We start from the raw sequence: 72,089 nt of genomic DNA, 5'->3' as shown, positions 1-72,089 counted from the left end.
TAACTTCCCTCCCCCCACCCTCCGCCCTCACTCCCCACCCACTGTCCTCATCCATAGGTGCACGATTTTTGTCCAGTCTCTTCCCGCATCTCCCACACCCCTTTCTCCCCCAAGAATAGTCAGTCTATGCCCTTTCTATGTCCGTGATTCTATTATAATCACCAGTTCATTCTGTTCATCAGATTATTTATTCACTTGATTCTTAGATTCACTTGTTGATAGATGTGTATTTGTTGTTCATAATTTGTATCTTTACCTTTTTCTTCTTCTTCCTCTTCTTAAAGGATACCTTTCAGCATTTCATATAATACTGGTTTGGTGGTGATGAACTCCTTTAGCTTTTCCTTATTTGTGAAGCTCTTTATCTGACCTTCAATTCTGAATGAGAGTTTTGCTGGATAAAGTAATCTTGGTTGTAGGTTCTTGGTATTCATCACTTTGAATATTTCTTGCCACTCCCTTCTGGCCTGCAAAGTTTCTGTTGAGAAATCAGCTGACAGTCATATGTGTATTCCCTTGTAGGTAACTGAGTTTCTTTCTCTTGCTGCTTTTAAGATTCTCTTTCTTTTGCTCTTGGCATTTTAATTATGATGTGTCTTGGTGTGGTCCTCTTTGGATTCCTTTTTGGGGGGGTTCTCTGCGCTTCCTGGACTTGTAAGTCTATTTCTTTCACCAGGTAGGGGAAGTTTTCTGTCATTATTTCTTCAAATAGGTTTTCAATAACTTGCTCTCTCTCATCTTCTGGCACCCCTATAATTCGGATGTTGGTACGCTTGAAGCTGTCCCAGAGGCTCCTTACACTATCTTCGTATTTTTGGATTCTTTTTTCATTTTGCTTTTCCAGTTGGGTGTTTTTTGCTTCTTTGCATTTCAAATCTTTGCCTTGATTCTTGCATTCCTCTGATCTGCTGTTGGGAGTCTGTATAATATTCTTTATTTCAGTCAGTGTATGCTTAATTTCTAGTTGGTTCTTTATCACATCGAGGGTCTCATTAGATTTCTTGAGGTTCTCACTATATTTATTGGCGGTCTCACCAGTCTTTTTGAGGGCCTTACTAAATTTATTGGTGGTCTCACCAGTCTTTTCAAGGGCCTTACTAAATTTATCAGTGGTCTCACCAGTCTTTTCGAGGGCCTTACTACATTTATCGGCGGCTTCTAGACAGTTCTTGAGAGACCTTAAAAGTGTGGTTTTGAACGCTATATCCTCCATTTCTGTCATTTGTGTCCTGTTTCTTTGTCTCCACATTTTTTATGCTTTCTTAGTGCACCCCCTTGTGGTCTTTGTGCGCAGTCTTGTTGTAGCTAAGCCTTGATTGTTGTAGGTAATACTGGGGGGGATTTGACCTCCAGGCCAACTGGCTGTCTTGCCCATTTTTTAATTGGATTGTGTGTCATCCTTTTGTTAAGTTGTATGAGTTTCTTATATATTTTGGTTATTAACCGTTTATTAAATGTATCATTGCCAAATATGTTCTCCCACACAATGGGCTTCTTTTTCATTTTATTGATGATCTCTTTTGCTGTTAAGAAGTTTTTTATTTTTATGTAGTCTTATTTGTTTATTTTCTCTTTAGTTTCCCTTGCCCTAGAAGATAAATCCACAAACATACTCCTATGAGAGATGTCTGAGATTATGCTACCTATGGTTTCTTCTAGGAGTTTTATGGTTTCATGACTGACATTGAAGTGATTTTTTCTCCGTTTTGAGTTTATTCTTGTATATGGTGTAAGTTGGTGGTCTATTTTCATGTTTTTGCTGTATCTGTCCAATTTTCCCAACACCATTTATTCAACACCATTTATTTATTTTTTTAATATATTTTATTGATTTTTTACAGAGAGGAAGGGAGAGAGATAGAGAGTTAGAAACATCGATGAGAGAGAAACATCGATCAGCTGCCTCCTGCACATCTCCTACTGGGGATATGCCCACAACCAAGGTACATGCCCTTGACCAGAATCGAACCTGGGACCTTTCAGTCCACAAGCCGACGCTCTATCCACTGAGCCAAACCAGTTTCGGCAACACCATTTATTGAAGAGACTGTCTTGACTTCATTTATGCTCTTGCCTCATTGGTCAAATTTTTTTAAAAATATATTTTATTGAATTTTTACAGAGAGGAAGGGAAAGAGATAGAGAGTTAGAAACATCGATGAGAGAGAAACATCAATCAGCTGCCTCCTGCACATCTCCCACTGGGGATGTTCCCGCAACCCAGGTACATGCCCTTGACCGGAATCGAACCTGGGACCTTTCAGTCCTCAGGCCGACGCTCTATCCACTGAGCCAAACAGGTTTTGGCGGTCAAATATTAAGTGAACATAATGGCTTGGGTCAATTTCTGGGATCTCTGTTGTGTTCCATTGATCTATATGTATCTTCTAGTGCCAGTACCAGGCTATTTTGATTACAGTGACTTTGTAGTATAACTTCTTATCTGGTATCATGATCCCTCCAACTTTGTTCTTCTTTCTCAATAATTCTTTGGCTATTTGGAGGTTTTTGTTTGTTTGTTTGTTTTTGGGTTCCATATAAATTTTTAGAGTATTTGTTCTACATCTGTGAAATATGCTGTTGGCAATTTCATAGGGATTGCATTGACTCTATAGATTGTTTTGTGTAGTATAAGCATTTTAATGATGTTGATTCTACCAATAGATGAACACAGTGTATTCTTCCACTTGTTTATATCTTCCTCTATTTCTTTTCTTTTTTCAATGTCCTGTAGTTTTCCAAGTATAAATCTTTTACCCCCTTGGTTATATTTATTCCTAAGAAACCTGAAACACCAATCAGAAAGTGTATATGCACCCTTATGTTTATTTATAGCAGCAAAATTTACAATAGCTAAGATCTGGAAACAGCTCAAGTGCCCATTAGCAGATGAGTGATAAAGAGCTTTGGTACATTTACACCATGGGATACTATGCAGAAGTAGAAAAGAAGGATCTCTTACCCTTTTAGACAGCATGGAGGCACCTGCAGAGTATTATGCTAAGTGAAATAAATCAGTCAGAGAAAGGAAAGTATCACATGATCTCACCCATATATGGAATCTAGTGAACAAAATAAACTGATAAACGAAATAAACCTAGAGACACAGAAGCATGGAACAGACTGAGGAATCTCACAGGGAAGGTGAGCAAGGGTGGGTGGCTGGGTGGGAAGAGATCAACCAAAGAACGTGGATGCATACATGCATAAAACATGGACACAGACAGTAGTGTAGTGAAGGTCTAGGGTGGGAGGCATGGACGGGCTAGAAGGAGTCAATAGGGGAGAAAAAGGGATATATGTAATACTTTCAACAATAAAGATTTAAAAATGTAATCATCATTATGAATTTAAGAACTATACAAAAGGAGGGCTATATTTAGCCCATAGATCATAGTTTATCTACCTCTGATGCACAGATTCTTTTTTTTAATTATATTTTTTATTGATTAAGATATTACATATGTGTCCTTGTCCCCATGTTACCCTCTAACCGCCCCCACTCATGCCCTCACCTCCCCCCACCGTTGTCCGTGTCCATTGGTTAGGCCTATATGCTTGCATATAAGTCCTTTGGTTGATCTTTCCCCCTTACCCCCACCCCCCCCACCTTCCCTCCAATGCTTGACAGTCCAATCAATGCCTCTCCGTCTCTGGATCAGTCCTTGTTCATCAGTTTATGTTGTTCATTATATTCCACAAATGAGTGAGATCATGTGGTATTTATCCGCTCTCCAGTTCCATCCATGCTGTGAAAAATGGTAAGAGTTCCTTTTTCTTCTTCCTCTTCTTAAAGAATACCTTTCAGCATTTCATATAATGCTGGTTTGGTGGTGATGAACTCCTTTAGCTTTGTCTTATCCATGAAGCTCTTTATCTGACCTTCTATTCTGAATGATAGCTTTGCTGGATAAAGTAATCTTGGTTGTAGCATCTTGCTATTCATCACTTTGAATATTTCTTGCCACTCTCTTCTGGCCTGCATGGTTTCTGTTGAGAAATCAGCTGACAATCGTATGGGTACTCCCATGTAGGTAACTGACTGTCTTTCTCTTGCTGCTTTTAAGATTCTCTCTTTGTCTTTTGCTCTTGGCATTTTAATTATGATGTGTCTTGGTGTGGTCCTCTTTGGATTCCTTTTGTTTGGGGTTCTCTGCACTTCCTGGACTTCTAAGTCTATTTCTTTCACCAGGTAGGGGAAGTTTTCTGCCATTATTTCTTCAAATAGGTTTTCAATATCTTGCCCTCTCTCTTCTTCTGGTACCCTTATAATTCTGATGTTGGTACGCTTGAAGTTGTCCCAGAGGCTCCTTACACTATCTTCATATTTTTGGAATCTTTTTTCTTTTTTCTTTTTTGTTGGGAATTTTTTGTTTCTTTGTATTTCGAATCTTTGACTTGATTCTTGGGATCCTCTTGTCTGCTGTTGGATCTCTGTATATTATTCTTTATTTCAGTCAGTGTATGCTTAATTTCTAGTTGGTCCTTTTTCATGTCCTTGAGGGTCTCACTAGACTTATTGAGGGTCTCACTAAATTTATTGGTGGTTTCCATAAAATTCTTTAAAAACCTTATAAACGTGGCCTTAAACTGTATATACAGTCATTTGCTTTCCTCCATTTCTGTCATTTGTGACCTGTTTCTTTGTCTCCTCATTTTGGCTGCTTCCCTGTGTTGATAGGGTGGCTTTGTGTGCTAGGTGTCTTGTAGGGCCCAGTGGCTCAGCCTCCCCAGTTACCTGAGGTGGACACTCTTAGTGCACCCCCTTATGGGCTTTGTGCACAGTCTTGTTGTAGTTATGCCTTGATTGTTGTAGGATCACTGGGAGGAATTGACCTCCAGGCCAATTGGCAGTGAGAATCAGCTGTGTCTGCAGTGGGAGAACTTCTGTGCTGAAGACACCCTTCTGGGGCAAGACTTGCTTCACTGGGGCTTTGGTGCTCACTGAGACTGCACCCTGAGTGTGTCCCTTATGGATCTGAGGAGTTGTAATCTGGATGTCCCCCTCTGACCACTGGGTACAGTGGCTCTTGGATCTAAGGAGGTGCTAATTTAGCCTCTGCCTGAGGTTACACAGCAGGAGCTACGAAGAGAACTGCAGATTCCCCTTCCTTTTTTGGAGTTTGGAGGTTCCCTGATGAGGCCCAGCTGTGAAGCAATGCAAGCCGCTGTGGGGCCTTGGGCCTTCTCTTGGAAGTTCTGGGTCTGTCTGGCCCAGCTGCAGTTAGGTAATTTTCAGGTTGCAAAGGGCCGGGGCATTCATATGCAAAAGCCTCTGCTGCAGCCTTTGTGGGGCGGGGTCTCATGGAATCAAAGGGCGGAGCAAGCAGCTATGGCAGATCCTCAGCCCTGCCTTAAGAGGCCGCGCGTCTCATTGTCCCAGTAATTGCTGCAAGCACCTCTGAGGGAAAGCCGCCCTCAAGTTCACCCGCTTCCAGACAGTCCAGTTTCTCCCCGTATGAGTCCTGGGTCCCCAGAGACTTCCTGGAACTGGAGTTCAGAGCAGTCGGGAGCTTGTGACTCTCTCCTGATTCAAAAAGACAGCCGCGTCCTCAGGTGCCAGCCCCTTTCTGCGTGCGCGAACCTCCATACCTCTGCACTTTACTTCCGCAGCTCCTCTGGCTCTCAGTGTGCTTTTCTTTCCTTCTAGTTGTAGAATTTCCACTCAGCCAGCCTTCCTGTAGTTCTGGCTGATGTCCGTTTTGTGTTTTTGATGTATTTTTCAGTTCTTGTGGGAGGCAGCAATTTCCCGGTGTTTATCTATGCTGCCATCTTAGTTTCTCCTGCACAAATTCTTATATGTAAGTGCCTATCTCCCCACTAACTGTGGAACCAGTAAAAATTAACTTTAAAGTTTACTTTGAAATTACATTTTTTTCTATTTGTATATTTGATTATTAATAAAGTGAAAGATCTTATTATAAAAAAAATAAAACAATGAAAAAAGTGAAAATGGTATTCAAAATCTACAAATGAAAAAGAATGCATGGAGCTCTGGACTGCTTGCCTGACCTGCCGGTGTGCCTCCAGGCATATTTACTACACTCAGCCTGGATTCCTGCAGGTGAGGATAAAAAAAATGGGAGGAGATGACAAAGTGGTGGCAGAATAGACCGAAGTGCCCTGAGCCTTGTCCCAGAGCATATATAATGAGCAGATGAAACAAATAACATCCACCCTGAATTGCCGATGGAGACTCAACTGCTTGGGGCACTGCGACCATGTGAGCAGCAAACACATGAGCAGCCTGCTCCTGTCTGAGGAGCAACAGCCCCACGAGTAGCCTGCCCCAGGCCAAAGAGCAGCAGCCTCATGCGGCCTGCCCCTGTCCAAGGAGCAGTAGCTGTGTGAGCAGCCTGGCCCCCTGTCTGAGTAGCAGCAACCATGAGAGTGGTCCGCCCCCATCCAAGGAATAGCAGCTGCACAAGCAACTCACCCACGACTGAGGAGAAGCAGACCTACACAGCTCACCCCTGTCCGAGGAGCAGCAGCTCCATGAGCAGCCCACACCCATTCGAAGAGTGGCAGCCACCCAAGCAGCCCACTTCAATCTGAGGAGCAGCAACTGCACAAGCAGAATGACCATGTCTGAGGAGCAGCAGGCCTGCAGAGCCAGCCCCTGTCCAAGGAGCAGCTGCCACACACAGTCCACTCCCATCTAAAGAGCAGCAGCTGGGTGAATGGGCCACTCCTTTTTGAGGAGCAACAGCTGCACGTGCAGCTCACATCCAAGGAGCAGAAGCCCTGCGACCAACCTGTCCCTATCCAAGGAGCAACAGCCTCACTAGTAGCCAGCCCTGTCCAAGGAGCAACAGCCATGCACAGTCCACCCCTGTTTGAGGAACAGCAGCCTCGTGAGCAGCCCATCCCCATCTGAGGATCAGCAGCTGTGTGAGCAGCCTCCACCCACCAGCCAGAGGAGCAACCACTGCTGCAAACAGCACGCACCAGAGGAGCCACTGCAAACTGAGGAGAAGAAAATGCTGCAACCACCCAAGGAGCAACTGCAGCCCAAGGAGCCACTTCCACCCAAGGAGCAGCCCCTGCACGACTCAAAGTCTAGATCCATAGGTGAGAAGAAAGATGGGTAGACAAAGAAACCCCCAAAGAAAAGAAAATGAGGATCATCAGAAAAGAAGCTAAGTGAAATAGGGGTATGCAATATGTCAGAAAAAGAATTCAGAATATAGACATACCGTTCATAAACCAGATGGATGAAAAAATCAACAACTGCCCTAACTGGTTTGGCTCAATGGATAGAGTGTCGGCCTGGGAACTGAAGAGTCCCAGGTTCGATTCTGGTCAAGGGCATGTACCTTGGTTGTGGGCACATATCCAGTAGGGGGTGTGCAGGAGGCAGCTGATCAATGTTTCTCTCTCTTTGATGTTTCTAACTCTCTATCCCTCTCCCCTCTTCTCTGTAAAAAATAAATAAAATATATTTAAAAAAAGAAAAGATCAACAACTTATGTAAGAATCAAGAAGAAACGAAGAGTGATATAGCTGTAATAAAAAAAAATCTGTTGAAAGTTTCAATAGTAGACTAGGAGAAGCAGTGGACTGAAATAGCGAATTAGAAGACAGGGAAGGAAAACACACACAAACTGAACTGCAACTGGAGAAAAAATTAAGACAGAAGGAGAGCTTAAGGGAAATATGGGACAATATGAAATGAAGCAACATATGAATAATAGGGGTGCCAGAAAAACAGGAAAAGGAACAAGGGTTGGAAAAACTATTTGAAATAATGTCAGATAACTTCCCTGATGTAGGAAAGAAAAAAAGTCAAACAAGTACAGAGAGTCCCAAACAAGATGAACCTGAAAAGACCCACACCAAGACACATCATAATTACGATGGCAAATGTTCAGGCCAAAGAGAGAATCTTAAAGGCTGAACGAGAGAGACAGAAAGTTACATACAAGGAATCTCCCATTATATTATCAAATGATTTCTCAACAGAAACACATCAGGCCATAAAAGAATGGAAAGAAAATTACAAAGTGATGCAAAGCAAGGGACTGAATCCAAGAATACTCTATCCAGCAAGGTTATCATTCAAAATTCAAGGGAAAATAAGTAGCTTCACAGACAAAAAAGGCTAAGGGAGTTTACCACTACCAAGCCAGCTTTGCAAGAAATGCTCAAGGAACTGGTGTAAAAAGAAGAAATGAAAAGGTAAGAAGGAACACAGGCACACAAAAAAAATTGGCTGCAAACAAGTACCTATCGATAATAACTTTAAACTGCTCCAATTAAAAGACATCGAGTGGCTGAATGGATTTCAAAACGACCAATATATATGCTGTCAACAAGAGACCCACCTCAGAACAAGGGACTCACACAGACTGAAAGTGAAGGGATAGAAAAATATCTTTTAGGCAAAAGGAAATGAAAACAAAGCCAGGGTAGCAATACTTATATCTAACAAAAAAGACCTCAAAGTAAAGCCCATAACAATAGATAAAGAAGGCCACTTCATAATACTAATGGGATAGATACAATAAGAAGACATAACCCTGATAAACATATATGGACCCAATGCAGGAGCACCCAAATACATTAAAAAAAATACTCATGGAAGATATCAAGGGAGAGACTGACAACAATACAATCATAGTAAAGGACTTTAATACACCACTGACATCACTGGATAAATCCTATAGAGGAAAAACCATCAAAGAAACAGCAATCATAAATGATTCACTAGATCACATGGACTTAATCTTCAGAATATATCACCCCAAAGCCATGGAATATATGTTCTTCTCAAGTGCACATGGGACATTTGCAAAAATAGACCACATATTGGGTCATAAGCAAAGTCTCCCCAAATTCAAGAACATTGAAATCATATCAAGCATCTTCTCAGACAACAATGACATAATATTATAAATAAACTACAACCAAAACAATCCAAAAATTCACACACTTGGAAGCTGAATAGCATGCTATTAATCAATGATTGGGTTACCAAAGACATCAAAGAAAAAATTAAAAACATCTTGGAAACAAATGACAACAAAACCACAGCAATCCGAAATCCATGGGACACAATAAAAGCAGTCCTAAGAGGGACGTTTATAGCTCTACAGATGAATCTCAAAATGAGAAAAAAAATGGTAGTAAATCATCTAAATCTGTGATGGTGAACCTTTTGAGCTCCGCGTGTCAAAATTTGGAAAAACTCTAACTTAACTCTGGTGATGTGTCACATATAGATATATTCATAATTTTTTTATATTTGCAACCATATTAAAAAAAGTTTTATATTTTTGACATTTATTTTATATATTTAAATGCCATTTAACAAAAAAAATCAACCAAGAAATATGTATAAAATGAAGAAAAACAGAAAAACCATATACATTTAGGAAAAAATAATAAAAACAATGATAATCAAATGGTACGAAAACTAGAAATTAGTGACTTTTTTGGTGCTGAAGTTTGTCTGCTAATTCTTTGATTGCAGGTTCATACTTGGTGCACTGCAAGGCCAAGCAAGCGCCACTAACTTCATCTGTTAGCCGGATTCCTTTGTTCGTTTTACTATTATTTAATGCTGAGAACAAAGTCTTACAAAAATATGTTGATGGAAAAATTGTTAGCAAAGCCATCGCTAGATTTTTTATGTTTCTAAAAGTGTCAGGTACTCTGTTCCAAGCACTCAAAATTTCTTGTTCGTAGTTTCACTCTTCTTCATTATTCAAACGATTTCATTCCAGATTTTCAAGTTTTGACCTTAAGTCAACAAACACATGAGTCCAAATGCTACCTTGAAAATCTGCAAGTTGCATCTCTAAACTGTCAATTTGCATCCATTGGAAATCCTTTAATTCCAAAGTACTGTAAACAACTACATCCGGATACTTAATTATTTTAATGGTCTGTTCTAGGCTTCTAAACTGGTCGAATCTTTTGCTGAACCGTTCAAATAATGAGTTTACTATATTCTGGTACATAAGTATGGACTCCATTACACTCCTTGTAGTGGCCTTCTTGAAATACTTTTTTATCCGAGGAAAATACTTATAAGTTTTAGTTTCAATATCTCGCTTGAAAATTTTAAGTTTACTTTCAAAGGATTTGATGCATCCAAACATAACGCCAATAGTTTTGCCAAAACCTTGTAATTTTAAGTTAAGTTCATTCATATGAACAGAGAGATCTGTAAAAAACATCAAATTGCTGACCCACTTATGATCATTGATCTGAGGAAAGTTTGCCAGATCCTTATTCTCAATAAATACTGTAATTTTTGCAAAGCACTCCACAAATTGCTCAAGTATTTTTCCTTGACTCAGCCATCTCACATTATTGAACATCAGTAGTCCACTGTAGGTTGAATCAACTTCCTGTAAAAGTGCAGAAAATTCTTGCTTGTGAAGGGGTCGAGAAGCTATAAAATTCACAAATTTTTGTTACAACTGACATTAAATCATTCAATTCTGAGAATCTCGATTTGGCACACAACACCTCCTGATGGATAACGCAATGGGAAGGTACAAGTGGATGTCTAATAGCTTCCATAAACAATTTCAGGAATCCCACATTTTTTCCCACCATATTTGGTGCCCTATCTGTTGTGATTGACACAATTTTAGAGATATCAATGTCTAGGTCACTGAATATTTTTTAACAACTTACATATTTCGTTTCCTTATGTACTTATTGACAATTATTCTAACTTTATCAATTCTTCTCTCATTGTGGGACCATCAGAATATCTAGCAATAAGGACCAACCAAGCATTTGATGTGACATCAGTAGTTTCATCAAGAGAAATTGAAAAATATTTACAACTATTTAAGTCTTTTTTAATTGATGTTGTACATTTTTGTTAAGATCTATTATTCTGTCTTTGGTAGTACTTCTACTGAGTGATAACTCAGAAATTCTTTTAATAATATCATATTTAGTTTTCATATAGTGAAATAGAGCTGGTGCATATCTTAGAAATGATTCCTTAATAAATTCTTCGTCACCAAGGGCTTTTCCATGCTGAGCTATGGAGTGAGCAATACAGTAACTTGCTGATGTTAAATTTGTAGAGCATCTTACAAATTTAATGATGGAATTTGATTGACTTTTATAGAGGTGTAGCTGCCTAGAAATGTATTCCTTCCTTTCATCGATACTTCTTTTCAAGAGCTGACAATGATTAGTTTCAAAATGTCTCTTTACATTCCACGTTCTGCTTACTGCCGTTTCATTACACAGTTTGCACAACGATCTGTTGTTTCTGTTGACAATCCCGTACATCTCGGTCCATGTGTCTTGAAAGGGTCACCTACTGCTACTTCCACTTCCTTTATCATTCAATCTTGCTTTGTTATTTTTTTGATTCTCCATCACAAGGCTGCAAAAATAAATAAATATAAATCACGGTGTTTTTTATAAAAGGTTGATAGGTTTCTTACCTATTAACTTTTTGCAGTGTTGTTGCACTGACTCCTGGTGCAAAATAATTCAAAGATAGTATGTATAACCAACAAATATATGGTGCTGTAATCAATTATCCGACATGCAGAATGTCTCATAGAGCACTGTTGCACTGTATATCTTTTTCTTCAAACCCTCCCACTACTGTCTCCTAACGAACATGGCAGTCAAGTGCGTCCATTTAGCAAATGCACCCGAACGCACAGGAAGCTTACATGAGGTACATGTTGACAATAACGAGGCTGTTTCCAAAATTGGGCATTTTGTCACTTGAGTAAAAATAAAATGTCATGAGTAAAGATTAATCTCTTTATAGTGCAATTCTTAACATTTTTATATTAATGTCAATTTTGGAACAATGTCTCTTGGTTGTTTTCACTATGTATCTTTACTATGCAACACCGATGTACATGTTTACATCTGGTTTAAAATTGCATTATTAATAATGAGTAACGTGAGTAATAGTATTACTTGAGTGATGCCCAACTCTGGCCATTGCGAGAGACAAACATTTGAATTATGCAATTTTTTTCTCTGTTGATGTGTGTCACCCAAAATGAGTTCACGTGTCACCTCTGACACGCGTTTCACAGGTTTGCCATCACTGATCTAAATCTACAACTCAAAGAATTAGAAACAGAGCAACAAGAAATGCCCAGAGTGAGCAGAAGGAAGGAGATAATAAAGAGCAGCTCAGAAATAAATGACATAGATACCAGAAGAAACAATACAAAAGATCAATGAAACCAACATCTGGTTCTTTAAAAGGATAAACAAGATTGATGAAACTCTAGCCAGGCTTACCAAGAAGCAAAAATAGAGGACCCAAGTAAACAAAATCAGAAATGAATGAGGAGAAATAACAACAGATCTCACAGAAATACAAAGGATTGTTAAGAAATACCATGAACAATTCTATTCCAACAAACTAGACAACCTGGAGGAAATGGACATATTCCTAGAAAAATACAACCTTTCAAAACTCAATCAGGAAGATTCTAAAAATCTCAATAGGCTGATAACTATGGAAGAAATTGAAGCAGCAATCAAAAATCTTCCAGAAAACAAAATCCTGGGGCCAGATGTCTTCATGGGGGAGTTTTATCAAACATTTAAAGAAGAAATGAAACCTATCATCCTAAGGCTATTGAAAAAAATTCAAGAGGAAGGAACACTTCAAAGCTCATTCTATGAAACCAACATTACCCTAATACCAAAACCAAATAAGGACAACACAATGAAAGAGAATTATAGGCAAATATCCCTGAAGAACATAGATGCTAAAATCCTCAACAAAATTCTAGCAAATTGAATCCAGCATTACATCAGAAAGATCATGACCAAGTAGGATTTATTCTGGGGATGCAAGGATGGCACAATATCCACAAATCTATAAACGTGATACATAAACAAATTGAGATAAAAATCATATTGTCATATAAACTGATGCAGAAAAAACATTTGACAAAATTCAGTACCCTTTTTTGACAGAAACTCTCAGCAAGGTGGGCATAGAAGGATCATACCTCAACATAATAAAAGCCATATATGACAAACCCACAGCCAACATCATACTCAATTGGAAAAAACTAAAACCATTTCCCCTAAGAACAGGAACAAGACAGGATGCCCATTTTTACCACTCTTGTTTGACATAGTACTGGAAGTACTAGCCATTGCAATCAGGCAAGAAGAAGAAATAAAAGGCATCCTAATTGGAAAAGTGGAAGTGAAGCTGTCCTTATTCCCAGATGACATGATACTGTACATAGACAACCCTAAAGACTCCATAAAAAATTATTAGACTTAATAAATGAATTCAGCAATGCAGCAAGATACAAAATTAACACTAAAAAATCTATGGCATTTCTATACACCAATAGTGAACTTACAGAAAGAGAGACTAGAAAAACAATCCTATTTACCATTGCACCAAAAAAATTAAGATACCTAGGAATAAACTTAACTAAGGAGGTAAAAGTCCTGTATGCAGAAAACTACAGGACACTGAACAAGGAGATACAGGAAGACATAAACACAAGGAAGAACATACCGTATTCATGGCTTGGTAGACTCAACATCATTAAAATGTCCATGCTACCCAAATCAATCTGTAGATTCAATGCATTCTCCATTAAAATACCAATGGCATATTTCACAGAACTAGAACAAACTCTCCAAAAATTAATCTGGAATAAAAAAGACCCCGTATATCTGCTGCAACCCTGAGAAAGAAGAACAAAGTAGGAGGGATGTCAATACCAGATCTTAAGCTGTATTACAAACCCACTGTTCTCAAAACAGCCTGGTACTGGCACAAGAAGAGACGTATAGATCAATGGAATTGAATAGAGAACCCAGAAATCAACCCAAAACACTATGGTTAATTAATATTTGACAAAGTAGGCAAGAACATACAATGGTGTCAAGACTTTTTTCAATAAATGTTGTTGGGAAAATTGGACAGATACATGCAAAAAATGAAACTAGACCACCAACTTACACCATACACAAAAATAATATCAAAATAAATAAAGGACTTAAACATAAGATGGGAAACCGTAAAAATACTAGAGGAATCCAAAGGTAGCAAAATCTCAGACATATGCCGAAGCACTTTCTTCACCGATACCACTCCTAGGGCAATGGAAACTAAAGAGAAAAACAAATGGGACTACATCAAAATAAAAAGCTTTTGCACAGAAAAAGAAACCATCAACAAAATAACAAGAAAGCCCACTGCATGGGAGAACATATTTGGTAATGCTATCACCAATAAGGGTTTAATCTACAACATTTCCCCTAAGAACAGGAACAACTTAACAAAAGGAAGATAAACAACCCAATCAAAAAATGGGCAAGGGACCTAAATAGATAATTTTCCAAAGAGGACATAAGGAACGCAAAGAGACATATAAAAACATGCTCAAAGTCTCTAATCATCTGAGAGATGCAAATCAAAACGACAATGCGGTACCATCTCACACCTGTCAGAATGGCTATCATCAACAAATCAACAAAGTACAAGTGCTGGCGAGGATGCGGAGAAAAAGGAACCCCTGTGCACTGCTGGTGGAATTGCAGACTGGTCCAGTCCGTGTGGAGAACAGTATGGAGTGTCCTCAAAAAACTAAAGATGGAACTCCTATTTGACCTAGTGATCCCAGTTCTAGGAATATATCCCAAGAAACTAGAAACACCAATCAGAAAGGATATATTCACCCTTATGTTCATAGCAGCACAATTCACCATAGCTAAGATTTGGAAACAGCCTAAGTGTCAATCAGCAGATGAGTGGATTTAAAAACAGTAGTACACCTACACAATGGAATACTAAGATGCAGAAAACAAACAAACAAGGAATTCTTACACTTTGTAACAGCATGGATGGAACTGGAGAGCATTATGTTAAGTAAAATAAGCCAGTCAGAGAAAGATAAATATTACATGATCTCATTCATTTATGGAATAAAATGAACAACATAAACTGATGAACAAAAACAGATTCAGAGACAGAGAAACATCGATCAGACCATCAAACCTCATAGGGAACGTAGGGGAGGGTGGCAGTAAGGGGGAGAGATTAAAGGACTTGTGTGCATGGATATATGCCTAACCAATGGACACAGAAAACAGCTGGGTGAGGACATGATTGGGGGATGGGAGGAGCAATGGGGAGATAAGAATGCATATGTAATACCTTAATCAATAAAGAAAGAAAAGAATGCATGGACAATGTTTTTGGATATATATTTATTTTTCTTTCCTTGTCAGGTAATGCTTTACCTATCCATTTTTTGTTGCTGTTGTTAATTCTCACCTGAGGATATTTTTCCCATTGATTATTATTAAATACTAGTGGCCTGGTGCACGAAATTTGTGCACATTGAAAGGGAATTAATTAGAGGAAATATTTTAATATTGCTTGTCGAGTAAGACTCCCTCCACGTTCTGCGTGGAGTAGGGTTCGGTATCTGAAAGAGGAGCCGCACAACAAATGAGAGAAAAAGACACGAGATAATTTTGCAGTATTGGGGGACCAGGCGGCAAGTCCCAAAGGACTTCCTCTGTGCTCAGGCCTCACCAAGCTTTTATTGATCTGGGATGCACCCATAGCATAGCCCTTAGGCAGGTGACCCCCTAGTAAAAAGCAGACTAGCCCATCAGCAAGGATTTACATAATAATAAATGGGGGAGTAGTTTCAGCTATCACTGTCTGGACAAACAGAGGTGGCGCCTATGTCTGACCTTTGCTAGGGCTTCAAAGGCACCCAGCCTTGGGGGGGGGGGGGTTTCGGGGAGTTCTCTGTCTATGCTTATCAGATAGTGAAGGCAATAAACAGTTTCCCACAATTGCTATTTGCCCTTTCTCTAGTGGAGAAGAACCACAAGGTTCTTTGTTTAATAAATAAACAATAATAAAATGATATAACAACAAGAAACTCATGATATAAAAACAACACTGATGAAAATAATGACTGATAATGTGATTAAACTTATTCTAATATCTCCCTATATACCACATTAAGAGTAAAAACATTTTCAGAGTGCTTGACTAATTTCCCTTGGGATAAAGTATTTACAACTTTAACTTTAACATCACACGCTCTTCGAACTCGAGAGAAAGCAACATATAACTGACCATGTGTGAAAACGGGTTCAGGTAGGAATATTCCTACTCTGTCTAGAGTTTGTCCTTGTCATCGCAAATGCTGGCATCACAGGAAACTGTCATCGAATCAATTTAAATGGGATTCCAGTGTCAGATGGGGACAAATCAATTTTTGGAATCAGAACAACCTCTCCTTCTGCAGATCCGGTTAATACTTCAGCTTCGATAATGTTAGATAGTAATCTTTTGATAATAAATCTGGTACCATTACAAAGACCCCATTTACTATTGAGATTTCTCAATAGCATGATGATTGTACTCACTTTAAATTTTAATTTATGACATGGCATTCCCGAAGGAGTAATACTATTGAGAAATTTGATGGGAAAAGTTTCCTTTTCAGCATCATCTTTTGATTCAATGGAATCATCACTCAAATATGTGTGAAACTCTCCATCAAGTATATCCAAAATTTCTTCATTTAAGTTTTGAACATGCTCATTTTTTGGACAAAGAATTGCACATTTAGATATTTTTTTAATATTATCTATAGATATACTATTTCCAAAGGTGGCTTCAATAATAGATCCGTTACAAATCATTTCATGGGGGAATTTCAATAATATCCATTCCTGCCGAAACCGGTTTGGCTCAGTGGATAGAGCGTCGGCCTGCGGACTGGAAGGTCCCGGGTTCGATTCCGGTCAAGGGCATGTACCTGGGCATGTACCTGGGTTGCGGGGCATATCCCCAGTGGGAGATGTGCAGGAGGCGGCTGATCGATGTTTCTCTCTCATCGATGTTTCTGACTCTCTATCTCTCTCCCTTCCTCTCTGTAAAAAATCAATAAAATATATTTTTAAAAAAAAGAAAAAAAAAATATCCATTCCTAAATGAAAACTGCTATCAAGTTTGTCATCCCCAAGTTTTACTAACCATTCACTATAAGCAGAATCCTCTGATCTCATATTTATTGTAAGAGACAACTTTCTGAAACATCCCCAAACATTGCAGTACTTTAAACTCGTTTGTACTATGGCTGATCACATAGCATGTGGTACAATACTGAGACATTGTCGAAAATCCCCTCCAAGAAGAAGAACTTTCCCACCAAATGCAACATTCAAATTCATAATTTCTCTTAGTAATTTATCTATTGCGTTTATAGCATGACTGGATGCCATGGTGCATTCATCAATAATGAGAAGTTGGGCCTTTTTAATAGTTTTAGCAACTTTGCTCTTTATATCGAGTCTAGAAATTGAAGTTTCATTTAATGGAATTGGTAATTTATATTGGGAATGAAAGGTTCTTCCACCAAGAAGTAAATTTGCAGCAATTCCTGTAGATGCTGTGGGTAAAACAGTACCACCAGGACCTCTAATATAATGTGTTAAAACTTTATACAGATGTGTTTTTCCACTACCACCTGGACCATCCAAGGAAAAACATTTGGGGTGTACAGTTTGATCTCGATGGCTGCAGTTATAGTCTGAAAGGCTGCCAACTGTTCATCATTCAGAGAATTTATCAAAACCTCTGCCCTTTGTTGCTCATACAATTTATCACATGCATTTGAATTCGTTAATAAAGGATAGTCTGGAAGTTTGAAATGTGAACATTTCATTCCATGCAATGTGAATACCTCCTGAATTTCGTTAAGGGCATGCGTTTCACAGTTTGCACAGGCACCTTCTCTTCGGTGTAATTTCCAACAGAAATATTCAATAAAAGTAGATTTATTCTCATCCCATAATTTGTCTGCAGCAGAAGGATATCCAAACACACAAATATATGCAAAAAGTTGTTCTAGTTGTTTGGGCATATTAAGGATGATTGCATCGTCAATCGTATCTTTCCAGATAGTAACATCAAGTAATAATCCCCAGTGGTTAGCAGCTTCACAAAATGTATCATAAGTGACACCTCCTACAGTTCGCAGATCCTCAAAACTTACCACACCTTTTACATGCAGAAGCAAAAGTCTAAGGTAATATCGTTCTGGTTCTCTAAAGCTCACAGTGAACAGTCTACCTAATACTTTATTCCCACCCTTTTGGCATTTTTCCACAAAGAATTAGTAAACACATAATGCTGTGGAATCTCCCAATAATAATAATTACGTGCATTAGAGTCTTCTCTATTCAATAAGAACAAAGCCATCAAAGTTGAGTTATGCCTTTTAGCCCTATCTGAAACTTCAGCAAAATCATCTGCATGAATATATAAATTCTGATCATTTGGCAAATGAATAGCTAATCTTGTGATTACATGAGATTGGTCATGCATTCGCATTCCAAAAAGTCTCCAAACAGCCTCAGGAGGGCTCACATACCTGGAGTCACTGAAGTCCTGTACTTCATCATGATTGATAATATTTTTTTCAGAAATTTGAATATTTGCACAGTCATGCCCTTTATAGATGTATTTAAATAGATATTTGACACTTCTGATTGATGCACAGACTTCAACATTTATATGACAGTTATATTTGAGGCACGAATACGGGTTATAAGGGACAATCCAAGTATTATCAACAATTTTATTTCCAATAGAAATGGTGCTACCAGATCTTCATTTGTCTTTGGGATATCCATCTATATTTCCAATGGTCACATTTTGAAATTCTTTCGGATATCCCTTTGAACATTTTCCATTTTCCATACATGGACTACTGGGATTTTGCATTCCACATGGTCCATGTACCATATTTGATTTTATAATTTGAAAAAGTCTAGGACACTGGTTCTCATCTGGAATTTCTGCCTTAACTATACGGTCAATGTCATCTTCTGAACGTAATTTGGACTCATTATCTAATATCAATAATATGTGAGTGTGAGGCAGTCTGCATTTCTGAAATTCAATGAAATGAATCTTAGCTATTATTTTGCCAAATAAGTGGAATTTACATATATCATTTAAAAGAGCGTTCAGCTTAATATTAAAACTCTGCCTACCAAGTCAGGTCTGTTTTCAACTTTTTGCCAACATTGTAAATTGTTTGTAAAATCTGCCCATTTGGGTTTACATGTCATGGTTATGAATTAATCGGGCTTGCCATACTTCGTTACAATTGCCATAGCATCCTGATATTGCTGCTGCATATTTCTGGGACTACCCTCAAAAGATGATGGAAGTATTATCATTTTACCAATCGGCACATTGTCATTTTCAGATCTAGATTTGAGATAATCCATCAAACCACTATATTTTTCAACTCTCAACTTAGATCTGTTTGCTTTATTGAAATTTATCTGATTGGCCTCCATTTTTGTATAAGAATCCACAATAAACTGCTGAGTTAATTTTCCTGCATTTAAAATAGGATTGAACATGTCCTGCACAGAGAGATGAAATCCATAATACTGCATTTGTGTGACTCGTGTCCTTATATTTTGTCTAGTATTATTTTTGATTACATTGTTGTCTCTGAGTCTCAATGCAATATCTGTTCCCCAGCCTTTTTCACCATGTGGAAAAAGAATAGGATACATCATTGCATCTAATGTAGAAAACAGGATATTGATTTGTTTCATTTTTGTGGCATTTGGATTATTGGGATCTGGTTTACAATGAATGAGCAAGTCCCTTTCAAAAGGAGGTTCTCCATCTTTGTTTCTGAATATGACAGCAACTTTGGTTACACGGGGAGAATTATATCTACCTGGGTCACTGTTGCGATCATATTTAATTGCCACTGTTACCTCTGTGGGAGCAGTACCTTTTGCTGCTGCTTCAGATTGGGCTTCCTTTTCTACCTCATGTAGCATCTTGTACGATTTTGTTAATTCATTGATTTCATGCATGAGGTTGTTGATGTTGATCATGAGTCTTTCTGAGCAGCCCTGGTTTTCTGGCATTGCTAATCTTTTACTTGTAGCTTCAGCTGTATCCAAAATATAGAGCTCAGCACACTTCTGAGAAAAACCATCCAAAGGATGTAAAGTTCCAGTACAGTGATAAACTTGCCCGTGTATTCTAAAACAGTATGGCCCATATCCTGATGGCGATGAAATATTTGCACCCATGGAAGCAAAAACAAAAGAACTATTGACAGAACAAATATTTTCCATGAAATTTTTACTGTCAGAATCTTCGTTTGTCATTAATCTTTTTAAATATGACAGGTAATCTGGAAAATGTATATCATTTGGACAGACTTTCCCTTTGCTACAACATCGAGTAAATTTCCCATCGGATGGTTTTTCATCTGAGAAATTTAGGGATAGGCAAAATTCACATCGAACAGTCATTCCACCACAGCTATGTTCAAGAATTGCATCGTCATGTACTCCATTTTCACTGAAAAGGGAGTTCCTACCGGTATTGGTAGTACTTGCTGTTGACTGTTCTCTAGACATATTCTGTCGTCGCCACCGCCTTCTTTCAACTTCAAAGGCACGTTTGTCTTTAGACATTTTCTGTTGAAGATGCCTCTGTTTTTCAGCTTTAGAGCGACGTTTTTCCAGTAGCTGCTCTTCTGATACATTCTGTTGCAGACGCCGCCTTCTTTCAAGATCAGACGTCAATGAAAGAAAAATACCACGTGATCTCACTCATTCATGGATAATAGAGACCATTATAAACTTTTTTTTTTTAAATATATTTTATTGATTTTTTACAGAGAGGAAGGGAGAGAGATAGAGAGTTAGAAACATCGATGAGAGAGAAACATCGATCAGCTGCCTCCTGCACATCTCCCACTGGGGATGTGCCCGCAACCCAGGTACATGCCCTTGACCGGAATCGAACCTGGGACCCCTCAGTCCGCAGGCCGACGCTCTATCCACTGAGCCAAACCGGTTTCGGCCCATTATAAACTTTTGAACAATAATAGATACAGAGGCAGAGCTGCTTCAGACCAATTGTCAAACTGCAGCGGGAAGGCCGGGGAGGGTTGGGGGGCAGGAGGGAGGGGGTAAGAGATCAACCAAAGGACTTGTATGCATGCATATAAGCATAACCAATGGACATAAGACACTGGGGGATAGGGGAGGCTAGAGGACTGTCAAGGGCAGGGGGAAAAAATGGACACATATGTAATACCCTTTGTAATACTTTAAGCAATAAAAAAAAATACTATTACACTACAAAAAAAAAAATCAGACACATGTTGCTCCGCAGACATTTTCTGTCGATAACCCCGACACCTTCCGGCTGCAGAGCTACCTTGTATCAACTGTTTTTCTTTGGACATAGTCCTACCTGTCTACTAACACGGTCTGAGATACAGGTGAATGAGAGTCTTGCCTGTCAGGCCACTGAGAACTGTGTGACTAACGGCTGATTCTGGATGATTCTGTCGGGGTGGGACTTCCTCCTCCCTGCTGTCAGTTTCCAAAACTGTCATGCGGAAGCTGGCATGACAGAAGAGCCACGCTGTCCCTGCCGCCTGGGTCTAAAGTCTGAGGGCCGTTGTGGGCGGAGCCGGTGGCAGATTGGTGCATTAGCACCCACCAACCCGGGATCCCCATGGGAAGGCTGTTTGTGGGCACAGCCAGTGGCTGATCAGTGCATTAGGCCATTTGTGGGAGCTGCTGGTGGCTGATCGGTGCATTACTGCCTGCAAGCCACGGATCCCTGTGGGAGGGCTGTTTGTGGGCGTGGCCATTGGTGGATCAGTGCATTAGCACCTGCCAACCCAGGATCCCCACAGGAAGGCTGTTTGTGGGTGCAGCTGGTGGCTGATCCATGCATTAGCACCTGCCAACCAGGGATCCCCGCGGGAGGGCCGTTTGTGGGCATATCTGGTGGCGGATCGCTGTGGTCCGGCCGGCCAGCCCTGGGTCAGGTTTCATACAGGTTGCCTGCCGTCCTGGTCACAGATAGCAGGCTCAGATGGCAGGGGGGCAGGCGGGATGGTACTGTCCTGCCCTGCCTGTAGTATGCAAATTAGCCGCCATCTTTCTTGGTGGTTAACCGCCAACTTGGTTGGTAGTTAATTTGCATATTGCTCTGATTAGCCAATGGGGAGCATGTCGGAGGTATAGTTAATTACCATGTTTGTCTATTATTAGATAGGATAGTGGGAGGGAAGAAAGAAAGACAAAGGGAGAGAAAGAAACATTGATGTGAGAAAGACATATTGACTGATTGCTTACTGCGCAAGCTCCAAGTGGGTCCAGGGATTGACCTGCAATCCAGGTGCCTGCCCTTGACCAGGAATCAAACCCATGACCCTTTGGTTCAAGCATGGGTCAACTCTCTACCACTCAGTCACACCAGCCAGGGCCACTTTTTAACATTGTGAGTAACAAATTAAAGCTGATTATTGCCATGTAACTATGATACCTGCTATAAACATAGTGACTTCATTGACTATCCTACTAATCAATAACCTACATAAAAAGTAAGTGAGTCTCGATAAAGTATGGTTCATTTCAGGGGCACAAGGATGGTTCAATACATGATATTACATTGATATGTAATATCAATCTATGTAATACACAATATTAACAAAATAAAAGATCAAATCATACAAGCATATCAATAAATGCAGACAACACATTAGATAAGGTACAACATCTATTTATGATTAAAACATTTAATATAATGGGTATAGAAGGACAGTACCTCAACATAATAAAGGTCATATATGATAAACCCTCAGCTAATATCATATTCAGTGATAAAAAAAAAAAGCTAATTTTTTTTCTTTAACATCAAGAACAAGACAAGGATACCAACTCTTACCACCTTTACTCAACATAGCACTGGAAGTCTTTGCCAGAGCAAACAGGCAAGAGACATAAATAAAAGGCATCCAAACTGGGAATGAAGAAGTATAATTGTCATGCTTTGCAGATAACATGATTATTTACATAAAAAACCCTAAACTCCATCAAAAACTATTAGAAACAACAAACAAATACAGTAAAGTTGCAGGACATAAAATAACTGTACAAAAATACATTGCATTCCTATATACTAATGATGAAATTTCAAGAAAAGAAATAGAAAAAATTGCTTTTGCAATTGCAACAAAAAGAATAGAATACCTTGGAATAAACTTAACAAAGGATGTGAAGGCCCATACATCAGAAACTACAAAGCATTATTAAAAGAGGTTGAAAAAGACACAATGAGATGGAAAGATATTCTGTGTTCATGGATTCGAAGAACCAACATCGTTAAAATGGTCATATTACCCAAAGAAATATATAGATTTAATGAATTCCCCATAAAAATCCCAATGACATTAAAAAAAATAGAGCAAAACCTCATCTTATCTGTATGGAACCCCAAAAGATCCTGAATAGCCAAAGCAATCATAAAAAAAGAAAAAGCTGAGGTATCACACTATCAGACTTCACATTATACTATAAAGTGATAGTAATCAAAACCACACAGTATTGACAGAAAAACAGACACACATACCAATAGAACAGAATTGAAAGCACCAACAGAAATCTGTATGCATATGGGCAAATAATTTTCAACAAAAGGAGCCAAACACATACCATAGAGAAAAGAAAGCCTCTTCAAAAAATGGTGATTGGAAAATAGGAAAGCCATGTGCAAAGGAATGAAAGTACATACTGTGAGCATATATACAAAAACTAGAGGCCCGGTGTACAAAATTCATGCATGGGGCGGCGGGGGCAGGGGGAGGGTGTCCCCTCAGCTCAGCCTGCACCCTCTCCAATCCAGGACCCCTCAGGGGATGTCTGACTTTCAGTTTAGTCCCAATCCCAGGGATCGGGCCTAAACCAGCAGTGGACATCCTCTCGCAATCCTGGACTGCTAGCTCCTAATCGCTCACCTGCCTGCCTGCCTGGTCACCCCTAACTGCCCCCCCCCCGGCCTAATCACCCCTCACTGCCTCTGCGTGCCGGCCTGATTGACCCTAACTGTCCCTCTTGCTGGCCTGGCCGCCCCTAACTGCTCCCCTGCCAGCCTAGACACCTCCAACTGCCACCTCTGCTGGTCTGGTCACCCCCAACTGTGCCCCCCACTGGCCTGGTCACCCCACTCAGCCTGCTGTTCAGTCGTTTGGTCATCCCTCACTAACCCCCCTGCCACCTGGTCATAGGCAGCCATCTTTGTGAGGGTGTAAGGGTTAATTTGCATATTACTTCTTTATTATATAGGATTAACTCAAAATGAATTAAAGACCTAAATATAAAACCTGAAACAATATAATACATAGGATAAAATATAGGTACTAAATTATGGAACTTAGTCTTAGAGAGGATTTTATGAATTTGATCCTAAAGGCAAAGGAAGTAAAGGCAAAAATAAATGAATGGAACTATGTCAAACTAAAAAGCTTCTGCACAGTAAAAGAAATTGACAACAAAATAAAAAGGCAACCAACTGAATACGATAAAAATTTTTCAAACATCTTTGACCAGGGGCTAATATCTGAAGTATACAAAGAACTCATACAACTCAACACCAAAAACAATCAAACTATCCAATTTAAAAATGGGCAGAGGACTTGAACACTTTTTATAAGAAGACATATAAATGGCCAAAATATAAATGAAAAGATGCTCAACTTAATTAGTAGGGAAATGCAAATCAAAGCTACAATGCCACCTCACATCTGTTAGAATGGCTAATATCAACAAGACAAACTGCTAGTGTTGGAGAGGTTGTGTAGCAAAAGGAACCTCATTCACTACTGGTGGGAATGTAAACTGGTACAGCCACAATGGAAAACAATATGGAGGCTTCTTAAATTAGGAATAGAGTTACTATATGACCCAGCAACTCCTCTTCTGGTATCTACCTGAATAACTTGGAAACATTTATTTGCAAATATATATGCACCCCTATGTTCATTGCAACATCATTCATGGTGGCCAAAACATGGAAACAACTAAAATGTCCCTCAATAGATGATTGGATAAAGAAGATGTGGTACATATATACAATGGAATACTATTCACCCATAAGAAAAGATAAAACACTGTTATTTGTGACAACATAAATGGATCTTGAGAATATCATGCTAAGCAAAAAAGATAGAAAAAGTCAAGAAATATATGATTCATATCTATATATATAAAACCCTAAGCGACTCGTCGACCAGACAACCAGACAACCAGATGACTGGCCAGTCGCTATAATGTTCACTGACCACCAGGGGACAGATGATCAATGCAGGAGCTGCCCCCTGGTGGTCATTGCGCTCCCACAGTGGGAGCGCTGCTCAGCTGACCAACAGGCACCAAAAGCCGGGCTCATGAACAGAAGCGCAGCTGTGGTGGTGCAGCTTCTCCTGCCTTCGCAGCAATGCTACCAAGTGAGCTGCAGTGGTGGGCACAGCGGGGTTGGGATGAGCCCGAGTGACACAGTGCCAGCCCAGGTTTGGGATCCTCCCCGGCCACCTGCTGCCATCCCTCAGGGGATGTCAGACTGCCAATTTTGGTCTGATCCCTACAGGCCTGGCCTGCAGGGATCTGGCTGAAACCGACAGTCTGACCTCTCCCAAGGGGTCCCAGATTGTGAGAGGGCACAGACCAGGCTGAGGGGACCCACTGGTGCAGTAATCCAAGCATGAGGCCTCCAGTATGGAATACAAAACTGTAAGCAACATAGGAACAAAAACCCATAGACACAGATAACAGTATAATGCTTCCAGAGAGAAAGGGATGGGGGGAGGGTAGTAAAGAGTAAACGGGGGTTAAATATATGATTATGAAAGAAGATTTGACTTTGGGTGGAGGACACCCAATGCAGTGTAAAGATGATGTATCATAGAATTGTATACTTAAAACCTATATAATTTTATTAACCAACATCACCCCAGTCAATTTATTTTAATAACTAGATAAAAATAACATGAGTCTAGTTAAATAATTAATTTGTACATTTACTAGTAGACATAGCCTGCAGATCTTGACTGCAGTTTTAGGACCAATCAAGTCTAAATATCTCCTAAACCTTAATAGTATGTTACTATTATCTTCTTATTAAAATTGGATTGAAACAATACAATCCTAGGCCCATGAGAGAAGACAGACAACTAAAACTACACATTTTGCCCCAGATTTCTGTTTTCTACTATATTCATGACTCATAAAAACTATATTTTTACTAGTACACGTTTTATAGACAAAGTAGAATGATGGGTCTTAAAGAGTTACTCATCTAAGTGACAGTTTTTTCTCCTCTGTTTTCAGTCAATGAAATATTCGCTGATCCTGTTCTGGACCTCCTACTCCACAAGAAGTAACAGACACCCTCTTCTCACGACTTTCCTAGGTTTGCATCTAGTGATGAAACATAGTACTAAACACATATTATATTTACAAAAGGTGGTGTAAAACTTAGCTTTAAAGTCACCAATTAAAATTTACAGCAGAGTATGCCCTTTACCTTCCTTCCTTATTTAATGCCTACCTTAAATGTTTTATATGTTCCAGAGTGCCACCTGGATGCATGTAACACTCAGAGTGGGGAAAGAAGAAGGGAAGTAAAGGAAAACCTTGGATAAACTGACAAGTCAGAAGATCAGTGAGTTGTATGTAATTTTAAGTTCCCCATCCCCACTAGGTCTTTAATGAGGTAAGCTGTATTTCTTCTTTATTAATACTTTTATCACTAAATATTTGCCAAATGACTTCTTCTCTAGAGAGGACAGGACTCACTGTAAAAAAAATCAGTGCTTGCCTGGAAATGAGTGAAGAGCTCCATTTAACCATTTACAACTACATATCCATATTGTTCCATAATGTTAATTATTATGGCGTAAATTTCTGATATAAGTAACTTAAAGAAATTTAAAGTACATATGGGTTTTAATGTGATTTTTAGATAGGCTGTGATGTAATTAGAAATGTAGAATTTTAAGAATAAAAGTGGGATTTTACATGTAATTTGTTTGAAAAAGCTATTTGATTTGAAAATAAATAGAAAAGCAGTGTTTAAGGTGATATGCTATATGAGTAGAATAAAAATACCAGGTATGTTCTTTGAACTTTTGACTTAAAACATAATGGGTCTTTTATTTATTTCATCTTATTTAAAACTATTTTTTAAAGTATATTTTATTGATTTTTTACAGAGAGGAAGGGAGAGGGACAGAGAGTTTGGAACATTGATGAGAGAGAAACATTGATCAGGTGCCTCCTGCATACCCCCTACTGGGGACGTGCCAGCAACCAAGGTACATGCCCTTGACCAGAATTGAACCTGAAACCCTTCAGTCCGCAGGCCAATGCTCTAATCCACTGAACCAAACTGGTTAGGGCCTTATTTAAAACTATTAATTGAGTACTGTGCTATTGCTGAAGTAAAAAATGAATTAGATATACTCTGCTTACAAAGACACTAATACAGATACATACATTACAATTTGGTATGAGTGAAATTGCTGGGGTCCAGCGCCAGAAGGTCCAGGGGTCCCCAAAGGTGTGGACAGAGTCGGCGAAGAAGGAATGACACGGAGACAGCGTTCAGTTGATCAGCAGCCTAGCCAGGATCTCTAGCCAGGATCTCCAGCCAAGTTCTGTTCAGGATCTCCAGCGAAGTTCTGGTTAGGATCTCCAGCCAGGTTCTGTGTCCATGTTCTCTTGCTAGGTTCTGTCTCTAGGTTCTGTTGCTAGTTTCTGTCCAGGATCTTTTGCCATGTTCTCTCCAGCGAAGTTCTTCTGTCTCTAGGTTCTGTGTAGGTTCTGTGTCTAGGTTCTGTGTAGGTTCCTGTGTCTAGGTTCTGTGTGTAGGTGCTGTGTGTAGCTTCTGTCTCTAGGTTCTGTGTGTCCTGTTGTCTTGTTGCATCTGTATTTATACCAGTTGATTCCAATCCTATCAATCTCTATTCCAAAGGTTAGGGTGTTTCTTATCTCCATTCCAGGGAGTAAAGATTATGCAGCTTAAGCATGATTGTTCGTAGTTAAAGTGATTAATTACCCGCCTGGCACTTAGTTAAGGGGTTTTATTCCCTCCCTAACTTCAGGGGAAAATCCCTACCTGGGGAAACAACCTTTCTCAGAGAGGTGACCTTGGTTAAAACACATAGTGCCAAGAAAGTGAGCAAACATATTAAGAACAGTATGCCATATATGCCAGGTCCCTTGAAACAGCAAGGATGGACTGGCTCCTGGCATGAAATTAACAAGTTACTTAGGAAAGGGCAAAGCTAATTTGATAGGTAACCCAAGGGAGATTTCTCCAATGATGTGATATTGAAGAAATATGGGGGCTAATGTCTGTACATAGAATATTTCTAAGGGAAGAAGTGAAGGGAAAAACATTGCAGTCCTAGAGGAAGTGGATCTTAGAGTGATCGTTAACAAACTGTGACAGTTTATGCCTAGATGATGATGATATGATGCTGATAACTATGAGAGTTAATGTTTATTGATAAATTCCTATATGGCAGACACAGCTCAAAGCATTTTATATGTATTATCTGTTTTTAATCCTCACAATACCTGTGCAATGTAGATTCTTGTATCAGTTTCCTATTGTGTTCTAGCCCAAAACTTGGTGGATTAAACCAACAACCATTTGTTTATCTCTTGATTCTTTGTAGGAGGGCAATTCAAAATAGAATCCACTCAGTTATTCTTCTGATGTCACTTATGAATCTGTGGTCAGATGTTGAGTCATTTGAGGGCTGGCTGGTTTAGAATGGTCTTAGCTGTATTATTTTTTTGGCTCTAGTTGGTATCTCACTTCAGCCCAAGCTCCTTCACATAGCAGCTGGGAAAGTTTCTAAGCGGTATCTGGTCCACACACAATATTCTTAAAGTATAGGTTCTGAACAAGCACATGACCCTTTCTGCTGCTTTTCTAATGCCCAAAGCATTTCATAAGTTACAAGGATAGCCCTGATTCAAAGGGAGGGAGGTAGATCCACTTCTGATGGGAAGAGTTGTAAAGTCACATTATACAGGTGCATAGTTCCAGGAGGAGAATAGGGACCATTTTTATAAATAACCTTCCATAGTACTGTTAGCATGTCCCCTTAAAGATGAGGATATGGAGGCTGAAAATTGTTGTAATGTACCCCGCGAATCACAGAAGGACGCCTCAAGAAGTCAAATTAAAGAGTCACATTTATTGCAATCCGGGACTATGAGGGGTCATCCCCAAATCTCATAGCAATAAGATCGTGGCAAAACCAGACTTATATAGGCAAAAATCACAAAGGTATTGATTACATCCCAGGGTTTGGAATGTGGCACCTGGCTCACAAAAAAGCAAATTACAGAAGCAGAATTAAGCATGTTAATTACAGTTTCAGGTCTCGGGGTCACTGAATTGACAGAAATACATTATCTAGAGTCCTTAGGTAACCTGGGTTAAACTTAGGCATGTTATCTAAATTACAGTTTTGGGTCTCTGGATCACTGAGTTGATAGAAACACATTATCTAGAGCCCTCAGGTCTCCCGACAACTGAGTTGTCAGGACAATTTAGAGTAATTGTGCTGTCCTGGTCTCGGGACCACTGAGGCAGCTGGAACGCACCACCTGTGGCCACTAAAACAATTTAGGGTAATTGTGCTGTCCTGTTTCCCAGGTACAGTAGAATGTGCTCTCTAAGACCAGTATGATAACAATCAATGGGATAGTCATTCAATCGATAAGGCATTCAATAGAATGGGATGACTTATACAATTTAGAAAATCAAAGTAACTTTTATATTGTTAAGCCAAACAACAGGGTTAGAGTTAAACTACAGTTTCCACCTGAAATGGTTGCTACCATACTTCAAAATGAGAGACAAAATAAGTGAGCCATGATTTATGAGTTGCCTAATGCCATAACTGAGCTCTATTTTGTTAATATACATATTAACAAAAGCCTAGGTAGTCCTTGCACCCTCATGTGGCACCCTCACATTATCACAAGATGGCCACCACTGCTGGGGGTCTTTCTGCGGCTGCAAAGGTTCAGGAATCTGGAGAAGGACTGCGCATAAATTAATAAACTAGACATGAAATATAAACTTGGGAGGCCTGGGGGAGCCAGGAGAGACTCCACTTTCTAGTGAAGTGGGCTCTCTGAATCTCCAGACCCACAGCTTTTCATTTGCTGGAAAACACACAGGCCCTTTAGGAATGCAAACAGGTAAAGTTTGATAAACAGGAAAAGATTATCAGGTTAGGGGAAATGCCTGCAGCTGTTCCAGCAGCAGGTAATAATATATGCAGATTTTCAGCCCTGCTGAAGCCCCAGTATCCATCAGCCTTCTGATGAACTGTTTGCATAATTATAATCTGCTGGAATTTGCTTCCAGCACATCCCCCTTTTTTATTTAATAAATTTAACAAGAATGTATGCCATTTGCAGAGCTCGGATCCTTTTAAGATTTTTAAATTCAATGGAAAGGATTGAGTTCTTTCATGTCCCTTTAAATTGCTGCCAGGCATCAAAGGAATCAGTCTGCAGTAAGCTCCTTTCTAGGCCAACAGTTCTTTGAGTCCCCTTTCTAATCACTGTCCAACAGTTTTTTATGGGTTCCCTTCCCAATCTTCTTTGGCTTTGTCCAGGGCAACCTGCAGTGACGCACAGCTGCTGACTGCTAGCATAGCAAGGCACTTACTATCCCCCATCTCTTGACTGTTTCTCCACTCTCTCCTCAGTGTGTTGCTTGGGGCCACTGCCATCTGTGGCTGGAGTAGTCTGGTCAGTTCCTCTCTTGGATCCATTGTTGCAGAAATTCACATGGGCTTGGAAGAGTTTTCTGTAAATATATAAGCATATTCTCAACCAAATGTTAATAAAGAAATCCTTTCTATAAACTAGACTCGGGATTTTTTTCATTTTGCCCAAACCATTTTCCTTTGGCTTATTCTGACACCATGTGTGTCTTGCCATCAGCATTACAAGTGAAAAAAAAATTTAAAGTAAAAACTTAAGTAATTAAGGCTTGATGTAATTTACTTACAGGAGATTACTCCACTATCTCCCCTTTTTTGTTTTAAATAATATTAAGAGACTTTTGAAAACCCTGCAAAGCAGTTTTGATAGCTTTTTAATTCAATTCTTTGCACAGAAATATGGCTGCTTTGGATTCATTGATTGTTAAGCAGCTTTACTATGAGATGAACCATCAGTAAAAAATTAGTTAATGCTCCAAGAATAGGTTCCTGCCTAGTATAACTAAGTTCTCCCAAATATTCACTTATTTCAACTTGCCAATTTAAATCAGTCAGAAATAAGGCTTATTTTCTAATTTTACTTGTCCTTGGGTGTGGACAGTAAGTGACATTAATTAAATTTCTGCTATCAGTCTTAGAGTATATCTACATAAGCTTTGTTTAAGGAAACAAAATGCAAATAATTTTTTTTTTCTTTTTGAGCCCTAATACATTGACTTTTAATTACAGTTTTCCAGACATTTGAAGGAAACCTCCCTTTATTTCCTTCTAGAGTAATTTCTAGGCCACAAGGAGGAAGTTTCTTTTAAAAACATTCTTTCTTTCTTTTAAATGGAGCAACACACTTGGCTGCTTGTCAGCTGCTGGCTGATACTGCTGCCTAAATTTTAAGTGACTCTATTCCTACTTATGCTGACTTTATTAATGATTAGATTTAATGCTTAAATAATAACCTTTAGTTTACCCTATAAATATTAGCGGAAGAGATTTTAAAATTTCTCCTTTTTATAAAGCTTAAAATTTACTTTTAAACAGCATTCTTTTTGCTTAGTGCTCATTTGCATACACAGAGGGATTATGGGAGGACCCAGGAACTATTTCAGAGGACTTTACTAGAATCCATTTGTTTATAAAACATTTACTTCTCATATAACTGAAATTATTTGAGACCTTGATTATATTTTAAAAAGCTAATCTATTAAGTAATTAAAGTAGTCATCTCTATTGAAAAAGCAAACTTAGACATTTGACCTATGAAGTACATATGCCGCCCCATCCCCGCAGCCTATCTAAAAAACAGGCTTCCAGGGATTTTTGTCTTTAAGATTGCATTGCTGAATCCTAAGAAATATTTAGCAACTTTTTTCTTGCCCTCTCTGTCTGATGTTCGCTGGCACCCTGCCCCGGGGGCGAAAGGACCCCCTCCCTTTCTTGGGCCGGTGAGACGCTGACCTGTCCACACTGACGTCTGGAAACCACCCCACCCTGGTGAAAAATTCCTGCCGGACAAACGGCTCCCGGACAATGGCTAAACCGCAGGACAGACCGCAGGTTTCACCTGACCCTGGAAAGCCCCGACTTCCACCAGTTTCGGCCAGCAACAATTGCCTCAGAAAAGTATAAAACCTTGCCCCTGCCCAGGTTGGGCGCGGCTTCTCCGGCTCCCCTCTCTGAGCCAGTGAACCCGCCCGTGTGCTCCCAATAAAGCCTGTTTAATCTGGTCTCTGTTTGGACTCACGGTTTTTCCTTGCGGCGGGGTAAAACCTAAGATTTGGTGCCGAAACCCGGGAGTGGGTCTCAGACTCGGACGATCCTCGCCCCGGTCTCCTCTTACAACCTGGGAAGCAGTGGGCAGCGGCAGCTCGCCCTGGCTAACTCCCAGACTCTGAGGTGCCGGGTCCGAGTCGATTGGCCGGTCCGGCTCACTTCCCTGGTTTGCCGCCCCGGACCTCGGCCTGGACTTCCCCGGACTCCATCTCCAGTAAGTCACACCGGAAACCTCCCTCCCTTTCCTTCCAGCTCTCCGAGATCCGTCCGGAGCCTCTCGTCCTAAGTCGCGGCCGTGCCGAGAGAACTCCTCCGGGGCCACTGTCCGGTCTCTTTGAGGACAAAGGAGACGTCCTTGGTCCTCTTCAGACCCCAACCCAGAACCGGGACTCTGTACCAATCGGTGGGACGCCTCCCTTGGTGCTTTGTCTCCAATCTCGGGGAGCGGGAAACCCCTCAACTATGGGAGTCTCAGAGTCCAGGCTGGATCCTAAGACACCTCTAGGGTGTCTCCTTAAAAATTTTTCCAAATTGGGGTACACTCAGACACTCAAGGCCAAACACTTAATTTCTCTCTCACAACAACAATGGCCTCAATATCCTCTAGATAACCAGTCCCGCTGGCCCCCAACTGGCACCTTTGACTTTAATGTTCTAACAGACTTAGATAATTACTGCCGGCACACGGGCAAAGAGTCTGAGGTCCCCTACGTCCAGGCTTTTTGGGACATACGTTCCCGCCCCGACCTCTGTTCTCCCTGCTCAACCCGTCAGATACTCCTAGCCAGCAGCAACCCTCCTCTTCCCACTGCTCCGCCTTCTCCCAAAAAACCCGACCCACCTGCCGCCCCACCTCCCCCAAAGACCTCTGATTCAACCGATAACCCTGACCTCATTGACCTCCTCTCCTCTCCTCCTCCTTACCATTCCCCTGACCGAGCCGTTTGTCCCCTGACTTCTCCTGCCGTCCCCGAAACCCCCTCTGTCCCTTCTCCTCCCCGGGAATCCCCAGCTCAGGAACCTGAACCTCAACCGTCCTCGCTCTCCTCTCCGGTTGCCTCTCATACCCGCTCACATTCTTTAACCCCGGCCCCTCTTTGCCCCCTCCGAGAGGTAGCGGGGGCCGGCGAAGGTCTGGTCCGGGTTCATGTCCCCTTCTCACTCCAAGATCTCTCCCAAATTGAGAGACGCCTAGGATCGTTCTCGGCTGATCCGACCTCATATATAAAAGAATTTCGATACTTAACTCAGACATATGATTTAACCTGGCATGATGTACATGTCATCCTTTCATCCTCCCTCACCCCGGATGAGCGCGAACGTATCATCGCCGCGGCTCGACACCAGGCTGACCGGGACCATGAAGTAGATCCCACTGTCCCCATAGGAGAGCAGGCTCTTCCCTGGGAGGATCCTTTATGGAATTACCAGACCGGGCAAGGCTCTAACATCCCTAACCGTAACACCCTGCTAAGATACCTCCTCAGAGGGATGGATGCTGTCTCCAATAAAGTAGTAAACTATGATAAATTAAGAGAAATCACCCAACAAACTGATGAAAACCCTGCCCTTTTTCTTAACTGCCTTCAAGAAGCCCTCATAAAATTCACCCGTCTTGACCCTAGCTCCCCCAACAGGGCTACTGTCCTGGCCTCACACTTTATTTCCCAATCTGCTCCCGATATCAGAAGGAAACTCAAAAAGGTTGAGGAGGGCCCTGAAACCCCCATACAGGACCTGGTAAAAATGGCCTTTAAAGTCTTTAATGCCCGGGAGGAGACGGCAGAAGCCGCCCGACAGGAGCGGCTCCGTGAAAAGGTATCCCTTCAGACCCAGGCTCTGGTGGCGGCTCTGCGGCCGGCAGGGGAACCAGGTCTGTGCCAGCCCTCAAAGGGTGGGTTCCAATCCCCACCAGGGGTATGCTTCAAATGTGGTAAAGAAGGCCACTGGGCCAAGTCGTGCCCCCAGCCCCGGCCGCCAACAAAGCCCTGTCCTCTGTGCAAACGCTCTGGGCACTGGAAGTCGGACTGTCCGACCCTGGCTCGACCCTCTACATCTCCATGTGGGGGGCTTGAGAACCAGGTATACCCAGCAATGGAGCTCCTCGGGCTGGCGGACGAATGAAGTAGCCCTGGCTCCACGACTCCGGTAACCCTCGCTGAGCCCAGGGTAGTTCTCCAGGTAGCGGGTAAGTCTATCTCCTTTTTGGTAGACACGGGGGCTACCTACTCGGTCCTCCCCTCTCATTTGGGCCTTAGTGTTCCTTCCCAGATCTCAGTTACGGGGATAGACGGGTCCCCCTCAACCCCCAGGCAAACAATTCCTTTAGCCTGCCAGTTCCAAGACCGCCTTTTTTCGCACTCCTTCCTCATTATCCCAACTTGCCCTGTCCCCCTACTGGGGCCGGATATTTTAACTCCTCCTCGGACCACCCCCTCATAGCTGTTCTCCTGGACTATATGTCCGACGCCCCCTCCCCTCCTTCACACCCTCTTCTACCCGAAGTAAACCCTGGGGTCTGGAATATTGAAACTCCCTCTGTGGCCAGGCATCATACACCAGCCCTTGTAAAACGGAAAATTCCTCATTCCTATCCTAACCGCCCCCAGTTCCCCATCTCTCCCACTCACCGGATAGGACTTAGCCCCATAATCACCAAGCTAAAAACCCAGGGGCTCCTCATTCCCATCAACTCCCCCTGTAACTCCCCCATCCTCCCAGTTAAAAAACCCAACGGGCAGTATAGCCTGGTTCAGGACCTCCGCATAATCAATTCGGCTATAATCCCTATCTCTCCAGTCGTCCCCAACCCCTATACCCTCCTCTCACATATACCTCCCTCTACTACCCATTTCTCGGTCCTTGACCTCAAGGACGCCTTCTTCACTATCCCCCTACACCCGGACTCCTATTTCTTATTTGCCTTTACCTGGGAGGACCCCCTTACCAACTCGGCCCAGCAACTGACCTGGACAGTCCTACCCCAGGGATTTAGAGACAGTCCCCACCTCTTTGGCCAGGTTCTAGCAAAAGACCTCCGAAAATGCCAACTGAGACCCTCAACTCTCCTACAATATGTAGATGACCTTCTCCTGTGCTCACCTTCGCGTGACCAATGTCTCAAAGATACTACTACCCTTCTTAACTTTCTTTTTACTAAAGGGTACCGGGTCTCCATCAAGAAGGCCCAAATTGCTTCCCCCTCGGTCACGTACCTGGGATTGTCAATTACTCCCACCCAGCGGGCCATTACTCCAGACAGAATCCAGGCCCTCAAGGGGCTTCTCCCGCCCACTACGGCCGCAGAAATACAGTCCTTCCTTGGCCTGGCGGGATTCTTCAGACAATGGATCCCTAACTTTGCCCTCCTAGCCAGGCCGCTGTACCAAGCAGCCAAAGAGACATCAGCAGGCCCACTTACCTCTCCGGAGGAAGTAAAAAGGGCCTTCAATAAACTCCTAAAAACCCTCATAGAGGCCCCGGCTCTGGCACTACCTAACCCTAACCGCCCTTTTTACTTATACACTGATGAAAGACAACATCTGGCGGTAGGAGTCCTGGCCCAATCGGTGGGAAAGACCCTGGTTCCAATAGCCTACCTTTCCAAGCAGATCGACCCCACGGTCAGAGGATGGCAACCATGCCTCCGTGCCCTGGCTGCGGCCGCCGAGCTGACCACTGAGGCTCTAAAAATTAACCTTCACCAACCCCTAAAAGTCTTCTCTCCACATCGCCTCTCGGATCTCCTATCACACCAGGCCTTGGCACACCTTGGACCCTCTCGGGTCCAACTCTTCCATCTCCTCTTAGAAAACCCAACTATTACTCTCGCTAGTTGTCCTGCTCTTAACCCTGCAACCCTCCTCCCTACTCCAGGAGAGGAGGGACCTTTTCATTCCTGTCCAGAAGTCCTCGAGGCCTGTCGCTCCCCCAGGGCTGACCTCACAGATCATCCCTTACCAAATCCACAGCACACCCTATTTGTTGATGGCAGCTCAACTATAGACCCTTCCGGGATCAGACGGGCGGCCTATGCCATAGTCTGTGACAAAACTGTCTTAGAGGCGGGACCCCTCCCTCCAGGAACTACCTCCCAACAAGCAGAGTTGGTAGCTCTGACCAGAGCTCTGACATGGGCCAAAGGAAAGGAAGTCAACATCTACACAGATTCCAAGTATTCCTTCCTTATAGCCCATTCCCACTGTATGACATGGAAGGAAAGGGGATTCCTAACCACCAAAGGCACCCCAGTTTTAAACGGCCAGTTAATTGCCAAACTTCTGGAGGCCATCCAATTGCCTTCCAAAATAGCCATCATCCACTGCAGAGGCCACCAGCCACCCAATACTCCGGTAGCCATAGGAAATGCCATGGCTGATCGCGCTGCCAGGTCATTTACAACGACAGCCTCTCCCCAGCCCGTCCAGCATGTCTGCTTTCTCTCTCGCACATACAAACCCCAATATTCTAAAAGCGAGCTTAATACCCATCAAGACTCCCCTGACATCCAGGTCAGGGACGGCTGGGCGTTTCATAACGGGCTCTTACTCCTCCCGGGGTCACAAAAACACCAGATAATCTCAGATATCCATAACTCCCTCCACATAGGCCCGGCGGCCCTTCACCATTTTCTCTCCCCTATTTTTCATCCCTCGGGGCTACGCAGTACCATCGATGAGGTCCACGCCTCCTGCTCAGTCTGTTCCCGCACAAACAGCCAGGGGGCCTGCCACGTCCGGCAGACGCTTCACCAAATGCGAGGGCACCTGCCTGGACAAGACTGGCAGGTTGACTTCACACACATGCCTAGACACAAAAATCTAAAATACCTCCTGACCATGGTTGATACTTTTTCAGGATGGATTGAGGCTTTCCCCTCGCCTTCAGAGACAGCGGAAGTGGTGTCCAGCCACCTCATCAGGGACATCATTCCTAGTTTTGGCCTCCCTACGTCCCTCCAATCGGATAACGGACCTGCTTTCATCTCTAAGGTCACAGAGGCCGTTTCTTCCTCTCTAGGAATCTCCTGGAAACTTCACTCTGCCTATCACCCTCAGTCATCAGGTAAGGTAGAAAGGGCTAATGGCCTAATAAAGGAACAGTTAACTAAACTTAGCCTCGAGCTTCACCTCTCATGGCCCGAGCTCCTCCCACGGGCCCTAGCCAGACTAAGAGCCTCCCCAAGGGGACCCTCACACCTCAGCCCCTTTGAACTCTTGTATGGACGCCCCTTCCTGCTCTCCTCACCCCCACCTCCATCTACATCTCCACTGGCCTCCTATCTTCCCTATCTCTCTCTACTAAGAGACCTCCTTAGGGAACACGCCAACTCTGCCCTCCCTGAACCTACCCCGGGAGATCAGGCCCCAATCTCCCTCGCTCCGGGAGACCAGGTACTAATCAAATCTCTCTCCCCCAAACCACTCACTCCCCGGTGGGAGGGCCCATACACTGTCATCTTAACCACACCTTCGGCGGTTAAGGTCCTCAGCATCACCTCCTGGATTCACCGTTCCTGCCTGAAGAAACCCAGCTCGGCTCCCTCCCCCTACGATGGCCACCCAACAGGATGGAGGGCCACGCCTACCGGGCCTCTTACCCTGCGCTTCACTCGCAATCCTGCTTCTCCACCTTCCCGGAGCCCCCAGCCATAACACCCCGAAGGGCTTCTGGTCCTTTCAGGTAAAACGAACCTGGGGGGACGAAGGGGTTATCAACTCGACCACCTGGGATGGTAAGTCATCACAAGTCACCCTATATTTTGATGCCTGCGCTGCTATGGCACCAGGGTGGTCGAGCTGTGGAGGGTGGTTCCAGACATATGCCACTAATCACAAGTATCTCTGCATGAAATATAGGCAGCGAGGGGACTGTGACAACGTAGGGGAATTTTATTGTCCCTACTGGCAATGCCCCCACTACCATTCTGGGTCCCTGACTAGCCCGTTAGTCAATCTCAGAGCACCCTCTGGCTGTAATACAGACAATTGTAAACCTGTCAGCTTTACTATTAAAGACCCAGGTGACCCCCGCTGGAACCAGGCTCAGCCAGCAGTAATCAGGATCGACGGTCAAGGGCGCGACCTGGGAGGCATTATTCTTTTTGTCAAAACGTTCATAAATCCTCGTCCTGTTCTACCTGCTATACAGAATGTTCTCTCCCGCCCCACAGCAAAACCTTCCCCTCTGCCTGCCCTAATAAACACCACCTTCCACCTCCTCTCCAACCTGAACCCCTCCTTCTCGACCTCGTGCTGGATATGCCTGTCCCTGACCCGAACTCTGGTTTCCGCAACCCCCCTCCCTAACACACTCATAAACAACCTTACTTTCGCCCCAGGCAGGCTTCAATGCACACTGTACAATATATGCCTCTTTGGCACCGAAGACATGACTTGCCTTGTCAACCATACCCAAAAATTGACAACCATACCATGCACCTCTAATACCTCGCTTCCCCCTGAAAATTTTTGCCCTCCACCGGGGATCTTCATCCTCTGCGGAACAACGGCCTATACATGTGTCCCCGAGAACCTTGAACAAGCCCCCTGTCTCTATGTCTTCCTGACACCAAATCTCTCTGTTAGAACTGAAGGCGAGCTAGAATCATCTCTCGCCCCGGCCTTTCCTCATTCCAGGCAAGAGAGAGCAGCGCTTGTTCCCCTTCTTGTGGGGACAGGGGTCCTAACAGCCGTGGGAACCGGGGTCGGAGGGATTTCTTCCTCAGTACACTTCTATCACAAGCTCTCCACAGAATTCTCTGAAGACATAGCTCTCATAAGTGACTCCATTGAATCCTTACAAAGGCAGATAGACTCGCTGGCAGCTGTGGCTCTGCAAAACCGCAGGGCCCTTGATCTCCTCACCGCCGAGAAGGGAGGTACATGTATTTTCCTCGGGGAAGAATGCTGTTATTTTGTCAATGAATCAGGAATAATAAAGGACCATATAAAAACACTAAGGGACAGAATTAGTCAGAGGCGGAGGGAGGAAGCTGGAGGGATGGCATTCTTCAGCTCCCTAGCTCCCTGGCTCCTCCCTCTCCTGGGGCCGCTAACATCCCTACTCCTAATCCTTCTCTTTGGCCCATGCCTCATAAAATGTCTTACTAGCTTCCTCCAAAACAGAATACAAGCCCTCACGAATGCGAAGGTTGGAGAACTGTACCTAGCCCTCAACGCGGAGGCTCTCTCAACCGGCCCTCATGCTGAAACACCCATGTCTGCAAGTAAACAGCCCCAGCCTACACATACATGCAGAAATGCTGTGTAACCTGTTTTCTTTTTTTTTCTCCCCCCCCCCCCCCCCGCATCTGCCTAGCAACACAGAACATTCGGAGACTCTCTATTCCCCCCGACACCCCTAGCCAGCAGGAAGCAGCCAGATGATCACGCCGTCCTCTTATCCCATCATAGAGAGTCCGGAATGTCTGGTGTTCGCTGGCACCCTGCCCCGGGGGCGAAAGGACCCCCTCCCTTTCTTGGGCCGGTGAGACGCTGACCTGTCCACACTGACGTCTGGAAACCACCCCACCCTGGTGAAAAATTCCTGCCGGACAAACGGCTCCCGGACAATGGCTAAACCGCAGGACAGACCGCAGGTTTCACCTGACCCTGGAAAGCCCCGACTTCCACCAGTTTCGGCCAGCAACAATTGCCTCAGAAAAGTATAAAACCTTGCCCCTGCCCAGGTTGGGCGCGGCTTCTCCGGCTCCCCTCTCTGAGCCAGTGAACCCGCCCGTGTGCTCCCAATAAAGCCTGTTTAATCTGGTCTCTGTTTGGACTCACGGTTTTTCCTTGCGGCGGCATAAAACCTAAGACTCTCCTAGAGGTTAAAACCCCCACAACATTTAAAATATATGTATATAAATGAAGTATATTTATTAATTTTTATTTGATAAAGCTTTCCACATGATTTCAAGTTTAAAACAAATTTAAACTTGTTTTTATATTAAAATTTGGTTCAGACTATAGAATTAATCTTCTTTATTAATTAGACCATATAAAATATTATATCTTAGAATTATTTTCTCAAAAATAAATTTCTATACTTTATGGCTTTATTATCACAACTATATGATTTCTCCTAACTTAATTTGAACTTTAGACTCTTAGAAGCCTTAAATTTTAGGTGGCAAGTTAAATACTTAGCATTTCTCAGATTAGCAATAACTTCACATTTTTTAAAAATACAAGACATATTTAATAAACAGATTCAATTCTATCCTCTAGATTTTTCATATGAGGCAAACTCTGGTTAACATTTCAGTATTTTGTTATCCTAAAATACCTAGAAATTATTTAATTCAACAAACTCCAAAGTTTTAAGTTGCCAACGACTTTGGAGGCAAGCCTGTAGCTATTTAAATGTAAAATTGCCACATTCTTTCCTTCATAATTAATACATTTTTTATCCATGTTTCAACAATTTTGAGATTCTAAAGCCAATTATTATTATCCAAGGCATTTTATTTGGCAAATTCTGTAACAGAGATAACTCACTGACTTCTAGGGGCCTTAATGTTAACTTTGGAATGCTGTCTATTATTATTTAAAAACTACAATTTATTATGAAAATATAAATCTTGTTGTTTAGAACCAGCCTGTATTTTTTTTTTTCCTTGGGTCGTTTTTGCCATCTTTCTTTTGAGAAAAAACAGTCTTGGGTTATTCTATATCATCCATAAAGAGATTAAAAGTAGTTTAAGAAGCCATCCAAGATTGTTTGGGGTGTGCCATTTTTCTTAAGCCAGTCTTTTTCTCTTTACAAGTACAGAAATCCAAGACACATTCCTAATTTTTTTAAATGACAAACCAGGAAAAAACATGGCCCAAATTAGATTTTTCTAATAGTACTTTCTGGAATGGGTGTCCATTTTACAGGATCACCACATGTCTCCCCAGCCCCATATCCTGTTTCTTCTGGGGAAATTCAGTAAATTATCTGGCAGCCCAGGTCTCCCTTCTTATTAAATTAAACCAAAGGCATGCTTAATAGACTAACAAACATATTAAACCAAACAAAAACTACATTCAACAGCTAACATATAGACTTAATAAATCACAGTTCTTTTTATATTCTGCTCTCTATAGCATTGACTGGCCTTTAAAGTTGTTTTAGCTAAAAATCTGCCTGTCCCCAGGCATCCTATGGTAATTTTTAAACAAAGCATCAGAGAGTTCCCTGGTGAGAGGATTCAAAGCTCCACCATATCTAGCTGCCAAGTCTATCCACACTAGAAGCAGAACAAGACCTCACATAGTTAAAGATGACAACGACACTCTTTCCTTGAGCCTTATTTTAAAAAGTACCGTTTGCATTTTAATTTCTCTATAATTTTGCCTTTTAACCAAATTCTTCCCCATTATGGCCTGGCTTAAAACAAAAGACTTTCCCGCCCACTCTGGTTCATGAAATCCAAAGCTTGGTACAGGCTTTACATACAGTGAATCTCCCCACTGAATTTTTGGTGACCCCTCACCTATTACCGGTGATCTCCACCTTTACCCATGGTCCCCACCTTTACAGTGATTAGCTTCTTTTCTTTGCTCTGATAAATCTTCTTCTCCTGATGTCCTTGTCTCAGGAACCATAAATGCTGGGGTCTTTCTGCAGCTGCAAGAGTTCAGGAATCTGGAGAAGGACTGTGAGTAAATTAATAAACTAGACATGAAATATAAACTTGGGAGGCCTGGGGGAGCAGGAGAGACACCACTTTCTAGTGAAGTGGCCTCTCTGAATTTCCAGACCCACAGCTTTTCATTTGCTGAAAAACACACAGGCCCTTTAGGAATGCAAACAGGTAAAGTTTGATAAACAGGAAAAGATTATCAGGTTAGGGGAAATGCCTGCAGCTGTTCCAGCAGCAGGTAATAATATATGCAGATTTTCAGCCCTGCTGAAGCCCCAGTATCCATCAGCCTTCTGATGAACTTCTTGCATAATTATGACCCACTGGAATTTGCTTCCAGCATGCCACAAGATGGCCACCCTCACATCATCACAAGATGGCTGCCACAAGATGGCCGCCACAATATGGCTGGTAGAAGAGGGCAGTTGGGGGTGACTAGGCCTGCAGGGAAGGTCAGTGGGGGATGATTGGGCCATCAGGGGAGGGCAGTGGGGAGTGATCGGTCCAGCAGGTGAGCAGTTAGGCATCAATCAGGCTGGCAGGTGAGCAGTTAGGGGCAATCAGGCAGGTAGGCAGGCAAGCGATTAGGAGCCAGCAGTCCTGGATTGTGAGAGGGAAGTCCGTGGGATGGGGCCTAAACCAGTAGTCAGACATCCCTCAAGGACTCCCAGATTGGAGAGGGTGTAGGCCAGGTTGAGGGACACCTCATGCATGAATTTCATGCACCGGGCCTCTAGTCTTACCTAATAATAGACAAACATGGTAATTGTCCATATCTTCGCTATGCCTCCCATTGGCTACTCAGCAAGATATGCAAATTAACTGTCAACAAAGATGGCAGCCGGCAGCCATGGAGCTGCAGCAAGCAGGAGGCTTGCTTGCTCCAGTGATGGAGGAAGCCAAGGTTCCCCACCTGCCACCGCGGGCTCTAAGCTACACTCAAAGCAACAAAGTTTCAATTATAGAAGGTAAATAAACCCCAGATACCTGCTTTCAGCTGGCTGTGGCCACTGAGCTGGAGCCTTGGGTTGCCCCTGGCGATGGAGGAAGCCAAGCCCTGGCCGGCTCTGAGCTCCACTCCAGGCTACAAAGTTTCAATTATAGAAGGTAAATAAATCCCAGAAAAAAAAAAAGAAAAAAAGGAGGCTGGGAGCTTCTGTCACTGGGGAGGTGTGGCCAGCCTGAAAATGGCCCTCAGCCCTTCACCTAGACTGGCCAGGCACCCCAGTGGGGACCCCCACCCTGAAGGGGGTGTGACCAGCTGCAAACAGACATCAGCCCCTCACCCAGGCTGGCCAGGCACCCAAGTGGGACCCCCACCCTGATCTGGGACACCATTCAGGGCAAACCAGCCGGCCCCCACCCATGCACCATGCCTTTATCCTATATAGTAAAAGGGTAATATGCAAACTGACCCTAACAGCAGAAGACTGGGAATGACTGGTCACTATGACACACACTGACCACCAGGGGGCAGACACTCAATGCAAGAGCTGCACTCTGATGGTCAGTGCACTCCCACATGGGGGAGCTCTGCTCAGCCACAAGCCAGGCTGATGGCTGCCAGTACAGCAGCGGTGGTGGAAGCCTCTCCTGCCTCCTCAGCAGTGCTAAGGATGTCCGACTGCAGCTTAGGTCTGCTCCCCACTGGCAAAAGAACATCCCCCGAGAGCTGCTGGGCTGCCAGAGGGATGTCTTATTGCCATCTTAGGCCCAATCCCCCGGAGAACAGGCCTAAGCCAGCAGGTGGTCATCCTCTGAGGGGTCCCAGACTGTGAGAGGGCACAGGCCAGGCTGAGGGACCCCCCCCCCCGAGCACAAATTTTTGTGCATCAGGCCTCTCTCTATATATATATTCTAGTAGCCCAGTGCATGAAATTTGTGCACATTAAATGGGAATTAATTAATGGAAATATTTTGATATTGCTATTTGCCCTTTCTCTATAATAGACGTGTGAGAGATGAAAGGAAATTAGTAAAATGTATATGAAAATAATATATAAATTTATTAATAAATAAATAGTAACAAAAGGATATAACAACAATAGAGACATGATATAAAAATGACAAAAACATGATATGAAAACAACAAAAATATGATATGGAAACAGCAAAAACATGATATAAAAACAACAGTGATGCAAACAATGACTGATAAAGTGATTAAACTTATTCTAATATCTCCCTGTACACCACATTAAGAGTGAAAACACTTTCTGAGTGCTTGACTAGTTTCCCTTGTGCTGAAGTATTTAGAATTTTAACTTTAATGTCACATGCTCTTGGAACTTGAGAGAAAGCAACTTATAACTGACCACGTGAGAAAACTGGTTCAGATAGGAATATGCCTACTCTGTCCTTGTGATTTATTAATAGTCATCACAAATGTTGACATCATGGGAAACTGTCGTTGAATCAATTTAAATGGGAGCCCAGTGTCAGATGGGGACAAATCAGTTCTTGGAATCAGAACAACCTCTCCCTCTGCAGATCCTGTTAATACTTCAGCTTCGATAATGTTAGGTAGTAATCTTTGATGATAAATCTGGTACCATTACAAAGACCCCATTTACTATTAATATTTCTCAATAGCATTATGATTGCACCCACTTTCAATTTTAATTTATGACATGGCATTCCCAAAGAAGTAATACTATTAAGAAATTTCATGGGAAAATTTTCCTTTTCAGCATCATCTGTGGAATCAATGGAATCATCACTCAAATATGTGTGAAAATCTCCTTGAATATATCCAAAATTTCATTTACTTTTGAACATGCTCATTTTTTGGACAAAGAATGCACGTTTAGATATATATTTTAATATTATATATAGATATAGTATTTCCAAAGGTAGCTTCAATAATAGATCCATTACAAATCATTTCACAGGGGATTTCAATAATATCCATTCCTAAATGAAAATTGCTATCAAGTTTGCCTTCTCCAAGTTTTACTGACCATCCACTATAAGCAGGATCCTCTGATCTCATATTTATTGTAAGAGACAACTTTCTGAAACATCCCCAAACATTGCAGTACTTTAAACTCGTTTGTACTATGGCTGATCACATAGCATGCGGTACAATACTGAGACATTGTCGAAAATCCCCTCCAAGAAGGAGAACTTTCCCACCAAATACAATATATTTAAATTTCTCTGTCTATGGTGTGTATAGCATGACTGGATGCCATGGTGCATTCATCAATAATAAGAAGTTAGGCCTTTTTAATAGTTTTAGCAACTTCACTGTTTATATCAAGTCTAGAAATTGAAGTTTCATTTAGTAGAATGGATAATTTATATTGGGAATGAAAGGTGCTTCCACCGAGAAGTAAATTTGCAGGAATTCCTGTAGACACTGTGGGTAAAACAGTACTACCACGAACTCTAATATAATGTATTAAAACTTTCTAAAGATATACCTCCATGCTCCAAAGGCCAGTTCCTGCCTCAAACCTTGTCCTTACCAGAAACAGCTCCAGGAGGGCGCAGCCCTTGGCAATGCCACCCAGAACTCAGTGCGTCCATGCTCCAAGGGCCAGTTCCTGCTTCAAACCTCGCCATCACTGGAAACAGCTAGGGAAGGGTGCAGCTGTAGCCAAGAGGACCCAGGATTTAGTGCAGCCATGCTTGAGGGCGGGTTCCTGCCTGGAACCTCGCCACCCTCGCAGGAAACAGCTAGGGGATGGTGCAGCCATTTCCAAGACTACCCCTGCACGACTGACTTCCATCTGGTTGGTTGAGCCATGGTTGTGACGTTACACCCAGGGTTTTTATTATATAGGACTAGAGCAGGGGTGGGCAAACTTTTTGACTCGAGGGCCACATGGGTTCTTAAACTGGACTCAGAAGAAGGAGCTGCGGCCATGTTTCCCAACGTTGCCATGTTAACACTGCTGCTGGTGAAGGAGCGGAGGGGAGAGCAAGAGAACCCTCCACTCTTTCTGCTCCGCGGGCCGGATAGAACAGCCAAACAGGCCAGATCCGGCCCCATGGGCCATATTTTGCCCACGGCTGGACTAGAGGCCCAGTGCACAAAAATTTGTGCACTCGGAGGGGCGGGGGGGGGGCGGGGGCGGGTCCCTCAGCCAGGCCTGTGCCCTCTCGCAGTCTGGGACCCCTCAGGAGATAACGACCTGCTGGCTTAGGTCTGTTCCTGGGTGGCAGAGGGCAGGCCCAATCCCTAGGTGCAGCCCCTGGTCGGGCTCAGAGAAGGGCCGATTGGGGAGTTGGGGCGCTGCCCCCTGTCATGCACAGAGTAGGGCAGATTGGGAGGTTGCGATGCCACCCTCAGTCACGCTCAGGGTAGGGCCGATTGGGGGGTTGGGGCGCTGCCCCCTGTCACGCACAGAGCAGGGCCCATCAGGAGGTTGAGGAGCTCCCCCCTGTCATGCACAGACCTGGGCTGATCAGGGGGTTGAGGAGCTCCCCCCGTCACTCACAGAGTAGGGCTGATAGGGGAGTTGGGGCACCGCCCCCTGTCACACACAGAGCAGGGCGGATCAGGGGGTTGGGGCACCGCCACTCTCACACTCAGGGCAGGGCTGATGGGGAGGTTATGGCTCTACCCCATCACACACAGAGCAGGGCCCGTGGGGTTGGGGTAGGGGTACCACCTGGATCAGGGTGGGGGTCCCGACTGGGGTGCCTGGCCAGCCTGGGTGAGGGGATGATGGCTGTTTTCAGGCTGGCGGGTGACTGAAGCTCCCAACCACTCCTTTTTTTCTTTTTTTCTTTTTTTAATTCTGGGCCAGCTTTAGCTTTGAGGCTTGGCTCCAGCTCTTAGGCCTCCGCTGCTGAAAGCAGGTTTCTGGCCTTTGTTTACCTTCTGTATTTGAAACAATGTTGCGATCCTGCTGGATGAAGCCGGATGGACTAATGCAGGTTTCTGGGGTTTTGTTTATATTCTATATTTGTAACATAGTTGCTTAGAGTTGCAGCTCAGAGGCCTGCAGCCGCAGGTGGGGAACGTTGGAGTCCTCCGTCACTGAAGCAAGCAAGCCTCATGTTCACTTTAAGTTGCCTGGCTGCCGGCCGCAATCTTGGCTGGCAGTTAATTTGCATATTGCCCTGATTAGCCAATGGGAAGGGTAGCGGTCGTACGCTAATTACCAGTTTCTCTTTTATTAGATAGGATTATATATAATTTCTAGATACTATTTGTTTTGATGTTTGCGATAATTTTGAATTTTTTAAAATTCTTTATTGTGTTAAGTATTACATATAGTATTAAATATGTCTCCTTTTTCTCCCATTGTCCTCTTCCCAGCTACTCCCAGACCCCAGCACAAGCCCTCACCCACCCCTTCAGTGTATGTGTCCATTGGCTGTGCTCATATGCATGCATATAAGTCATTTGGTTGACATCTTACCTGCCCCACCAACTGTACTCTGCCTTCCCCCTGAAGTTTTACGATCTATTCAATGCTTCTAGTCTCTGGCTCTATTTTTGTTCATCAGGTTATGTTGTTCATTATATTCCACTAATGAGTGAGATCATGTGATATTTACCTTTCTCCAACTGGCTTATTTAGCTTAGCATAATTCTCTCTATGTCCATCCATGCTGTTGCAAAAGGAAAGAGTTCCTTCCTTTTTACAGCAGCATAGTATTCCATTGTGTAGATGTACCACTGATTTTTAATCTTCTCATCGGCTGATAGGCATTTAGGCTGTTTCCAAATCTTAGCTATTATAAATTGTGCTGCTATGAACATAGGAGTGCATATATTCTTTCTGATTGGTGTTTCTGATTTCTTGGGATATATTCCTATAAGTAGGATCACTAGGTCAAATAGGGTTCCATTTTGAATTTTTTGAGAAAAGTCCATACTGTCTTTCACAGTGCCTGCACCATTATACACTACCACCAGCAGTGCACAAGGTTGTTTTTTTTTTTCTCCACATCCTCGCCTGCATTTGTCTTTTGTAGATTTGTTGATGATAGCCATTCTGACAGGTGTGAGATGGTATCTCATTGTTGTTTTGATTTGCATCTCTCAGATGATTATTGACTTTGAGCATGTTTTCATATGTTCCTTGGCTTTCTGTACGTCCATTTCAAAAAGTGTCTATTTAAGACCTTTGTGAATTTTTGATTGGATTGTTTTTATTCCTTTTGTTAAGATGTATGAGTTCCCTATAAATGTTGAAGATTAGGCCCTTATCGGATATACCAATGACAAATATATTCTCCCATGCAGTGGGCTTTCTTATTGTTGGTTTCTTTTGCTGTGCAGAAGCTTTTTATTTTTACATAGTCCATTTGTTTATTTTCTCCTTAGTTTCCATTGCCCTAGCAGCTGTATCAGTAAAGATACTGCTATGACATATATCTGATATTTTGCTGCCTATGTGCCGGGGTCCAACCCCAGCAGGTCCAGGGGTTCCCAAAGGCGTAGACAGTGTCGGCGAAGAAGGAATGACACAGAGACAGCGTTCAGTTGATCAGCAGCCTAGCCAGGATCTCCAGCCAAGTTCTGGTCTGGATCTCCAGAGAGGATCTCCTTAGGTTCTCCAGTCAGGTTCAGTCACCAGGTTCTAGTCAGGCTCTCCTGCCAATCTCCGCAGTCAGGTTCAGTCCAGGATCCCCTGCCATGCTCTCTCGCCAGGCTCTGCCTCCAGGCTCCGAGGCCAGTCCCTGTCCAGGATCCTCCGGCATGCTCTCTCCAGCGAAGTTCTTCTTTCTCTAGAGAACGTTCTATGTAGGTTCTGTGCCTAGGCTCTGTCTCTCTTGGTCCTGTCTTCCAAGCCCTGTCTCCTAAGTTCTGTCTTATAAGTTCTGTGTCTGAAGTTCTGTCTCTCTGCCTGGTTCTGTGTTCTGAGTTCTGTGTCTTGCTGTCTTGTTACATCTGTATTTATACCAGTTCATTTTAATCCTGTCAATCTCTATTACAAAGGTTAGGGCGTTTCTTATCTCCATTCCAGGGAGTAAAGATTATGTAGCTTAAGCATGATTGTTCGTAGTTAAAGTGATTACTTACCCACCTGGCACTTAGTTGAGGGGTTTTATTCCCTCCCTAACTTCAGGGGAAAATCCCTACTTGGGGATTCAACCTTTCTCGGAGAGGTGACCTTGGTTAAAACACAGCGCCAAGAAGGTGAGCAAACATATTAAGAACCGTATGCCATATATGCCAGGTCCCCCGAAACAGCAAGGATGGACCGGCTCCCGGCACCTATGGATTCTTCTAAGCTTCTTATGGTTTCCCCTCTTAAGTTTTAAGTCATTTATCCATTTTGAGTTTATTTTTATGTATGATGTGAGTTGGTGGTCCAGTTTCATTTTTTCTGGATTTATCTGTCCAATTTTCCTAACACCATTTATTGAAGGGACTGTCTTGACTCCATTGTATGTTATGCCTCCTCTGTCAAATATTAATTGAGCATAATGGCTTGGGTTAATTTCTGGGTTCTCTGTTCTGTTCCATTGGTCTATATGTCTATTCTTGTGGCAGTAAAAGGAAGTTTTGAGAATAATGGCTTCGTGATATAGCTTGATATCTGGTATTGTAATCCCTCCAACTTCGTTCTTCTTTATCTAGATTGCTAAGGCTATTCAGAGTCTTTCTTTATTCCATAAGAATTTTTGGAGCATTTGTTCTAGGTCTGTGAAATATGCTGTTGATATTTTAATGGGGATTACATTAAATCTATGGATTGCTTTGGGTAGTATGAACATGTTAATGATGCTGATTTTACCAATCCATGAACACAGTATATTCTTCCATTTTCTTTTATCTTCCTCTATCTCTTTTTTCAATGCACCATAGTTTTCTGAGTGCAGGTCTGTTACCTCCTTGGTTAAGTTTTATTACTCGGTATCTTTTTTTTTTTCTGGTGCAATGGTAAATGGGATTGTTTTTGTTTCTCTTTCAGTGAGTTCATTATGAATGTATAAAATAGCCATAGATTTCTGAGTGTGAATTTTGTATCCTCCTACATTGCTGAACTCATTTATTAAATCCATTATTTTTTTATGTAATCTTAGGGTGTTCTAGGTACAATATCATGTCATCTATGAATAATGACAGTTTTACTTCTTCTTTTCCAATTTGGATGCCTTTTATTTCTCCATCTTGTCTGATTGCTATGGCTAGCACTTCCAGTACTATGTGGAACAGGAGTGGTGAGAGTGGACATCCCTGTTTTGTGACTGTTCTTAGGGGAAATGGTCTTAGTTTTTGCCCATGGAGTATGTTGGATGTAGGTTTGTCATATAATGCTTTTATTATGTTGAGGTATGATCCCTTTATTCCCACAATGATGAGAGTTTTTACCAAGAAATGGTGTTAGATTTTGTCAAATGTTTTTTTTTCTGTATCAATTGATATGATTATGTGATTTTTATCTCTCAATTGGTTTATGTGATTTATCACATTTATTGATTTGTGGACATAGTAACATCCTTGCATCCCTGGGATAAATCCCACTTGGTCATGGTGTATGATCTTTCTAATGTATTACTGGATCTGATTTGCTAGAGTTTTGTTGAGGATGTTAGCACCTATGTTCATCAGAGATATTATCCTATAATTCTCCTTCTTTGTAGTGTCTTTATCTGGTTTGGGGATTAGGGTAATGCTGGCTTCATAGAAGAGCTTGGAAGTGTTTCTTCATCTTGAATTTTTTGGAATAGTGTGAGGACAGATTTTAGTTCTTTGAATATTTTTTAGAGCTCCCCTGTAAAGCAGTCTGGACCAGGGCTTTTGTTTGCAGAAAGATTTTTGATTACTGCTTCAATTTCTTCGGCAGTTATTGGCCTATTCACTTTTTTAATTCTTCCTGATTGAGTTTTGGAAGTCTATATTTTTCTAAGAATGTGTCCATTTCTTCTAGGTTGTCCAGTTTGTTGCAATAGAGTCATTCATAGTGATTTTTCATAATTCTTTGTATTCCTTTGTTACCTCACCTCTTTCATTTCTGACTTTGTTTGTTTGCATTCTCTCTCTTTGCCTCTTGGTGAGCCTGGCTAGAGGCTCATCAATTTTATTTATCCTTTTAAAGAGCCAGCTCTTGGTTTTATTGATCTTTTGTATTGTGTGTTTTTTAATCTCTATGCCATTTATTTCCACTTTTATCTTTATTATTTCCTTCCTTCTGCTTACTCTGGGCTTTTCTTGTTGCTCTATAATTCTTTGAGTTGCAGAGTTAGATAATTTATTATCATTTTTTCTTGTTTTTGAGGTAGGCCTATATAGCTATGAACTTCCCTCTCAGGACTACTTTCACTGTGTCCCATAGATTTGGGATTATTATGTTTTCATTGTTGTTTTTTACTAGTATGCTTTTTATTTCTTCTTTGATCTCTTTTGTAACCCAATTATTGTTTAATAGTGTGCTATTTAGCCTCCACAAGTTTGATTATTTTTCCTTATTTTTATTGTAGCTGATTTCTAAATTTATGCCATGGTGATATGAAAAGATGCTTGATTTGATTTCAATCTTTTTTAATTTGAAGAGACTTTGTCTGTGTCCCAATATGTTGTCTATATTTGAAAATGTCCCATGTTTACTTGAGAAGAGTGTATATTCTGCAGTTTTGGGGTGAAATGTTCTGAAGCTGTCAACTAATTCTATCTGATCTACTGAGTCATTTAGGATTGATGTTTCTTTGCAGATTATTTGTTTATAGGATTTATCTAGTGGTTTCAATGGGGCATTAAAGTCCCCTACTATGGTTGTATTGCTGTTGATCTCTCCCCCAATATCTCTCAGAAGTTTTTGTTTGTTTGTTTGTTTGTTTTTTTAATGTATTTGGTGCTACTGTATTGGGGGCATATCTGTTTACCAGAGTTATATCTTCTTGTTGAATTGCTCCCTTTAGGATTATGTGCCCTTCCTTATCTCTTGTTATGGCCTTAACTTTGAGGTTAATTTTTCAGATATGAGTATTGCTACCCAAGCTTTTTTTTCATTTCCATTTTCCAGAAAAAAAAAATTTCCATTCTTTCTCTATCAATCTGTGTGAGTCCTTTGTTCTGAGATGGGTTTCTTTCAGACAGCATATATATGGGTCATGTTTTCTCATCCATTCTGCTATCCTATGTCTTTTAATTAGAGCATTTAATCTATCTATTTCATTTAAAGTTATTATTGAAAGGTACTTGATTGTCACCATTTTTATTCTTTATGCCTGTGTTCCTTCCTCCCTTCCAATTTTGTTTTTCTGCAGCAGTCCCTTCAGCATTTCTGGCATTGCTGGCTTGGTGATAATAAACTCACTTAGCCCTTTTTTTTTTTCTGTGAAGCTCCTGATTTCACTTTCAATTTTGAATGATAGCTTTGCTGGATAGAGTATACTTAGATTCAGTCCCTTGCTTTGCATGACTTTGTATATTTCATTCCATTCCCTTCTGGCCTGATGTGTTTCTGTTGGGAAATCATTTGATAGTCTAATGTGAGATCTCTTACAGTTATATTTCTGTCTCTCTTTGCCAGTGTTTGAGATTCTTACTTTGTTATTGGTATTTGCCAATTAAATTATGATGTGTCTTGGTGTCGGTCTTTTGAGATTCATCTTGATTGGGACTTAGTGTGCTTTTTGAACTTGTGTGAGTTTTTCCCCCAATATCAGATAAGATTTCTCTCATTATTTCTTCAAACAGGTGTTCTATTCCTTGCTCAGTTTCCTCTCTTTCTGCCACCCCTATTATGTGGTTGTTGTTTCATTTCTTGTTGTCCCAAATCTCCCTCAGGCTCTCCTCCTGCTTTTTAAGTTTTTTTCTAGTTGCTGCTCTTCTTGAGTGTTTTTTCCTACCTTGTCTTCTAGCTCGTTGATGTGGCCCTCAGCTTCTTCTGGTCTACTGTTGATACTTTCTGTTGAGATCTTTATTGCACCTATGTCATTCTTCATTTCTTCTAGGTTCTTCTTCATTTCCTTTTGATTCTTACACATGTTGTTGAATTTGTCTTCTAACCTTTTCAGTGTCTTCATGACCATTGCTCTGAATTCATTCTCTGACATATTGCTTGCCTCCATTTGGTTTACTTCCTTTTCTGGTGATTCCTGCTTTTCTTTCATATGGAGGCTGTTTCTTTGTCTTCCCATTTTTTTCTCCTCTCAGTGTGTCTGGTTATATGGCTCACTCTCTACCACACTGACCATAAGGCATAAAACACAACTTGACAAGACATGACCCAGAGTGAACAAAACACGATTGTGTTCATGACACTGATAACCCCAAATTAAGGTGACCAGCAGAGAAAAGAGTACTAGTGGAAGAAAAAGAGTGTAAAAATGATATTGAGAAAAGGAAAAAAAAGGTAAGAGGGAACAAAAAGAAGAAGAAAAAGTAAAGAAAAATATACATGTATAGGGAGAAAACTCCACCAAAACCAACAAATAAATCAAAAAATGCAAACAACAAACACCCAGAAAAAAAAGAGGGGAAAACTAAAACTAATCTGAAGATTCAGAACTTACTTACAGAAGTAAGGTAAAGGAATTGAATGAATGTGGGAATGACCATGATTCAGTATAGAGAAGGTAGAAAGAGAATGATTCTATAAGAAGAAAAGTAAAAAACAAAATATTCAATAAAATAAAATAATTAATTTAAAAATTATTAAAATAATTTATATATATATATATATATATATATATATATATATATATATATGAAAAAAACTTTTCCCCTTTCTTTAATCTCTCTATATATTCTTCTATTTTTTGGAAAAGGAGAATAGAGTAGAGAGCAAATAGGCCTGAGTTTGGTGAGTAAAATTAATTAATCTATTAATAGAAGAAGAGAGCACGAGTAGAGGGGAAAAATAGAAAGCACAAAATAAAAATAAAACAACAAGAAGAAAAATATTGGCTAGTGCAAAAAGAGAAAAGAGAAGGGTTAATAGACTTGGAGCAGGGGAGAGGAAATTATATATATGAATAAGCCAACGGAGTCTGCTATAATAGTAATGTGTCAATAAATCAGATAAGAAGATCAATTTTTAAAAAAGTGTAAAAAGTAAGGAGAGAGAAAAATAAAGCAGGAACAAGATAAGAGAAACAGGATGAAAAAGGGAGAAGTGAGTAAGACAAGGCTGGCAAAAAGAAAAAAATGAGATAAAGTAAAATAATGATAAAAAATAAAAATAGAATGTGGAACACTAGTCAAAAAGAAATAAAATGCTAATAATAATAATAATAATAATAATAAATAAAGACTATATATATATATATATATATTTTTTTTTTAATCTAAGTAAAAGATAAAAAATACAAAAGTGAATTAGTGAAGTGTCGTTCACTTCAGCTGAGCTTAATGTCCCATGATGGCTGGTTTATGACCCCTCTCTACTGTTCTGTCTGCCACGTCTCAGTTTCCTGTTAGGTAGTCAGCACCATGTTGTAGTTCCCAGCGATCCATTGCTCCTCTGTGTCAGACTCCACAATCTTAGTTTCAGGCAGGCAAGATCAATCTGCCCACTTCGTTTTTCTGCCTGTTTTCAGTTGTATTTCCACAAGCATCTATTTCTGACATGGGCTCTAGGTGGCAGTGTTTCTGTATTAGTTTCTGGGAACAAATGGCCCCTCCACCCAGTCCCAGAGAGCTCCCTGGGGGTATTCGGAAACTTTGTTTCCCTGTAGAGCTCAAGACTGGGTGTGGCTGCACTGATAGGAGGGGCTGGCTCTTCAGGAGAAAAATGGCTGTTCAGGGTTGGAAGGGCCGAACTGTCCCAGCACTGGCTTCCTGGTCACCTCTCCCCTCCCTATTTTGCTCCCCAGCTTCCACAAAACCACCTTCCCCTGCACTGCAGTCTCAGTGAGGGTTTGTAATTGAAAGATCCTAAGTACTGGGTTTAGTATGTAAAAGCAAGAAAAAATATAAAGACAGAGCAACTGCACCACTGTATGTCTTCCCTACAACCCCCCTCCCCCCCCTGCACTATGCTGCTGATGCAGAAGTTCAGGCTGCTTTTCTGGGCACAGCCTCTCATGGTTGTGGACTTAGATCTAGAGTCCCCCACTGACAGCAGCCCTGTGGACCTCCTTCCACAGTTGAGTGTTACATGTGTCTCCATGAGATGTGGACTTGATGCAGCGCAGTTTGCTTCTGACCCTCTAGTCCTGTTTGTGTGTGTCTCTATCTCCAGCCCATATCACCATCCTACCATTCTCCAGGAGTCCCCCATCCTTTCTGGCCACAGATTGTGTCCCCAGCTGTGTATAACTCACCAATTTTGGGTGAATGTTTCTCAATTCAACTGTGTCTTCTATCTGCTCTATGAGAAGCACAGGACACGTCTGACTATTTGGGTGCAATTTTGTCTCCCCCAGACAAACTGTTTAGGAGCCCATGGCTGGGGAGACTGGAGTTTGTGGTGTTTGTGGTTCACGGCCAAGTCAGCAGGTCCCTGGCCAGTGTGGCTGTAGGGTTCTGGGTGGTGTCCAAGGTCTCCCTGGTTAGAGGTGAGACTGGGCTCCCAGTCACAGACACTATCCCCTTCAAGATACTGCAACCTCTGCAGTAGGCTGGATTCCCTGGGAGATATTGCAGCTATAGGAGCCTGGTCCACCCACCCCCAACAGTCCTGTGGAATATAACTGTCCCTCGCTGACACATACACACACACCCCACACATGCACTCACTCCCCTTTCACTCCCTTACTCACTCATATTCTGCCTCACTGCTGCCCTGTCAGCCAATATCTTGGATCCCTCCTTAAAAACTTTTCCAAACAGGTCTTCTGTGCTCCCCCACACCTCCCCCTGTTTTGTTTTGTTGGGTATAAAAGACAGAGGGCTGTGGTGAACTTGTTGCCCGTGAATGTTGGGTTCTATGAAATGTGTTCACTGCTCAAGTTCTGATATTACAGACTATAAGAAAAACAAAAAGAACAATAGTTAGTTATCTGGAGTACATGGAGTATAAGTCCGCTCCAGTAATTGCTCAGCCTCTGCCATCAGCTTCTTCATCATTCCCCAGGTTATTCCGGGGATGTCTGGGTCCAGGGAAAGTGCATCATTTGAGTCCCAAAGAAGAGGATTTGTCCCATGCCATGCCATGATAGGGTTTAATGTGGTGAGCTAAAATCCACAGCAGCCCTCTGGGGGGTATAAACACATGCATATCCTCTCTTCCATGTAAATAATTCATTGGGACCCATCTAAAGTTATTAGGGTCCACATCTTGTCACAAGACTTGTGCTTTCTGACATTGGGTTATTGAGGAAAAGTGCTGTTCTACAGAGGATTGAAAATGATCATTCAGATGAAAACAACTAAGGGTAAAGAGTGCTTTATATAATATTATAGCGGGGTCCTAGAGTCCCATATTCCCCCTTTTTTGTTTTACTAGCATACCCTTCAGGGAATCATGGGCATGTTCAACAATGGTCTTTCCTTGTAGATTGTAAGGGATTCCAGTGGAATGCTAGATGGACCAAGTTCTGCAAAAGCCATGACTGCTATAAGCAGGCCTATTATCAGTTTTTATCTTTAATATAGTTACAATTGGAAAAAGGTCTTATTGAATTCATACAAATAACTGGCAAATACTGGAGGTACAGGTATGGAGAAAAATATATAATTTACAAAATTGCTTTAAAAATGCTTTGCCCCAATATCTGCCCTTTTAGTCCTTACCCTGAATTTAGTCAACTCAATTTCTCTCTGTATGTCCCTGGTACTTTTCTAGCTGCTGCCCTAGCGCTAGAGCTTTTATTTCTCTCTGATGCAATCCATACTCATTTTTACAGACAGATGATATGGGAAGTCCTCTTTCTAGCACTGGTCTGGGATCCCATTATGGAACAAGGATCCTTCAATCCTCAGGATAACCTTCACAGACAATAAATTCCTGCCATTTCCTTTTTTTTAAGCCCTCATCTGATTTTTCCCATTGTTTCCTTAGAGAAAGTAGAAGGAAAGGGGGGAAATAGAGAGGGGAGAGAGAAACACTGATGTAAGCAATTGGTTTTATCCCACACTCTCCCTCACTAGGGGCAGAGATCAAACCTGCAACTCAGGTGCATGCCCTTGACCAACAATTGACCCCATGAACCTCTGGTGCAAAGGCTGACTCTCTAACCACTGAACAATGCTAGCCAGGGTTTCTCCCATTTCTTAATGCTACATCATGGGTATAGAACCTTCCTAGTCCACATCTTCTACACTCTTACCAGTATTTATGTGGATGCTTCTTAATATCCTTAGTTGTAGGAATTCTGTTCAGCTAGTGTTCATGTGGTCCTCAGTGATGGTTGTTGTGCAGTTCTTTTTTTAAAAAATTGTTTTATTGCTTAAAGTATTACAAAGAGTATTACATATTGTACAGTTCTAATTACTTAAAATTCTCTTTCTAACTATATTTTTATTGATTTCAGAGAGAGGAAGAGAGAGGGAAAGATATATAGAAACATCCATGATGAGAGAGAATCATTGATCTGTTGCCTCCTGCATGCCTCTTACTCAGCCATGTGCCATGACCAGTAATCAAACCATCACCTCCTGGTTCGTGGGTCCATACTAAACCACTGAGCCACACCAGCTGGACTACAATTCTAATTTTGGAATTTTTAAAAACATGTTTTTATTTATTTTAGAGAGAGAGGAAGGGAAAGAGATAGAGAGATAGAAACATCAATGAGAAACATCACATCAATGGGCTGCCTCCCGCATGCCTCCTATGGGATCAAGCCGGAAACTCAGATGTGTGCCTTGACAGGGAATCAAATAGGGGATCTCTTGCTTTATGGGTTGATGCCCAACCTCTGAGCCACACCATCTGGGAAACAGTTCTAATTTTGATGTGAGGAGGTGAGTTCTGAGTTTAACTACTCTGCCATCTTGACTGGAAGTTTGCTATTTCCACTTATTTTTTTACTAGGGACCTGGTGCACGAATTCATGCACAGGTGCGGTCCTTTGGACTGGCTTGTGATCCAGGCTTATGGGGGGAGGGGCAGTTGGCAGGGTGGAGGGTATGCAGGAGGCTGGCCGGTCGGAGGGAGGCACCATGGTAGGTTGGCCAGTGCGATAGGTTTGCTGTCCGAGTGCACTGACCACCAGGGGGCAGCTCCTGCATTGAGCATCTGCCGCCTGATTGTCAGTGCATGTCATAGCGACTGGTCATTGGTCATTCTAGTCATTTGGTCAAAACGGTCGCTAGGGCTTTCCTATGTATAGCTTACTGTTTGGGTGGTACGTTTTCTATATTCCTCTACTTTTAATCTATATGGATCATTATATTTAAAACTAGAGGCCGAGCGCACAAAATTCGTGCGCGGGTACATTCTCTAGGCCTGGCCTATGATCAGGGCCATCCTTCCCAGGTGCCCATAGCAGGCCCCAAAACCTGCTGCCACCCACCCTCTGCCACCACCCACCCCTGGCTCCCCATTCACAATAGGGTGATCAGTGCCTGACAACTGGGAAAAGGGACTGAGAGATTGACTGTTACTGCCCACTCACCAGCCCCGACCCTGCTGTGGGTTTCCCTCTGTGTGTGGGGCAACCAGTGGAACGGGGGCCTTCGTCTGGCACTGCCCACATCCCCCACCACCCACCCCGGTTCCTCATTCATCATGAGGCAATTGGAGCCTGCTGGCTGGGGAAAGGAACCAAGGAGTGGTCAGTGCATTTCATCGTGACTGGTCCAGCAATCATTCTGATCATTCCACATTTAGGGTCAATTTGCATATTACCCTTTTATTATATAGTACTAGAAGCCCATGGCACAAAGATTCGTGCAATAGGCCTTCCTTCTCCTGGCTGCCGGCATGAGTTTTTCTATGGCACCCGGGACCAAGGCCTTTGGTCCAGCTGCAGCAGAGAAGCCAAGCCTCTTCAGTCTTCAGTCCAGCTGGAGCCTTCAGTCTTAATTCTGTGCCTGTGTGTGCAAATTACTCACCATCTTTGTTGGGTTAATTTGCATACTCATCTGATTGGCTGGTGGGCATAGTGGAGTGACACCAATTTTCATGATTCTCTTCTATTAGTGTAGATAGAGGCCTGGTGCACGGGTGGGGGCCAGTTGGCCTGCCCTGATGGGGACCCTGGATCTTGGGGGGGTTCCTGCTGGGGGGCAGGGCTGGCCGGGATGAGGGGCCGCAGGTGTTTTTCAGGCCAACCATGCCCCTGATCAGGGTGGGGTCCCCACTGCGGGCAGGGCCTCCTGGGTGAGGGGCCACACCCCCAATTGGGGAGGGGCGTCTGCTTTGCAGGTGGGGTCAGCCTGGGCCAGGGGCCGTGGGTGGTTTACAGGCTGGTTTGGGTGAGGGGCCATTGGGGGTTTGCCAGCCACCCCGCCATCAATCAGGGTGGGAGAGGCTGATCAGTGGTAGGGCCGGCCAGGGGCAGGGGTGGGGTGTTACAGCAACCAGTCGTCTGGTCATTATGGCATTATGGTCGCTTGCTTTATATATGTATATGTATATATATATATATATATATATATATATATATATATATATATATATCTCCTATCTAATAATAGACAAACATGGTAATTAACCATACCTTAGCTACACCTTCCACTGGCTAATCAGCGTGATATGCAAATTAACCACCAACAAATATGGTGGCTAATTTGCATACTGCAGGCAGGGCAGGACAGTGCAGCCACCAGCACGAGCTGCCATCCAGGGCCGCAGGCTGGCTCCAGAAGCCCCAGAAGCAGGTGATTGTGGGGAGATGGAGGTCCCTTGCCCAGGCCTGAATCCTGGGCCAGAGGCGTCAGGCCTGGGGCAAAGGGGGTGGGGGGAGGGGGAGGCCAAGCCGGGGATTGGTGTGAACTACAGAGAAAACACCTTTTCTGACCACTCATTGGTTAAGCTCCCTGTATGCCACTGGTAATATTCTTAGTAACTTGGGTAATAAGAATCCAAAAAGGTGATCTAGGGTTTTTCACCACACTCCTGGCAAAAAAAACGAAGGCCCACTGCTGGAGGGCTAAGAAATGTCATATCCTGCCCTAGCCAATTTGGCTCAGTGGATACTGCCTTGGCCTGCCGATGGCAGGGTCTGAGTTCAATTCTGACCAAGGGCATGTACCTAGGTTGCAGGCTCCTCCCTGGCCAGGGCCCAGGTCAGGGCTCATGCAGGAGGCAACCAATCAAAGTGTTCCTCTCACTTTGATGTTTCTCTCTGTCTTTCCCTTTCTCTTCCACATTCTCTAAAAATCAATGGAAATATATCCTCAGGTGAGGATAAAAAAAATAATAAAGAAATTATTATTATATGAAAGACACATCTTGAAAATGCCTAAAGAAAGTTGTCATTTTTTCATGGTGAAGGGACGGGAGTCCGTGTTGATGAAAACACCTTGGTGGCTGCGGTGACTGACAGTGGCTGCAGCAGCAGGGTGATGGGGCTGGTGCCTTCCCCTGATCAGCCTCCCACAAAGGGAGGCCAGACTGCATCTTAGGCCCTATCCCCAAGGGGAGCAGGGAGTGGGACTAAGCCATCACTAGGACATCCCCTGAGGGCTCCCAGTATGTGAGAGGGGGCAGGCTGGGATAAGGGACACCCTCCCTAGTGCATGAATTTCATGCACTGGGCCCCTAGTGTGTGTGTGTGTGTGTGTGTGTGTGTGTGTGTGTGTGTGTGTGTGTGTGTATACTGAGAGCCGGCTTTAGCTCTGAGGCTTGGCTCCACTCTGAGACCCCGGCTGCTGAAAGCAGTTATCTGGGTTTGTTTGGCTTCTATAATTGAAACACTGTTGCAGCTCCAGCTCTGAGGCTCGGCTGGCTGAAAGCAGGTTTCTTGGGTTTCTTCAGCTTCTATAATTGCAACATTGTTTCTTAGAGTGCAGCTCAGAGGCTGGCAGCGGCAGGCGGGGAACCTTGGCTTCCTCCTTCACTGGAGCAAGCAAGCCTCCAGTTAGCTTCAGCTGCCTGGCTGCCAGCCACCATCTTGGTTGGCAGTTAATTTGCATATCGCCCTGATTAGCCAATGGGAAGCGTGTCGGAGGCATGGTTAGTACCATGTTTGTCTATTATTCAATAGGATATTTATCCACACATTGTTTTATTTTATCAAAAATAATATTTTCCAAATAAAGTTTTAAAGTATTTGCTAACAATATTACCTAACAACAGATAAAGTAATGAAATAATAACTGTATTGTTACACTTTTTCATTTTCTGATGGGCCAATGTCTTTTTACCCCGAAAGTAGTGATTACCCCTAAAATCACAATATTTTGCCCACCTTGCCATAATACGGAAGGGTTTTTTAATCTGAAAATTAGTGTTCCTTAGGACACACACATGAATTATGTATAAATAGCTAAAGTTAAAATCACCAATATGTTAAGGTGTCTCCTTCCTAACTCCTTTATTCCTTCATCTTAAAATTTTACATATGGACAAAACAATATTTTCCCTTTCACACAAAACACATTGATATCACGGTATTTGCTATTGAATACACAGCTCTGAAAACGTTAAAACACTTTTGAAAATGTTGATGGTGCTTCAGTTCCTAAATATTTAATAGAAACAATTGAGTTCTGGTGGATAAAATGCTTTACAGAACACTTTAATAGTGTGTATAGTCACTCTTATGTTGTTAGTTGTAAAATCTACTACAAATTTTATCAAATGTTTTAAAAAGCTTTAAAATTCTCTGGATTTACCAATTGAAGCATAAATCAAGATATAGTTTTGCAGTTTTTACACCTGTGTAGCCCTCATTTTTCATAAGCACTATTAACTCTAGATATTGAACAATTTTAACTCACTGAGAAATAATCAATAGAGCTCTCTTGTGTGTATAATCCCCCCCCCTCTCTCTTTCTGTCTCTCTGTTTAATTATAGCATTTTCCTAGAATATGTGTTATAGAGCAACTTGCAGGATGTTGAAACCCTCATGTTTATTTTACAAATATGTAACAATTGCATAATGTCTCCTGAATGATTTTTTGCTAGTGAAACTGTTGAAAATTAATCTAAAAATACCCAAATTATAGTTTCAATGCTTTAAAATACAAACTGAGCACTGTGCTGGAGAAAGCAGTCATTATGCCATGTATTCTAATCGATCTCCTTAAAAGTGTGCAGTATACCTCCCCACAGAGCTTGTGCACATTTCCTTAATAAACATTTTATAAGAAACAACTACTCTCTTGAGGCATAACATCATGCCTTTAAAATTATAAGAGAATAAAAAGTACATGGCAATGTAAAGCTATTCACCCAGTGTACATGAACAGTAGGTACCTATAAATGTTTGTGAACATCAAGTCAGTTGTACTTCTCACTATGGAATTTTGTTGAACTAGGTGGGGATGAAAAGGGACCACATGCTAACCTGACTAGCTCAGGGAAGGCTTGCTTGGCAGCCTTGCAAATTCAGAGACCTAAAGTAACCACAAAGGATGGTCTGAAATTAAAACATTTTTAACTATGAAGTAATTTATGATGGGCAGTCATGTCCTAGGTCAGTATCCTCCATGATAAAGGTAAACCTTTACCTTAACTGAGCCTGTCTATTGCCTTTTTGTATCTATAATAACATATCATTGGAATGTCAAAGTAACTCCTTTTTCCAGACCCCTCAAAGTACCATTCTGTGGAGACCATAAATTCCCTCATTGTTATTGAATTAAGTGTTGACTGTTAACTATACTGCACTGACCTAAGTAAAAGAAGTATTTGTTTATCATTTTACATTTTATTAAATTCTAGAGGTTTCCCCCCTCTTTGCTTTCTCCTGCCTCCCTAATCTATCACCAATGGATTTCAAGTAACCTACTTACCTTTGCTCTTTTGATTGTAATGAAGGTGCAAAACTGCCATTCTCCAAAGCATTATCTCAATCCATTGAGAAACTGCTTCCTGGCAACTGTTGACAGTTTGGCTCAAATAAACTCACAAAGATTTTTCATAGGTTTGAATGTTTCTTACTTTAACATGGGTAACCTAAATTTTTACTCTCTCTCTCTGTGTGTGTGTGTGTGACAAGGGCATTTTACTATGATGACCAAATACTAATTTTGGTTACACATAAGTATTATTGGGTAGCCATTAATACAGGCCACATAATTATTGTAGTTCTTTTATTTATCCTGGTCTTTGCTAAAGCTTAAAAATTTTGAAGTAAAGGAAAAAGGTATACTGGAAAACAAAAAAAAAGTTTCAAACTTTAAAAAAAGTCAATTAATAGTATTTCTTTCAACTCTGAAAATACATAGCTAATGTCTCAAGTTTAATAAACAACTAAAATAATATGAGTTGTTTTGCTGATCCCTTTCTCAGATCTTGGATTTTTGTTTGTTTGTGTGGGAGAGTGTCTATGCTGGGAATTCTGCTTTTTGTTGCTTTGTATGAATCTTCTCTTGCATCTTAATTTCTCTTGTAATTCTTAATTGTGACTTTGTTTGCCATTTGCTTTAACCTTTATTTACTCATGAAAAAAAAAAAAACTTAGAGAAAAACCCCTGCAATGTATGTCCTAGAACTTAACAAAATTAAGGTATTTTGTCCTAAGGAATGATTTTCAAGGTTAAAGAGGTAGACTTTCTCTCCTTTGCTTACTTACACAATTTACAGTGCTTTGAGTTTAATTAAGTGACAGAATAAATTGACTATAGCAATCAGGAAGTGTTTTGATCCAGATTATTGGAATGGAAATTTTACTTTGCTTTCCCAGTAAGTTAGAAGCCAGAATATTTCACCATTAGATCTGACAACAGGAATTTACCCTGTATTCCCTGATATAGTTTGTAAGGAGCACCAGGCCAGGGTGTATGTGACCAGAGGTTAAAACATTCTGATTTATTATGCTGCAGTCATGAATCTACCCCATTAGATACAAGCTCCATTGATCCATTCAGCTGTCATTCTATGAATGTAATGCTAATATGGTTAGGGCCAAGTCCACTGTTCATGCCAGATGTTGTTAGGAATTTAATCTATCCTATGTACAAACACTGGCTCCTTCAAACAACAAGATGTTGAATAAATTACATATTGAGTGGTGAGTTTCTTGGCATTTAATTATTCAGCTCAGAGAAACATACTCTCCTAATTTTCCTGAGGTTACTGTTTAAAAGATAAGTAAATGGAATTTTGAATCTTGTCAGCCACTGTTGACAATTGTAAACACATTTCTAGTTATTATAATGACTCTTTTTATGGTTGGTTTTATATATTTTATCATTTCCCACTTCCTGTATGCCATTAAATATTAACCATCTTTTAGATGTGATATCATTGTTAGATAAATTTTAGGGAGAAAATAAAATCATAACTTAAAATACATCTATTTTACCTTTGTACACTATATTATAATGCTGTGCATATATTAATATATTATAACATAACTGCAAAAACAGAAGAAAATTTTTTAAAATTTAAGTTATCATAGCTAGATCTTTTTTTGTTAGTAATGCATTTTTTTATTGTTTTATTGCTTAAAGTATTACAAAGGGTATTACATATGTGTCCTTTTTTCCCCCCACTCTTGACAATCCCCTGGCCTCCCCTACCCCCCAGTGTCTTATGTCCATTGGTCATGCTTATATGCATGCATATAAGTCCTTCGGTTGATCTCTTACCCCCTCCCTCCTGCCCCCCAACCCTCCCTCACCTTCCTGTTGCAGTTTGACAATCAGTTTGAGGCAGCTCTGCCTCTGTATCTATTATTATTCATAAGTTTATAATGGTCTTTATTATTCATGAATGAGTGAGATCATGTGGTATTTTTCCTTCATTGACTGGCTTATTTCACTTAGCATAATGCTCTCTAGTTCCATCCATGCCATTGCAAATGGTAAGAGTTCCTTCTTTTTTACAGCAGCATAGTATTCCATCATGTAGATGTACCACAGTTTTCTAATCCATTCATCTACTGATGGCCACTTAGGCTGTTTCCATAGCTAGATCTTGATTGTACTAATTCCTGGTCTATTGCAGCACATAGTAGAAATTAATTTTTCCTCCTCAAAAATTATATGGAGGACTCAAGAGAGAAGAACATGGCAGGCAAATAGACCTGTCATGCACCTCATTCCAGGGCCAGATTAGAAATACAACTAAATCGGAGAACATTTACCTGAAATTACCAACTGAGGTCCAGCTGAGGAAGAGACTTTTATAAAGAAAGGACAGAAAACACCTGGAGACTAGTAGAAAGGGTGAGGTCAAGAGAGGAGCTGACCCAGCTCCCATGGGTGACAGGCCAAGAGTGAGGAGGGAGTTATAAAGGAAGGACAGAAAACACCTGGAGACTAGTAGAAAGGGTGATGTCAAGAGAGGAGCTGACCCAGCTCCCAGGAGTGACATGCCAAGAGTGAGGAGGGAGCTCCTACTATAATGAGAAGAAATAGAAAGAAAAAGAAGAAAACAGACATAAAGAATAATAATGAGGATAAATAAGTACCTATCGATAATAACTTTAAACATAAATGGTTTAAATGCTACAATCTAAAGAAATACGGTAGCTGAACAGATAAAAATACATGACCCATATATATGCTGTCTACAAGAGACCCACCTCATAAGAAAGGACCTATATAGAATGAAAGTGAAAGGATGGAAAAAAGATTTCCAGACAAATGGGGAAATGGGGGGCGGGGGAAGCGGGCATAGCAAAACTCATATATGACAAAATCAACTTCGAAATGAAGGCTATAACAAGAGATAATTGAGCCCACTTCATAATACTAAAGGAATCAATACAAAAATAGGATGCATTTCTGGTAAAGATATATGCACACAATGCAAGAGCATCCAAATATATAAAAAACCTCCTGGCAGATTTTAAAGTAGATATCAATAGCAATAAAATCACAGTAGAAGAATTTAACACCCTATTGACATCACTGGATAGATGTTTTAGACAGAAAATCAACAAGAAAACAGCAATCCTAAATTACAAACTAGATCTGATGTAATTAATTGATATTTTCAGAACATTTCACCACAAAGCTATAGAATATACATCCTTTACAAGTGTACATGGGATATTTTCTAAGATAGACCACATGTTAGGACACAAAACAAGTCTCTACAAGTTCAAGAAGATTGAAATTATATCATCATCTTCTCAGATCACAATGGCATGAAATTAGAAATCAACTACAATAAAACAATGAAAAAAGTCAAACACTTGAAGGCTAAATACCATGCTATTAAAGAATGATTGGGTTATCAAAGAGATCAAATAATAAATAAAAATCCTCCTCAAAACAAATAATAACAACACAAAAATGAAAAATTTATGGGACACAGTGAAAGCTGTCCTGAGATGGAAGTTCATAGCTCTATAGGCCTTCATCAAAAAAAAACAAGAAAAAATGGTAATAAATTATCTAACCCTACAACTTAAAGAAAGAGAACAACAAGAAAAGCTCAGAGTAAAGAGAAAGAAGAAAATAATAAATATCAGAGTAGATATTTGACATAGAGACAAAAAAAAAAATAGAAAAGATCAATAAAAAGATCTGGTTCTTTGAAAGGATAAACAAGATTAATGAACTTCTAACCAGGCTCACCAAGAAACAAAAGAGAGGACCCAAATAAACAAAGTCAGAAATAAAAGAGAAGACATAACAAACAACGCCACATACATACAAAAAATTGTAATAAAAATACTATGAAGAACTCCACTCCAAAAAACTGGACAACCTAGATGAAATGGCCATATTCTTAGAAAAATTCAAGCTTCAAAATCTCAATGAGGAAGAATCCCAAAACCTAAATAGGCAAATAACTACCTATGAAGTTGAGGCAGGAATCAAAAATCTCCAGCAAGAGCCCTAGCTGATTTTTCTCAGTAGATAGAGCATCAGCTGCAGACTAAAGGGTCCCAGGTTCGATTTGGGTCCAAGGGCACATGCCTGGGGTTGCAGGTTCGATCCCCAGTAAGGGTCGTGCAGAAGGCAGCCAATCAATGATTCTTTCCTCATTGATGTTTCTATTTCACTCTTCCTCTCCCTTCCTCTCTGAAATCAATAATAATATATTTTTTAAAAATCTCCAGCAAGACTATGGAGAGCTTGGGAAGATAGCAGATAGCAAGATGGAGGTGAGGGAGGGGGTGAGAGTGAGTGAGGGGTGAAAGGAGAGTGTGTGGATGTGTGGTGTGTGTGTGTGTGTGTGTGTGTGTGTGTGTGTGTGTGTGAGTGAGTGAGGTACAGTTAAATCAGGCAGGAGTATCAGAGGTTGGCAGACCAGGCTTTCTTGGACATGGAGCATCTACCACTGCTGCAGACACTCTCCAGGCTACGGGGTTCGGGTTTGGAGCCCACGCCATCTTGAAGGGGAGAGCAGCCTCTTTTAGGAACTCATCAGTACCACCACCCAGACTGACCTTGGACACTGCCTATGACCCTGCAGCCACTCTAGCCAAAATCCTGCTGCCTCACCCACAGACATGCAGACCCTAGGACAGTGATGGCGAACCTATGACACACGTGTCAGAGGTGACACGCGAACTCATTATTTTGGTTGATTTTTCTTTGTTAAATGGCATTTAAATATATAAAATAAATATCAAAAATATAAATCTTTGTTTTACTATGGTTGCAAATATCAAAAAATTTCTATATGTGACACGGAATCAGAGTTAAGTTAGGGTTTTTCAAAATGCTGGCATGCCGAGCTCAAAAGGTTCACCATCACTGCTCTAGGACATCCACCTCCAAAAGTGCATGGCTCCTGCAGCAGTAATTGTTGCAGACTGAGGTATCTGGAAGTCCCCTCCCCAGCTGTGGACTTCCAGACACCTCAGTCGTGCCTTCCCAGCACACAGGCCTCTTGAGCCCACCACCCCACAGCCCGCTCTTGGGTGCCTCTGTGAGCCCCCACTGGGCACACTCATAGCCAAACAAGGACACACGGCCCCAGCAGTAGAAATTCAGACTTCCCCCTATCCTGGCTGCCTGCACACAGACACTGTGGTCACGCAACTTCAGTGCAAGGGCCCCTCTGAGTGCACCGCCAAGGCAAATGGCCCCCAGGTGCCTCTGTGAGCCACAGCTGGGCACGCACATATACAACCAAGGAAGCAAGGCCCTGGAAGCAAAAACTGAGTCTTCCCACTCCACAGCAGCTGACCTCTGGACACGACAGTTTTGCCTTTCCAGTGCACAGGCCTTCTGAGCCCACAGCCCCATAGGTGGGTCTTGGGTGCCTCTGTGAGACCCTGGGCATGCTTGTATCCAAACAAGGGTGCACAGCCCCGGCAGTAGTAATTCGGACTTCCATCCATTCTGGCTGCCTTCCCACAGACACGTCAGTCACATGGTTCAGCATAAGGGCCCTTCTGAGTGCACCACCTCATCAAATGGCCCCCCACTTGCCTTTGTGAGCCCCCGCTAGGCACGCTCATATCCAAATAAGGGTGCACAGCCCCGGCAACAGAAACTTGGTCTTCCACCTTCCTGGCTGCCTGTACACAAACGCTGCAGACATGTAATTTCATCAAAAGGGCCCCTCTAATTGCACCGCCCGTCAAACAGCTTCTGGGTGCCTCTGTGAGCTGCTGCGAGGTGCAAGTGAATTTAACCAAAGGCGCAAGGCCCCAGCAGCAAAAACTGAGTCTTCCTCCTGCACAGCTGATGACCACTGGACACTGCAGGCATGCCTTTCCAGTGTTCAGGCCTCCTGAGCCCCACCACCCCAACAGGTGGCTCCTGGGTGTCTCTGTGAGCACCACTGGGCATGTGAAAATTCAACCAAGGGCACAAGGCAGCAAAAATTGGAACTTCCCCCTCCCTGGCTACTGGCCTCTGGACACTGTAGTTGTGACTTTCCAGCACGCAGGCATACTAAGCCTATTGCCCATACAGGCAGCTCTAAGTGCCTCCTTGAGTGCCCGCAGGGTGTATTCACATCCAAAAAAGAGCGCACAGCCCTGGCAGTAGAAATTCAGACTTCCCCCTTCCTGGCTCCCTACCCACAGACACCGTGGTCATGTGGTTTCAGCATGCAGGCCCCCTGAGGCCACCGCACCAGCAGGCAACACCCAGGTGACTCTGTGAGCTGCCACTAGGCTCACTTGTATCCAACCAAGGGCACAATGCCCCGGCAGCAGAAACTCAGACTTCCCCCTCCTTGGCTGCCCACCTGCAGTCACTACATTTGCAGTGATTCAGTGTGCAAGCCCCCTGAACCCACTGCCCCAGACGGAGGCTGCTAGCTGCATCTATGAGCCACCACAAGTCACAAACCCGGCTGCTGGCATCCAAACCCCGAGGTAGTGCCACTCCAGCACACAGGGCCCCTGAGCCCACTCCCCCAGCAGACACCTCCTGGGCACCTCTGTAAGCGGCCACTGTGCCTGTGTATCCAACCAAGGATGCACATCCCCTGAAGAAAAAAAACCGGGACTTCTCCCTCCACAGGGCCAGTGGCAAATTACAATCACTTTGATCCAGCATGTGGGCCCCATGAGCACACACACCTTTCAGATGGCTAGTGGACTCCTCTGTGAGCTGCCACTGGGGGTGTGCCTCTCCAACCATATGCACAGCTCCCTCAGCAGGATCCATGACATCCCCCTCCCAGCTACCTACCTCTGGACAGCTTGGTGAGCTATTGAGGAGTTGCCTCCCTGGACAAAGTCACATTGTTTTAGTCACAGTCTCTGAGATTCCCACATCCACAGTTGCTGGATCCTGAGCCCCCTCATGATTCAGAGAGGGAAATCAATTTGGCCAAGGTCCCAATGCCTCAACCACAGATTATGAGACACCTTCCCCTCCACTGTCACGGGCTCCAGGACCCTCATAATGAGATACAGAGTGACACTAATCCAGCAAGAGTTACACCACACTAGACAAAGTCACAGTACCTAAGCCACAGGCTCCAAGACTCCTAAATTCCAGGCCATGGACTCTGGGAACCCACAGTGAGCACATGTCAGTGAGACCTCAGACAACCTTTTCCAAAAGAGCTGGAACCATAATCACATCCAAATTAGCTTGCATATCAAAGCTGGGGCTGAGTCACATTGCCAATCTGTGACAAGACTTCATCCACGAATAAGAAACTAACATTCAAGATCCAACTACATCAAGAAAACCCAAATAGATCAAGTAGGGAGCTCTGCTAGATCACCAAGCCTAGGAGACCTGAGAGACTGCAGCAGTAGTACCACCCCCAAAAGAACCTGAGTAGCAAGGCAGTTGGATCGAGGACATAGAAACAATTAAAATGTTTCAGCAAAAAATGGGGAGCCAGAATCCCAGCAACAACACAGAGTGGTGCCTGGTACTCGGTGCCTTGTTGTGTTGTATTTTGTGCCTTTAAATCAATGCAACAGATCCAAACAACAGCAGCCTCCTGAGCACCACACCCTCTGTCTGAGGAAGAGCAGCTGTACGTTAAACCTCCCCCTACCAGCCAGAAGAGCTACCACAGCTGTGAACAGCACCCACCAGAGAAGCTGCTGCCAACTGAGAAGCAGCTGCTACCGCAACAGCCTGAAGAGCAACCACAGCCCAAGGAGTCACTGCCACCAAGGGAGCAGCCACTGAACGACTCAACGTCTAGATATGTCAGTGAGATCAAACATGGGTAGACAAAGAAACCCCAAAAGGAAAGAAAAAGAGGACTCGCCAGAAAAGCAGCTAAGTGATACAGAGGCATGCAACATGACCGAAAAAGAATTCAGAATAAGGGTCCTAGAGTTCATAAACTGGATGGAGGAAAAAATCAATAACATATGCAAGAAGCTAGAAGAAACAGATGAAAAAATCAACAACTTAAGTAAGACCCAAGAAGAAATGAAGAGTGATATAGCTGCAATAAAAAACACCATTGAAAGTATCAACAGTAGACTAGGAGAAGCGGAGGACCGAATTAGTGAATTAGAAGACAAGGAAGCAAAACACACACAAACTGTACTGCAATTGGAGAAAAAAATTAAAATACAGGAGGAGAGCCTAAGGGAGCTTTGGGACAACATGAAACGAAACAACATATGAATAATAGGGGTGCCAGAACAACAGAAAGAGGAACAAGGATTAGAAAACCTACTCGAAGAAATAATATCAGAAAACTTCCCTGAGGTGAGGAAGAAAAAAGTCACACAAGCACAGAGAGTCCCAAACAAGGTGAACCCGAAAAGACCCACACCAAGACGCATCATAATTACCATGGCAAATGTTCAGGACAAAGAGAGAATCTTTCAGGATGTGAGAGAGAGACGGAAAGTTACATACAAGGGATCTCCCATTAGATTATCAAATGACTTCTCAACAGAAACACATCAGGCCAGAAAAGAATGGATGGAAATTTACAAAGTGATGCAAAGCAAAGGACTGAATCCAAGAATGCTCTATCCAGCAAGGCTATCATTCAAAATTGAAGGGGAAATAAGAAGCTTCACAGACAAAAAAACACTAAGGGAGTTTATCACCAACAAGCCAGCAATGCAAGAAATGCTAAAGGGACTGGTGTAAAAAGAAGAAATAAAAAGCTCAGAAAGAAAACAGCCACACACAAAAAAAGAAATGGCTACAAACAAGTACCTTTCAATAATAACTTTAAACGTAAACGGACTAAATGCTCCAACCAAAAGACATCGAGTGGCTGAATGGATAAAAAAACATGACTCATACATCTGCTGTCTACAAGAGACCCACCTCATTAGAAGGGACGCACACAGACTGAAAGTGAAGGGATGGAAAAATATCTTTCAGGCAAATGGAAAGGAAAAAAAAAGCTGGGGTAGCAATACTTATATCGGACAAAACAGACCTCAAAGTGAAGGCCATAACAAGAGATAAGGAAGGGCACTTCATAATACTAAAGGGATCAATACAACAAGAAGATATAACCCTGATAAACATATATGCACCCAATGCAGGAGCACCCAAATTCATAAAAAAACACTCCTGGAAGATATCAAAGGAGAGATCGACAACAATACAATCATAGTAGGGGACTTAAATACACCACTGACATCACTGGATAAGTCCGCTAGACAAACAATCAGCAAAGATACAGCAATCCTAAATGACTCACTAGATCAGATGGACTTAATAGACATCTTCAGAACACTTCACCCCAAAGCCAGGGAATATACATTCTACTCAAAAGCAAAATCAGAAACGATAGAGGCAAAATAACAACAGACCCCACAGAAATACAAATGATTGTTAAAAAATACTATGGAC

At 42.1% G+C, this 72,089-nt stretch overlaps 1 protein-coding gene across 1 annotated transcript; it reads left to right on the top strand.

The window, feature by feature from the left end:
- Positions 1-34,816: 34,816 nt before the first annotated feature.
- LOC132211533 (uncharacterized) lies at positions 34,817-39,647 on the top strand. Its single transcript, XM_059656175.1, has 2 exons — positions 34,817-38,066; positions 39,512-39,647. Exon 1 carries the CDS (start codon positions 34,844-34,846, stop codon positions 38,036-38,038), a length of 3,195 nt encoding a protein of 1,064 aa, XP_059512158.1. The 5' UTR covers positions 34,817-34,843; the 3' UTR covers positions 38,039-38,066; positions 39,512-39,647.
- Positions 39,648-72,089: the final 32,442 nt, after the last annotated feature.

This window comes from Myotis daubentonii, chromosome 1 (assembly GCF_963259705.1).
Source record: "Myotis daubentonii chromosome 1, mMyoDau2.1, whole genome shotgun sequence".
Classification (NCBI taxonomy): Eukaryota; Metazoa; Chordata; class Mammalia; order Chiroptera; family Vespertilionidae; genus Myotis; species Myotis daubentonii.
This window is presented reverse-complemented; position numbering and strand designations above follow the sequence as displayed.

What these genes read in the sequence shown, in the direction of transcription:
- LOC132211533 (XM_059656175.1), top strand. Translation starts at nt 34,844, where the DNA reads ATGTCCGACGCCCCCTCCCCTCCTTCACACCCTCTTCTACCCGAAGTA.